The sequence below is a fragment of the Malania oleifera genome, chromosome 8, assembly GCF_029873635.1.
Source record: "Malania oleifera isolate guangnan ecotype guangnan chromosome 8, ASM2987363v1, whole genome shotgun sequence".
In the NCBI taxonomy this organism is placed as follows: Eukaryota; Viridiplantae; Streptophyta; class Magnoliopsida; order Santalales; family Ximeniaceae; genus Malania; species Malania oleifera.
Window position 1 is genome coordinate 76,363,901 of NC_080424.1, and position 60,948 is coordinate 76,424,848.

The window sequence follows — 60,948 nt, forward strand, 5'->3', positions numbered from 1 at the left end:
ATCTCAAAACTAAGTTGTTTTTTGAGTCCGGAAATGCTCGGTTCTTTGAGGATGTCGAGTTTGTGAGGGTAGATAAAATTAGGGACTTTTTCTTTGAAGAGGAATACGTAGATGTTTCCACAAGTGTTGTTGGCATTGATCAGGATCAGGACACATTAATTCAAGACAATGTCGTAGAACCTCCCACCTAAGAAATTATTCAAGGAGAACAAACTCTTACACCTCAAGAACCTATGCCATTAAGAAGATCCACTAGAGAGAGAAGAAGTGTAGTGCCAAATGATTACATTGTATTTCTTCAAGAACATGAGGTAAAAATTGGAGTGATGGTAGATGATCCTATTAACTTCTGTCAAGCCATGGAAAGTTCTAATTCTCAGACGTGGATATATGCCATCAATGAGGAGATTAAGTCTATGAAGGACAATGACGCATGGGATCTTGTCCCATTGCTAGAAGGTATGAAACCCATTGGTTGTAAATGAATATTTAAGACGAAGAGGGATTCAAAAGGCAATGTGGAAAGATACAAGGCTCATCTTGTTGCGAAGGGCTTTGCACAAAAAGAAGGCGTTGATTATAAAGAGACTTTCTCTTCGATCTCTTCAAAAGATTCTTTTAGGGTTATAATGATATTAGTGGCACATTTCAATCTTGAGTTATATCAAAGGATCTAAAGACAACGTTTCTCAATGGTAACATTGATGAGACAATCTATATGGTGCAGCCAAAGAACTTTGTGTCAGGAGACTCAAAGAATATGGTTTGCAAACTAAAGAAATCCATCTATGGACTCAAACAGGCATCTCGACAATGGTATTTTAAGTTTTATCAGGTAATTATCTCGTTTGGTTTTGAGATGAATTCAGTTGATGACTGTGTATATCATAAGTTCAGTGGGAGCAAGTATATTTTTCTGGTTTTGTATGTTGATGACATCTTGCTTGCCAGCAACAATATAGGCTTATTGCACAAAACCAAGAGATTTCTACTTAGGAATTTTGAGATGAAAGATCTTGGTGAAGCCTCTTTTATGTTAGGGATACAAATACACTAGGATCGTTCTTGAGGTACTTTAGGACTATCACAAAAGAGCTATATCAAAAAGGTTCTTAAAAGATATGACATGCAATATTGTAAATCAAGTGATACCCCTATGGCTAAGGGAGACAAATTTAGTCTCAATTAGTGCCATAAGAATGATTTTGTGGTAAAGGAAATGCAGAAGATTTCCTATGCTTTGGCTATAGGTCTAATGTATGCTCAGGTTTGTATGCGTTCGGATATTGCGTACGTTACTAGGATGTTGGGTAGGTAATTATGTAATCCAGGAGCAGACCATTGGAAAGCAGCTAAACGGGTCTTGCGGTATTTACAGAGAACAAAAGGACGCATGCTCACGTATCGGAAGTCAGATCTGCTTGAGATCATCGGGTATTCTGGCTCTGATTTTGCGGGATATCGAGATAGTATGAGATCTAAATCAGACTATATTTTTATGCTTGCTGGAGGTGCCATCTCTTGGAAGAGTGCTAAGAAGTCTCTTATAGCCTCTTCTACCATGGTAGCAGATAACGTGTTATAAGGCGTCTAATGATGGAATATGGTTGCGAAATTTTGTCACAGAGCTGCGCTTAGTGGATAGTATTGATAGACCACTTAAGTTATTTTGTGATAGTAAATCTGCAGTTTTTTATTCCAACAACGATAGGAGCTCGACGAAGTTGAAGCATATAGACATCAAGTTCCGAGTTGTTAAAGAAAGAGTTCAGAGTGATCTATTGTCTATAAAGCACATTGGTAAAAACTCCATGGTTGCGGATCCGCTTACTAAGGGATTGCCATCCTGATTGTTTCATGAGCACACTACTCAGATGGGTGTCATATTTCTAGATGATGTTTAGTTTTAGTTGGAGTTTGTAATTTATGGATGTTTTTTTTTTTTTTTCGATTTAAACATGTTTTTAGTTATTCCAGTTTATGGATTATTTTGAGGTTATTTTCTGCAGAAATAAAGTTTGGTTTTCACGCTCTGATTTATGTTATGGTTTGATCTCACTAAGGTTTAAGGTGGACCAATTGGAAATAAGCATGTTAAGATCACATTGCATGAAATTTCCATACTACACATCCACATCATAATCCTTGTCATTCAGTTGTATTGGCATATGTGACTATTGATGGGTCGAGTTTCAAATATTGTAACAAAATCTGCTTTGATCCTATGTTAGTATAATTGATGGACCGGATTGGTTGTAGATACATTTCGATATGGAAGTAAAGTTGAGCTCATTTGATTATTTTTTGCAATACATAATTATGAGGTTACACATATAGCCAAAGTGGGAGATTGTTGGATCAAAATTCAATTATGGGCATATATGTGAAACAATTATGTGTTGTGGATTGTCTAATAAGGAAAGACCCAATTTAAAAGTGATAAGTTATTTTGGATTATAATGGGCTTTAATGTATCCGGAATGGTTGTGGACCTTTAATGTGTAAATACTTTAATGGTTATTTCCGTTTATTATGATGGGCGAAAATAGAAATACACATATATGGCCAATGGTTATATATATAGTGGTTATGGTCCCTGGATCACATGGACGGTTATATAATTTCTCTTTTGTTATCCCATCACTAAAGGAGAATATAGAGAACGCAGAAGGAATTCTCTGGACGTAACGTGTTGATCTGAAAGGCCATCTGCACGGTTTGACACATCTTGGAATGCTATGGATTTAGGTATGCTTCTGCATTCAGTTTAATATTATTGATGATTTGACATGATTGATTTTGGCATGATGATGGTTCTCATTACTTGAAGAAATACTCTTTAAGTTCTTACAGAGAAAACTCACCCTTAGTTTATTTATTTTTAAAAAGTCCTTTTTTTTTCAAACTACTCTTTTATTTTTTAAAAATAAGTATCGTTTGAAAAATATATTTTCCAAAAATAGTACTTATTTGGAAAAAAAATACTTATCTAAAAGTAATGATAAGTACTCTTTCAATCATAAAAGAAAAGTACTTTTTCATAAATGGTACCAAACAATTCAAACACAATCTCTAGCCCAAAAGAACATTACATATATTTAAAGCTTTGTGCTCTTAGTCCCTCCAAGAGCTTTTAGGAATTTCCGGAAGACTTGTTTTAAATTAATAGGGCAACGAGTGTTCTATTGATGTTAAAGACAGAATGATGATTATGGTAAATATGTTCTAATCACCATTGGTGAAGTTGCAAAATATGTTGTGAATGGCAAGTTCACTTGCCTGGGGGATTGTTATGCAAACAATCAGCGCTCTGATAGTAATGTAATGATCCGAAAAATTTTAACTATTTAAAATAATAAGGAAGATAATATAAGGAAAAGGGGAAATAGAAGAAAAGGGAAAAGAAATTTTAAGAAAGGAAACAAGCAGGCACTCGTCGACGAACTTGTTTTTCTCATCGACGAGTGATCTTTTGAGCCTCGTCTCCGAGTATGCGTGTCTCGTCGATGAGGGTTTATCAAGAGAGGTTCTCATATTTATGAATTTCGTCGACGAGCTCCCGATTTTGTCCACAAACTATGTTCTTGGGCTCGTCGACAAGTCCAGATGTCTCGTCGATGAGGCCACGTAGTAAGTTGCCTATAAATAGGCAAAAATCAGAATTTCAGCAAAGGATTTTATTTTTATTCTGTTTCTCTCTCTAAAAACGGTCTCTCTGCCTTCTCTCTTCGAATTCAACCTAGCCCTATTTGACGATCGGAAGTTACCATGAGACTCCTAGGAAGATTCTATGCAACATAGGCGAAATAGAATTTCGATTTAAGAAGTTTGGGAAACATCCCAAAACTAGGGTAAGTGAGATATTTTAGGATTTTATTATTATTTTGAAATATATGGAACCTACGAAGTATTAAATGAGTATTTTTTTGAGATTTGAGTGGGTTGGAAATTTTGGATTACAGGGTCTTGTTTTTGTTCGATTTTAGGCAGAATCCTGAAGAGCGGGTAAGGGGAAATACTTTATAACAAATTTTTATTAATTTTAAACTGGTTAATTTTTGGGTATAAATTATATATATTTAGGTAAATTATTCTGAATAGTGCATGCATTGAAAATATTGTTTTTGATTATATACTATATGGGGAAAATCGTGTGGCATGAAAATAACTTTGTTAATTAAATGGTTTTGAGTATTGCGGAATTATGATTTATTGTGTGATTGTCAACACTATTTGGGCTGCGAATTTTGCTTGGTTGAAAATACTGGTTGGTTGTGGATACTGTCTATTTGTGTATACTATGGTAGATATGTGGATATGCTTGAATGGTTGGTTTTGTTATTGATTTGTACTGTGGTTCATGTAAATTGAGATATAGCGTTGGCAGTGGTATGAGGAGGTCGTTATATCATACTTGATATAACTGTCATATAACGTTGGCAGTGGTATGAGAAGTTTGTTTTACCTATTTACCATGAACATGGTGGTTTGTGTTGTAAACTGTGTGATGATTAGTCCTATGTGGACTTGTATGTTGTATTTATGATAGTCTTGTGTGGATATGTATGTTGTATGTAAGAGAGTCCTATGTGGACATTACATTCTGTGTGGATATAGACCTTGTGTGGGTGAGAATAAAGAATGTGTATATCCTGTGTGGATTGATTATGGTATGCGTATATGTGTGGAGCTCCGTTAAATGATTGGCATTGGTTGCATGTAACTTTAATTACTTGGGTGTTTATGGTAAAGTTGAACTCTCCACCCGAGGGCTTGCTAAGGAAGGCGAGTGCTCTGGTAATTATCTGTGGATACCAAAGCAGAGGGAAACGACTTGTTTGGGCAGGTGACCTTACCTATTCTTGGAGACTTTACCTGGATACATAATTTGAGGGCTTACTAAGAAAGGTGAGTGCCCTGGTGTTAGCACTAGAGTAGAGGAAATCTACTTGTATAAGTGAGTATACTTCCCTATTCTCGGGAATTATCAGTAAAAAAAATTATGTATGTGTGTATGTGATTGGGAGGCAGAGAAATCGACAATGATGTATTTATGAATGTGTTTTCTTGGTTGCTATGGATAGTGGAATACAATTCTATGTATATTTTGTAATTATATATTAAACACTTCAGCCACACACTATTGTAACTTATTTATTCCTTACTGAGAGGTGTCTCGCCCCGGAAAATATTTAATCTTTTCAGGCCTTCCAGGCGATCGAGCTTAGATAGCTCCAAGGCGAGATTAATTTTGTGAGTGGATACCAGAATGGTTATGTGTATAGTTTTATGTTTAATATATTTTATCCTGGTTATGTATTATAAGGAATGAGATTGTATTATATGGGTCTACATATGTAAATATAGAACTCTGGTATTTTGTTTGAGGTTATTTAATTAATTTCGCTGCGTGAATGGCATCATAGATGCATGATTGGTCTCATAACATTCTGGGCCCCATGTGGCTGGTCCAAGGCATTATAGTTGGTATTAGAGCAAAACGATCTTGCGAACTTTAGGAGGATTAATACCAGAGCATAGGTTTGTGTTGGATAAGGGTAGGAATGGGTAGATTAATGTACTAATAGGAGTTTGAGTTTGTTTCGTAGCCTGGAGGCAGAAATTCTTTGATGGACTTCTGTGATTTTCTGAATCAGTCGATGGTTTCATAAAATCATGATAAATCCATCGACAGTGATGTTTCCGAGCAGAGAAACTGAAATTTGGAATTTGAATTTGAAGGTTAAGATGATTATGGATAATAGGATGTTGGATATTTAATTAAGGATTTGGATATTAAATTGGTTTCTTATTTTATGATTTTTGTCCATTATATTAAGATGTAGAGATATTAAACTTGCCTCTATTTTATATATATTCAGGGATGGATCCTAGAGGCAAAGGCGTGGATGAAAGAGGAGGAAGCGAGTTGGGAACTTCTAGCGGGGAGATTGACACCTCTCGATTGTTGCAAGGAATAGCTCGTCATGTTAGGGAAGAGATGAGACAAGACTTTGGGGGATAAAGCTACCCACCAGTGCACCAGGGTCGTATGATTGATCAATTCACCCTTTTGAAACTCTCATCTTTTGAGGGTGGTACTAACTTGATCAAGGTTGAGACGTGGATGCAAGAGATGGAGGAGATAATGGCAGTGTTGAATTGTACCAAGGAACAAAAGGTTCTTTTTGCCACCTTTAAGTTGGCTAAAGAAGCTGAACGGTGGTGGACACAGTGAAGCTGTTGGAAGAACAGTGAGTGGTACTTATAGCGATGACCTGGGGTCGTTTCAAGCATGTCTTCTACGACCGATATTTTCCCGCCACCACTAGAAATGCGAAGGTGAAAGAATTTTTCAACTTAACTTAGGGGCGCCTCACTAATCAGAGGATTCATGAGCACATGACATGTTTGTAGATTCAGGATTTGCAGAATTGGCGGAGAAAGTCATTGTGGCAGAGTCAAGTCTGCAGAGGGGTGCAGAGGCATCAAAATGAAGGAAAAGGCTTGTGTCTCCCCGCTCCCAAGCAAATGTCAGACAAGGGTCGTGGAAGGGAGACATAGATGTTGCAGGTCAGGGACTGGAAAGAAATGATTGGGGACGATAGGGTGATTTGTCATGCCCCCACTGCCTTAGATGTAACCAGAGGCATTGGGGAGAATGCCAAAGTAGGGGTGTTGTGTGCTATAGATGTGGCAAATACGGTCATATAGCCTAGAAATGTCGAGAATCGCCGAACAATGCACCTGCTCTGAATCAGAATCAGAGGAACAACCCGGTGCCTCGAGGCGGTGGTGCTCCGACATGTGTTTATATATTGGGTACACCTGAGGTGGACAATGCTAAAGGCGTAGGTGTGATTTTGTTTGATTTTGTATGTTTTCGGTGTTGCATATGCGTGTTTTGATTGAAATGTATGAATATGTTTAGTTAGCTTTTTAGTTATGAGAAATGGGTGATTAATAAATTTCGAGGACGAAATTATTTTAAGGAGGGGGAATGTAATGACCTGGAAAATTTTAACTATTTAAAATAATAAGGAAGATAATAAAAGGAAAAAGGGAAATAGAAGAAAAGGGAAAAGAAATTTTAAAAAAGGAAACAAGTAGGCACTCGTCGACGAACTTGTTTTTCTTGTTGATGAGCGATCTTTTGAGCCTCGTCGCCGAGTATGCATGTCTTGTCAACGAGGGTTTATCGAGAGAGGTTCTCATATTTCTAAATTTCTTCGATGAGCTCCCAGTTTTGTCCATGAACTGTGTTCTTGGACTCGTCGACGAGTCCAGATGTCTCGTCGACGAGGCCACGTGGCAAGTTGCCTATAAGTAGGAAAAAATCGGAATCAGCGAAGGATTTCATTTTTCTTCTGTTTATCTCTCTAAAAATGGACTCTCTGCCTTCTCTCTTAGAATCCAGCCTGGTTTTAGCTCGATTGGATGATCGGAAGTTATCATGAGAATCCTAGGAAGATTCTCTGCAACATAGGTGGAGTAGAATTTCGATTTAAGAAGTTTGGGAAACAATCCAAAACCAAGATAAGTTAGATATTTTAGGGTTTTATTATTATTTTGAAATATATGGAACTTAGGAAGTATTAAATGAGTATTTTTCTGAGATTTGAGTGAGTTGGGAATTTTGGATTACAGGGTCTTGTTTTTGTTCGATTTTAGGCTGAATCCTGAGGAGCAGGTAAGGGGAAATACTTTATAACAGATTTTTATTAATTTTAAATTGGTTAATTTTTGAGTAATAATTCTATATATTTAGGTAAATTATTCTGAATGGTGCAGGCATTGAAAATATTTTTTTTGATTATATACCATATGAGGAAAAATTGTGTGGCATGAAAAGAACTTTGATAATTAAATGGTTGCGAGTACTGCGGAATTATGATTTATTGTGTGATTGTGAATACTGTTTGCGCTGCGAATTCTGCTTGGTTGAAAATATTGGTTGGTTGTGGATACTGTCTGTTTGTGTATACTGTGGTAGATGCGTGGATGTGCTTGAATGGTTGGTTTTGTTATTGATTTGTACTGTGGTTCATGTAAATTGCGATATAGCGTTGACAGTGGTATGAGGAGGTCGTTATATCGTACTGATATAACCTTCATATAACGTTGGCAGTGGTATGAGGAGGTCGTTATATGAGCATTTATATTGGGGGGGGGGGTAAAACATTGGCAGTGGTATGAGGAGTTTGGTTTACCTATTTACCATAAACAGGGTGGTTTGTGTTGTAAACTGTGTGATGATTAATCCTGTGTGGACTGTGTAACTTGTGTGGTTGATAGTCCTGTGTGGACCAATCCTGTGTGGACATGTATGTTGTATTTATGATAATCTTGTGTGGACCAGTCTACTTGTATGGGCGGGTAGACTTCCCTATTCTCAGGAATTATCAATAAAAAAAAAAAAAATTATGTATGTGTGTATGAATGTGTTTTCTTGGCTGCTATGGATAATGGAATACAATTGTATGTATATTTTGTAATTATATATTAAATATTTCATTCACACATTGTTGTAACTTATTTCTTCCTTACTGAGAGGTGTCTCACCCCGACAAATATTTAATCTTTTCAGGTCTTCCAGGTGATCGAGCTTAGATAGCTTTAGGGCGGGGTTAGTTTTGTGAGTGGATACCAGCACGGTTATATGTATAGTTTTATGTTTAATATATTTTATCTTGGTTATGTATTTGGGGGAATGAGATTGTATTATATGAGTCTGCATATGTAAATATAGAACTTTGGTATTTTGTTTGAGGTTATTTAATTAATTTCGCCGCATGAATGGTATCAGAGACGTATGATTGGTCTTATAACACTTTGGGCCCCACGTGGTGGGCCCCGAGCATTACATACTAATTGTTGGTCCTGGATGCGTAGCGGAAGCACACATACTCACGAAACAATCACAAAACAAGCACTTGCAGGCACTCAAAGATGAACAATACGGAATTAACAATCAAACACAAAGCATAAAGGAAAGCAATAAGAACACACACATGTCACAAGATTTACGTGGTTCGAAAATTTGCCTACGTCCATGGGAGTAGCAGTTGTTTTTCACTATCACAATGAAGCTTACAACAAGCTTATCAAACTAGGGTTACATAATAATGATTAAATACTAATCCTATGAGTACAAAAGACTTTTGCTATGCCTAAAACACTTCTATAGCAATCCCCCAGAGGAAAATCCTCCAAAAATTTCCAATCTACTGATCTCTGATTCCAAGATCTGTGATGTCCGCAAGAGTAATCGTGAAAAGTTGGAAGATGAGAAGAATACTGTAGAGACCTAAATAATTATGGTATTTAAATAATAAAATATAGAGAAAATGGAATTGTAAAGGGGGTCACAGCAGGTTCTCGTCAACGATAAGATACCAAAAGGCTATTTTCGATTCTAAATTTCATCGATAAGGAATAAGAGTTTGTCGACGAATTCCATTCGTGGCCTTGTCGATGAGTGCAAGTGTATAAATAGCCTAAACTCGTTTTTTCTCTTAGAAATGATGCGAATAACCTCTCTCTCTCTCTCTCTCTCCCTCTCTCTCCTGTTCGTCCCCTCTTCCTTCTCTATAAGATTCTGGGTCCATTCTTCGCTGGATCGACGATCCGAAGCCACCACGACACTCCTGGGGAAGTTCTCTTCAAGTCTACTGAAGTGGATCATTAGTGGGGCTAACTTGGACTCCATCCCAAGTTCAGGGTAAGACTTTTTATTTAGGATTTCGCTTTCCTACAGTTATAGAAAATGTAGTAGCCGAAGAAAATACTGAAGTTTTGTTCAGAGAGATGCTTCTTTCGAGGTGTTAAATGGGGAACCCTGCCGGTGTAAGACTAGACATTGTAGGGACTTTTCAGAAATCAGGTAAGGGGATAAACTAAGACAGGATTTTATGAAAATGTATTTATTATTTTACAGCATTTAACTTCAGATAAATATGTATATTGTAGAATTGTATTGGAAATAATGCTGTGATCAGAAATATGATTAATATCTCTTTTGTGTGGCATGAGTAAAATTTACCATGGAAAATTTTGTTGATGGAATATTATGTTTACAAAATTAGCCTGTTTTTACTGCTTCTGAGAAAATGTTAAAATGATAGAGGGTTTTTTCAAATTGAGCTTTTATATGATAAGTCGGCATATGGGCCGAGGTTTTTATATGATATATCGGCATATGGGCTGAGGTTTTTATATGATATACCGGCGTACGAGCTATGATCTATAAAATACAAAATGCTGGCATAAGGACCATAAATTTTATATGATATGTTATGCCAAGATGTATGAAAATATTAACATAACAGATATTATTATGAAATAGCCATGTATCATTATTTGGAAATATGTTATATGTTATCAGAACCTGGTTTGTTTGGTCTAGGCTTTCATGAAGCACGATACCATAGCTATATGATCACGATTATGTTTATGTTGGTGCTACCGCTTGCCGTACGGAGTAGTGGGCGATTGGCAGTTGATGTGGTTTATTGTAGAGCAGGCGTTCCTATGGTGTATGGACTAGGAGGGGAAGACCCATCGTACTAACAGACTTTTGTTTTGATCTAGTGTAGTCGGCCAACTATTGCTAGGTCCCACCTTTGGGCCGCACAACTTAGTTATGTGGGGGTAAGACATGACACTAGTCAGCTATCCATCCAGGGTGTTTTCTATGTACAGTTTTATGAGATGATTTACATGTATAGAAATTTTGTATGTTGTACTTGATATGATAAAATATGTTTTCCATAGATATGATACAGATTGATTTATTATGTATGATTTTATATTGTTATATGTATAACACGGAAATACTCATGTTGCCACACACTGATATTAGTTTATTTCCCTAACTAAGAGGTGTCTCACCCCAACTATATAAACATTTCAGAAGCCCCAGATAGAGGTGCGGATAAAGCTTTGTAGCGTTAAACTTTAGAGTGTAGCAGAAACGATACCAGAGTATAGGAAAAGGATTTAAGGTTTTGTTCTACAGTCTAGAGGTAGAACTTCCGTGGTGGTTTTTGTATTTTTCTTAGGGTGACGATTTCAGGAAAACCATGGTAAACTATTGTCGGATTGTGTTCCTAAAATGTAGGACTGAATCTAGAAATAAGATGAGGATGTCAAATTAGGGGACTATGTTAGGCAAGTAAATTATAAGGATAGGGTCTCTAAATCACGTTTATTATTTTTTAGGATGGACCCTGGAGAAGGTAGTGCCCATGTAAGCGGAAGTGATGGTGCAGGGCCATCGAGTGTAGGCGGGATTGATTCTGATGTGGTACTACGCAGCGTGGCTCAGCAGGTTATGACTAAGATCGCTAGGAGCTCCAGAGAGCAGGGAGGCCTATTTGCAGGCCATGGGTGCACGATAGAGAAGTTTACCAAGATGAATCCTCCGATATTTTTAGGAGGAGTTGATCCTGCAGTCGCCAAGATTTGGATGTAGGAGATCGAGAAAGTCTTGGCCGTATTACAGTGTACGGAGGAGCAGAAGGTCATCTTCACCACCTATAAACTGACAGGAGTGGCCGAGAGATGGTGGACTGTGGTGAAACTTCTGAAGCAGTAGAGGACGACGCCGATAACTATCACATGGGACTGATTTAAAAAAATTTTCTTTGACGGGTATTTCCTAGTATGTGGCGCGATTTATAGAGCTATCTCGCTTCGCTCTGTATATTGTTCCTGATCAGGTAAAGAATGTGAGATAGTTTGAAAGAGGTTTGAGGCGAGACATATACAAGAATGTGGTAATGCTGAAGATACAAGACTTTATTGAGTTAGTCGATAGAGCAACCTTGGCTGAGTGCATGGATGCAGAGGAGCAATGACAGAAGAAGAGATCTGCACCTTCAGGCTTCCAGCAAGGAGCTAGGCAGGGTCAGTGGAGGAGAGGAAACTATGGCAGAGAGCAGAGATAAGAGACTGGAGGTTGTGAGGTTTAGGCAGTGTAGACTTTCCCTATCTATCAGACTTGTTGGAGGAGACACTGGGGAGAGTGTCGATTAGGGAGAGCTATTTGCTATCACTGCGATAGACATGGACATCTAGTGCGAGACTGTCCTACACCACCAAATATTGCTCTTGCTACCAAACCATACCAGGGAGGCTATCAAGTGCCCCGTGGTGGCCAGTAGAAGAATGTAGCTTTAGCGAGGGTCTATGCTTTAACATCTGGGGATACTGACGCAGTCGACGATGTGATGACAGGTATGATTAACATGCTTTCATTTAAAGTTATTATATTGTTTGATTTAGGAGCCATATATTCCTTCGTGTCTATGGAGTGTATTAGATTATGTGGGCCTGAAACACAGTTGTTAGACACCGAACTGTTAGTCACTACACCGACAGGGTCTGTAGTAAGGTGTAATAGAGTGCTCTGAGGCTGTCCAGTTAATATTCAAGGGAAAGTCTTGTCCGCCGATTTGATAGTATTGGATATGCATGAGTTCGATGTAATTTTTGGTATGGACTGGTTGGCAACCAATTATGCCAGCATAGACTATCGTTTGAAAGAAGTAATATTCAGACCTCCAGGAAGACCATAATTCAGGTTTATAGGGTCACGAGTGCAATCCCCGCCTCAGTTAGTTTTAGCTATTCAGGCGAGAAGACTGCTCCTCAGTGATTGTCAAGGATTTGTGGCATTTGTGAAGGAAAGGTCAGGGAATGAATTGAAACTCACTAGTATGCCAGTAGTAAAGGATTTTACAAATGTTTTTTTAGATGAGTTATAGGCTTGCCACCTGATCGTGAGGTAGATAGACTTTCCTATTGATCTGCTTTCAGGTACAGCGCCGATCTCTAAAGCACCTTACCGAATGGCGCCAACAGAGTTGGCAAAATGAAAGAATTAGTTGCAAGATTTGCTTGATAAGGGATTTATACGACCTAGTGTATCTCCATGGGGACCTCTAGTATTATTTGTGAAGAAGAAAGACGGGTTCATGAGGATGTATATAGATTATAGGGAAATTAATAAGGTGACAATCAAGAACAAGTATCCCCTACCTCGTATAGATGATTTATTTGATTAGCTCTAGGGTATACGAGTGTATTCCAAAATTGATATCAAATCAGGCTACCATCAGGTGAAAGTAAAAGTAGAGGACATATTGAAGATAGTCTTTAGGACTAGATATGGGCATTATGAATTCTTCGTTATGCCGTTTGGTCTGACGAATGCTCCTGCTGTATTTATTGACTTGATGAATAAAGTAATTCACCAATATTTATACCAGTTTGTTGTTGTTTTTATTGATGATGTACTGGTCTATTCGAAAGGCTATAAAGAGCATGAGACGCATTTGAGGCAGGTTTTACAGACGCTCAGGGAAAAGAAGTTATACGCTAAGTTCATCAAACGTGAATTCTGGCTCGAAAAGGTTGTGTTTTTGGGGCATGTCATTTCAGGGGATGGAATTTCTGTGGATCCTAGTAAAATTGATGCGGTAGTGAATTGGGCTAGACCAAGGAACGTCTAAGAGATCAGGAGTTTCTTGGGGTTGGCTGGGTATTACCGTGATTTTGTTGAGGGATTCTAAGTGTTATTAGGGCCTCTGACACGATTGACTAGGAAGAATACCAGATTTGAATGGGACGACAGCTGTGAGCAGAGTTTCTAGGAATTGAAGCAAAGGCTTGTCACGACACCAGTGTTGATCATTCCGTCAGGGGGTGAGGGTTATGTTACCTACAGTGATGCGTCCTTGAAGGGACTTGGCTGTGTATTGATGCAACATGGTAGAGTGGTAGCATATGCTTCCAGACAGTTGAAAGAGTATAAAAAGAACTACCCTACCCATGATCTTAAATTGGCTGTAGTAGTAGATGCATTGAAGATTTGGAGGCATTACCTGTATGAAGAGTGATGTGAAATCTTCTCCGACCATAAAAGTTTAAAGTACTTTTCCACTCAGAAGGAACTAAACATGAGGCAGAGAAGGTGGTTAGCGCTTATTAAGGATTTTGACTGCATTATTAGTTACCACCCAGGAAAAGCAAACGCGGTAACTGATGCGCTACTGGCAGCTATGGAGATTTAGTATCCGATCATGATGGATCTACAGAGACTCGACATAGAGTTGATTAAAAGTGATCCTCAAGCATGTATTGCTAGTTTACTGGTGCAGTATACTCTGTAGGAAAGGATTAAAGCTGCTCAGAAAGAGGATTCAGAATTAGTAGAGGTAATGGTCAAAGTACAGAATGGTCAGGGAGAGGAATTATGTATTACAGATGACAGAGCTTTGCGGTTCTATTCTAGATTATGTGTTCCAGCTGATGCTGATATCAGAAAGACCATCTTAGAAGAGGCTCTCAGATCTTTATACATAGTACATCCCGGTAGCACAAAAATGTATAGGGATTTGTGAGAGTCTTATTGGTGGAGTGGTATGAAAGAGATTGTTGAATATGTAGCACAGTGTTTGGCATGCCAGTAGGTAAAAGTTGAGTACCAGAGGCCAGTAGGCTGGTTGTAGCCACTTTTCATCCCAGAGTGGAAATGGGATCACATATATATGGATTTTGTTTCAAAGTTGTTGTCGACATTGTATGACCAGAATGCAATCTGGGTGATTGTGGATCATTTGACTAAGACCGCCCATTTCCTTCCTATCAAGATTACTTACTCCCTTAACAGAATGACAGAGATTTATATTCAGGAGATAGTCGATTCTCACGGTGTGCCTATGTCTATAATGTCAGATCAGGACTCGCATTTCACATCACGATTTCAGAGGAACTTGTAGGAAGCTCTGGGGTCTTAGTTATCTTTTAGCACGACATTCCATCCTCAGTTAGTTGGGCAGACTGAGAGGATGATTCAAATATTAGAAGATATGCTTCGAGTATGCGTGTTGGACTCTGGGAGTAGTTGGACCTAGTTTATGCCGCTGATGGAGTTTGCGTACAATAACAGTTATCAGGCCAACATTGGCATGGCACCATTTAAGGCGCTTTATGGTAGAAGATGTCGTTCTCCTTTATATTAAGATGAGATGGGTGAGCGGCGAGTTGTGGGGCTTGAGTTAGTACAACAAGCGTATGATAAGGTTCGACTCATTAGAGATAGAATCAGTGCAGCTCAGAGCCGACATAAGAGTTATGTCGATAACCGCCACAGGAAATTGGAGTTTGATATCTACGTTCATGTGTTTTTGAAAATAGCTCCTTTAAAAGGGGTTATGAGATTTGGGAAGAAAGGTAAGCTTAACCCTAGGTTTATTGGACCGTTCGAGATTCTAGAATGGACTTTAACTTTGCCACCTATGTTGTTCAGGATACATGACATATTCCAAATTTCCATGATGAGGAAATATGTTCTAGACCCTTCTCATGTGATCAGCTATGGTGAATTAGAGCTCAGTGATTCACTAGTTTATGAGGAGGTACCAGTACAGATTCTGGATAGGAAAGAGCAGGAATTACGTGATAAGAAGATTCCTCTAGTGAACGTCCTATGGAGAAATTAAGCAATAGAAGAACTTCTTGGGAACTTGAGGAACAAATAAGGGAGAAATATCTACATTTATTTAGTAGAGCTCAGTTGTAATCAGAAAAGTGGAAGTAATTATGTAATATTTCTTTTGCAGGTTAGTCAGTATATGTAATAGTTTAGTTAGTAAGTAATATTTTAGTTTAGGGAGAATTTTATTTTATATATGTAATCTCCGAGAACTCTGAATGTAACCACGGTATTCCTCCGCCATAAGTGAGGGTAAGTAATAAAATAAGTCGACTATTTTCTTTAAGGGATGATGAATCGTATGGATAAAAAATTTCGAGTACATTCTCCCCTCCTTATAAAAATTTCGAGGATGAAATTTTTATAAGGAGGGGAGAATGTAGAGACCTAAATAATTATGGTATTTAAACAATAAAAGAGGGAGAAAAGGGAATTGGGATCGTGATGGGGACACGTGTCTTGTTGACGAGAAAATACTGAGAGACTATTTTCGGTTCTGAATTTCATCGATGAGGAATAAGAGTTCGTCGATGAATTCCCTTTGTGGCCTCGTCGACGAAGTGACGTGGCTCATCGACGAGTGCAAATGTATAAATAGCCTAAACTCGATTTTTCTCTCAGAAATCACGCAAAGAACCTCTCTCTCTCTCTCTCTCTCTCTCTCTCTCTCTCTCTCTCTCTCTCTTTCTCTCTCGCGTTCATCCCCTTTTCCTTCTCTCTAAGATTCTGGGTCCATTCTTCACTGGATCGATGATCTGAAGCTACCACGACACTCCTGGGGAAGTTCTTTTCAAGTCTGCTGAAGTGGATCATTGGTGGGGCTAACTTGGACTTCATCCCAAGTTTAGGGTAAGACTTTTTATTTAGTATTTCGCTTTCCTACAGTTATAGAAAATATAGTAGCCGAAGAAATACTGAAGTTTTGTTTAGGGAGATGTTGCTTTCAGGGTGTTGAACGAGGAACCCTGTGGGTGTAAGACTAGACATTGTAGGGGTTTTTCATAAATCAGGTAAGGGGATAAACTAAATCAAGATTTTATAAAAATGTATTTATTATTTTACAGAATTTAACTTCAGATAAATATGTATATTATAGAATTATGTTGGAAATAATTCTGTGATCAGAAATATGATTAATATCTCTTTTGTGTGGCATGAGTAAAATTTAATATGGAAAATTATGTTGATGGAATATTATGTTTACAAAATCAGCATGTTTTTATTGCTTTTGGGAAAATGTTAAAATGATACAGGGATTTTTCAAACTGAGTTTTTTATATGATAAGTCGGCATAGAGGCCGAGGTTTTTATATGATATATCAGCGTACGGGCCGAGGTTTTTATATGATATACCGACATACGGGCCGTGATCTATAAAATACAAAATGTCGGCGTAAGGGCCGTAAATTTTATATGATATATTATGCAAAGATGTATGGAAATATGAACACGACAGATATGATTATGAAATAGTCATGTATCATTATTTGGAAATAAGTTTTGTGTTATCAGAACCTGGTTGGCTTGGTTTAGGCTTTCACAAAGCATGGTACTGTAGCTATATGATCACGATCATATTTATGTTAGTGCTACAGCTTGCCGTATGGGGCAGTGGGAGATTGGCAGTCGATATGGTTTATTGTAGAGTAGGCGTCCCTCTGGTGTACGGACCAAGAGGGGTAGCCCCATCGTACTTACAGACTTTTGTTTTGATCTAAGGTGGTCGGCTAGCCATTGTTGGGTCCCACCTTCGGGCCGCACAACCTAGTCATGTGGGGGTAAGACATGACACCAGCCAGCTATCCATCCACGGTGTTTTCTATGTACAGTTATATGAGATGATTTACATGTATAGAAATTTAGTATGTTATAACATGATGTGATAAAATATGTTTTCTACAGATATGATACAGATAGATTTATTAAGTATGATTTTATATTGTTATAAGTATAACATGGAAATACTCATGTTGCCACACACTGAAATTAGTTTATTTCCCTTACTAAGAGGTGTCTCACCTCAGCTATATAAGCATTTCAGGAGCCCTAGATAGAAGAGCAGATAAAGCTTCGCAGTGTTAGAGTTCAACTGTTTTACCTTGTCTAGAGGGTTTTCTTTTGCTAGGGTCTGACAAATTTTTGGGTGGTGACCTTAGGCTACCTTTGGATGTTTTGGGATATGTGTATGTATATGACAGTTGTAGTAAAACTCTGGTATTGTGTTGGTTGGACAATTTGATGTGTATATGATTTTACGTTTCCTGCTACTTAGGTATCTGCGTTGTATTTTAGGTATATCCCTAGTACCCACGGGTCCGGGTTGATTATGATTTGTCAGGATTATTATATTGGATGTTATTATGGAAAAAAAATTATGGTAAAATAAGTAGGTCGTTACAAATACCCTGCAACATTGCCTGAAATCGTTAATGGTTTGCCCTCATACCTGGCATCTTGCAAACCTCTCTCTTGTTCCTCGCTTCACGATGCTTTCCCTAATGCATGCGTTCCACTCAAATATGAGTCACATCCCTAATGATCTCCACCTTGGCAAATATTCACCACCTAGAAAATTTGAAAGCATAACCCCGCTGCTCCACCTAGGCCAATAGATTGGGACCGCCTCCTGTCTAACACCTAGAGACGTAAACCAAGTCCAAGCAATGCTTGAACTTATCCATGGTAATAGGAACTCCACCTAACTGAACGCCCAACTCCTTGAACGATCCTTTGAACCACAATGCTACCTTGGCAACCTTAGCCACTGCCAAGTATTCCGATTAAGTTGTAACTAGTGCAACCTGAGATTGTACCCTAGACTACCAACAATTAGGCCTTCCCACAACATACCCCATTGTGGGCCTCCTATCTTCCAAGTCTTATGCGTAGTTTGCATCTGCGAACCTTATAATTGGCGGATCACTCAGTTGATCGCCAAAGTACCCCACTGCACTGGCATAGGAAACCTTTGACATGTCCCGAACATCACCGTCCGTCCTTGAGTATTGAGCGGTAAACTGTTTACTTTGATTCGCCAACGGTGTACCGGTGACTGGTTTAACATTAATTATGCTAAACCTCTCTAACACCTGATTCACAAAACCACCCTGAGATAACCACAATCTCCCTATAGTTTTGTCCATTAAGCCACCTTGAGAAAATCTTAATCTTCCTGCAGCTTTATCCTTGCGAATCTCCAACCCAAGAATACTCTTAGCAGCACCCAAAACCTTCATGTCAACTTCCTTTCTCGATAGAGTCTCCGAATGATTTACCTAAGTTGGAACCTTCCCAACAATTGGCATGTCACTCACATAAAACAACCGAATAATTGCCCACTTGAATCCTATCTCCCTCTCCCCCTTTGGGAGCTCCATCAACCCCCACGCCTGATTTTTATACAGTAACTCCATCTCCTTCACCATGAAATCTATCCACCTACCCTTATCTTGGCCATGCACTGCCTCCTAAAAGGCATTAGGATCCTTCCTAGTAGTAATGAATGCATAAGACATCAAATCTTTATACCTAGGCAGTGGCCTGATATTGCACTCGGGTCCATTGTGATCCTGCTGGTCTCCTGAGCTTGAAGTCCCTACATTATAACCAATGTTATCTTTGCCCTGAGTCTCTAACTTTATCTGCATTACAACCTCCTTTTTGCTTTAGTTTATACTGTGATACTGCAAGTATCTTGAGCTCAAATTCCCTACACTTCTACCCTGAGTCTCCAACTCTACATGCACAACATGCTTGTTGTTGTTGTAGCTTTCTAGTATCTATTTCTCTTTATCTACTTGAGTATGTTGTCTCATGGCTTTAACTCCTAAAACTATGTCTCCACCAATCACCACCCTGTTTGCCATTGGATAACCCAGCTTGAACCCATCTTTCTTACATCCCAAAAATATGTATGGTCTAGACATCACACCAAGCCTAGATCCCACATCACTAGAAATGTGCATGGCTGGACTTCCAAACTCTCTCAAACTAGAAAAGTCTACCGCATAACCTATCCAAGCCTCTCCTACAACTCTCCCATTTAGTGATACATTTGGCGATCGATTAATCGAGAAACACAACATACTTGCTGAATTTACAAGAAGTTCCTTGCAAGCCCTGCATTCACCATGCCATGCTGGCAAAAATCCTTGAACGCCAGGGTACTTAGCTCCAATGTCTGACTTGAGGAACTCTCTCATGGTTTGATACTCCACCTCAGCCACAAGTTAAACCTAACAAACATCTCGAACTTGTGTTGTATGAGGTACCCCTAGCCTTTTGTGATAACCTCACGAAGTACCCATGTCCAACCCGTGAGGCTGCCCTCACTGGTCCCCAAACATCCAAAACAATGTAGTTAAGAATGCCCTCTATTTTGTGTGTGGTTGTTTTACACAAAATAGTATTATCAAACTCACTCTCAGTTGTAGCTCCACCTACAACTGTTTTACCCAGCAGTCCATAGAGATTCCCTGCTAACTTTTGTCCTGTCATTACCATCAAGACACCTTTACACACCATCATTGTCCCGCCTTCAGACTTGTAACCATACCCGTTACAATCCAAAGTGCCCAATGATATCATATTATTCTATAGATAAGTTACATGCCTTACATCACATAATGTCCTTACCACACCATCACACATGTTGATCCTGATATCCCCCATATTGAAAACTTTGCATACAACATCGTTTCCCATCTAAACAGAATCAGAACTCACCAATATGTAAGAGGTGAACTAGGCTTTGTTGTGTGTCATGTGAAAAGAACATCTCGAGTCTAGGATCCAAGAATCTGTGAGACTTTCTGAACTTGATGAAACATAAAGCATCTCACAATCACTGCTCCCCGAATGTCCTTCTTCCACTACATTAGCAGATTTTGACGAACCCTCTTGAGTTTTTGCTTTCCACTTCTCCCACTCTAGATACTTTGATTTTATGTGCCCTATTTTCCACACTTAAAATAGCAAATGTTCTTCCTCCTCCTAAACTGCGATTGGGTTTTATTACCACTCAATCCGCTCTAGGACTTGCCTCTCCCATGATCCTGATTACTCTTTGCCACGAGCCCTTCACCATGTGAACCCTCATCGCTGGCCTTTTTCTTCTAATGGAACCCCAGAAATGCACTCGTGACCAAATTCTCATATGTAGGCGACGTAAGTAGGGAATTCAGCAGCATCAACGTTTTGTCCTCTTCCTCTTTCACATCAACTCGGCCCAGATCACTAATGATCTGATTAAATGTGTTGACGTGTTGAGTCAACTATGAATCCTCTGCCATCTTAAGCTAATATAATTTTTGCTTAAGATACAACTTGTTCATCAATTACTTGAACATGTATCGGCGCTCCAGTTTCAACCAAAACGTTGCCGGCGATTCCTCATTCATGATGTGATACAACATATCATCGGCCAGACATAACCTAATAGTGGACATAGCTTTCACTTCTAGCTCCTTCCCACTTGCGTCGTCCATGTTTTTCGGCTTCTTTCCGTATAAAGCCTTCACCATACCTTACAGCACTAGCAAGTCCTTCACCTTTCTCTGCCAAAGTTCGAAATTCCCCATTCCATCGAACTTATTAACATCAAACCTTACAAAAGAAATCCCAGCCATTGCGAACCAATAGCTTTAATACCAATTTTTGTGCAAACAATTGGCGTTCTGATACCAATTGTTGGTGCTAAATCTGCAGTAAAGCACATACACTCACGAAACAATCACGGAATAAGCAATTGCAAGCACTCAATAATGAACAATACAGAATTAACAATCAACCACAAAGCATAAAGGAAAGCAATAAGAACACACACACGACACAAGATTTACGTGATTTCGCAATTTATCTACGTCCACAGGAGAAGTGACTGTTTTTGACTATCACAATGAAGCTTACACCAAGCTTATCAAACTAGGGTTACATAATAATGATTAAATGTTAATCCTATGCGTACAGAAGACTTCTACTATATCTAAAACACTTCTGTAACAATTCTCGGAGGAAAATCCTCCAAAACCTCCCAATCTACTTATCTTCGATTCGAAAGTCATGACATCCATGAGTGTAACCGTCGACGGTTTTGGCCAAACCGTTGACGGTTTGAAGCTGAGAAGAATACCCTGCAACACTGCCTGAAACCGTCAACGGTTTGCCCTGAAACTTGCCATCCTACAAACCTCTCTTTTGTTCCTCGCTTCACAATACTTTCTCCGATGCATGCGTTCCATTTAAATATGAGCCACATCCCTAATAGGGATTTATGCTCCACAATGGTTATTGTATTGAACTATTTCTACAACATAGCATAAGTTTTGTAAAACAACTTAATACAATAGATAAAAGGCCAATTCGCCTCAACAAAGCATGCAATGTTTCCACTTTTCTCTAGTTATTTGTATAATTGGAAACCCACTGAAAATTAGACACAGAGAAGACAATGCACAGCAAAGGACATTTTTTTAATTCCAAATCTTTTACCCAATCAGGTAAAAAAGAACTGCCTGCAAGATAGCATTGAAATATGTCACAAGGGCTATGTAATCAATGTGCATGAGAATTATGCTACTAATTCGGGAAGACAGAAGACATTTATACTACATAGAGACAGATGCAAAGAAACTGTGTGCAACACATATCAGAAGTTAAGTTGGTCATAGATGCATGATAAAATAAAAAAGATGGTTAGAACATCACGGGCAAACCAAGTAACTGCATTATCCATTTATGTAGCATAGCCACCATGAAGGAACATTTCGAAATACGCTAAGGAGAGCCACCGTGCAGGGGATGAGCAGGAGACAGTGGTTTTGTAGCTGGAGGGCTGCCATGCTGGGTAGGTCCAGGCATCTTAGGAGGTGAATGTTGCGGAATATAAGGCTTAAGAGGGGTGCCATGCTGAATAGGCCCCGGCCTTAGAGAAGCCTTAGAACTAGGAACCGGGTCAATAGGAAGGTAATCTTCCAGATTTACAGTGCCTGCGTTGCTCTTCTTAACGGTCGGAGTATGCTCCTGCACATGAAAAAGGACAGTGTCTCAATCAAAAGGAGAGACAAAAAAAAAAAAAAAAACACGCAAACACTCATACAGTAATTAAAGGAAATAAAATTCCAAACTATTGGCCGACTCCTTAAGTATTTAGAACAGGTAGTTGCAGAACAGAACAAAAGTACTTTGTGCCCAGGAATCCTGTTTAAGAGCATGTACCTTCAGCTTCCTCAATCTGGTTGTCATCATTATGCTACCATCCACGTAGTTTAAGTCCATAGCTAGGATTAAATTCAAAAAAGCGTAGTGTCAGGTAAGCCATTTTGAAGATTAAGACTTAACTCACAAACCACATCAATTCCATCTTGAGTTTGTAACTCCATAAACAGGTAAGCCATTCAATAATATATATTTATATATGATTTTCTATAATTATTTTAAAATTTTAATTTATTTTTTTTTATAAGGATTAAGCTACAGTGCCTATTCACTAGCCAATCAATTTAATCCATTGAGAACTGATTAGCAGCTTGGCTTAACCACCACCATCAGAACATATTGTGACATCACTGACATGATGTCAAACAAATTGTTTGCGTTGATAAAATAGTTAAATGAGATTAATGCATAGAATTAGGAAGGGTAGACATGGATGGAAAAAGGAAGACCGGGTCTTTATTCAGTGGAATACTCTGGAAAGCCTTTTTCCAATCTCCCTCATTGCAGAAATACAGTGGAATCAACAAAAAGCAACATTGTGTAAATTAGCAAACATGTACAAAGACTGGTCTTGTCCAAAAAAAACGTATACTAGGACTACATTTCATTAGTAATTTTGAAAAATACGCGTTCATTAGATAGAGAATACATGACACTACCTATAATTATTGTGACATATAAATATGAAAAATATTTTTTATAAATGAATTTTTCTTATATTTTGATCAAAAAGTCTGCCTTTGATGTGTCCAAATATAAATAATGTCTACCTACCACTCATGTGGTTGATGCAATAGTCAATAAAAAAAAAATTGATCCTCTCTATAATTTATTCATGCAAAAAACCTAATAATAATAACATAAGAAGTAAATTCAGCCTAGAGTGATGCTTGATGGACTGAATTGAACTTAGAAAGTCCATGTGAGATTTTTTATTTTTTATTTTTTATTTCAAAAAAGAAGGGCGAGACCTCCATTTATTTATTGATAAATCTTCACTTTTGGCGGAAGAATACCGTGGTTACAAGATATTTAAAGGGAGGGGCAAAAGACAAACCTTTAAAGGCCTTCCAAATAACAACACCAACATCCAGCCAAAAAAAAGATTACAAAACCAAACAAATCAAAACAAAACAAGGACTTACAAACCAAATATCACGCAACAAAACAAACAAAAGATAAATAACATAAAGCATAGACCAAAACCAACAGGAAATCAGCTAAACATACCTTAAATAAGCCATACCCATCTTCTCCAATTTATATAACCCATTGATAACTCTAGGGAGTTGACTACTATTTGTAAACAACCTATTCCTCCCCCTAGCACCTTGACGAGCCAAGACATCTACCACTTTATTTTCTTCTCTATACCAATGCTTTATCGAAAAGTCTACTCCCTTCAATAAACCAATCAGCTGCTCCCAAAAATCTCATAAATACCACAAGGAGCACCTCCTTGTTCTTATCTAATTTACAATAATCTTCGAATCACATTCAATATCAATACTAGTATGGCCCAAATGTTTGCAAATCTTTATTCCCTCTAACACAACTCTCAATTCAACTTCATTATTTGAACAAGAATCAAAATATTTTGAAAAACCAAACACAAAAGTACCTGTATAGTCTCTAAGGATGCCACCACCACCCGCCGGCCCTGGGTTCCCCAAACTGCTTCCGTCCAAATTTAGTTTCAACCTCCCTTGCCCTGGTTTTAGCCATCTCACACATTGCATAGTTTTACTTCTTATATTCACAGTTTGCACTTCCAGATGGACATAAGCTGAGGCCATAAGCTTCTTATGACACCATAAGCTGACGTACAAACACTGTGAATATTTATTGCAAAATTGAAGCTATTTTGTTTAAAATGAAGAACTACAGGCCCCAAGGAGGGGTTTTTTTAAAAAAAAAAAAAATTTGTTTTTGGAGGCTAGAGAGCTTCATCTTAATGATTACAACATCTAGCACTCTACTACACACATCTAGGTCTTGCTAGGTACAATTATAATAGTTTTAGCTATAGTTATAATACAGAATATGATAGTTAGATGCATGTAAGAAAGTAATCAACCATATTTTGTACATAATTATGGCCAAAACTTGCATGAATTTGCATCCCATGCTTTATACAACTTATTTATTTCTCTAGCCGAGGGGAATCATGGTGGACCAATGCAGGGACATCTCTCAGGTTGAGTTGAGGCATAGTCTTGTGCTAGATGCAAATAAGAAACCAAATCCTAGAGTTGACTCTGGTCACTTGCTTTAGGTTAGGCCTTTAGCATAGTGTCCTCTCGAACAACATAGTTTTAAGCCCATATCCTATTAATTATAGTCACCTAATTACATTTAGATAGATATTTTTATCTCATCAAATCTACAGAGATTCATGAGTATCCTTTACTAAACACGTCCAATACATTGCATTATAGTCCTTGCAATGATGAGGATCAAAGCATTCAAGTTTCAACCTTGAGAACATTCATCACATTAGTGACAGCTGATAAAACAAGAAGAGGGATAAGTTCCAGTCTTTTTGCATTAGGTATGCATGCAAGTAAAAATAATAGTCAACTGCAAAAACCACATGCATCGCCTTAACAATGATGAGCAATGGAAACAGAATGCATTACACCTTTGAGAATGAGTTAAATGTGTTCTATAAGCTAACCAAGAAAAGAGAAAAGAAGAAATGCCACGCGTATCATTATAAATGAAATGGTTAATGATGGAAGCAAAATGTATTACACCTTCTCAAGCTTATGGATTAACCCCATTGAATAATCTAACCAATCAAAGAGCAAAAACAGAATTGTTTTCAAAGCAAATCATCCTATGGGAAGAACCAAAATGAAACAAAGCCCTTATTTTGAAAATGAAGCTATGAGGCGAAATTAACATCAAATGAGTCAATGAATTTTCAGGATGAACAAAGTCAGAAAAAAATCAACGCTAAGCATTTAGTAGAATTTTTTATAACTACTGGTTTTCAAAAAAAAAAAGGCACTGAAAAACCATTTCACGAGCATTAACAATAACAAAACCACGGACTCTGATTGAAGACATCCCTTTTTGGTTCCAAAGACCAAAACCACCATCCAAATTAACCATTCAATTAATTGATGAGAAATGTGCATAAAAGGAGAAAATAAGTTTGGAGTTTCTTGTTTTATTTTTATTGAAATTCTATTTCAGCTTGGGACATTTGCTTAAGATTGCCATTAGATTGTTGGACAAGGGATATATCTCTTATTTACAAAACATACTCGGTGTTCTATTGGGAGAGTTCAAAGTCTTCCAATGTAAAGGAATTGTTGAGATTTAGTATGCTTCATTCAAGCAAAGGAGTGAATGGGCATGACAAGCTCTTCCGAGTCCCTTTTTGGTATGGAGGTTAGAGCTACCCTTACAATACTAAAGTGAAGAGCTATGTTTGAAGTGTTCAACCACCTCTCTATAGATGGTGGATTGTTCCTTGACAAGGGCCACATGGGCTATTTAAATGGTGTCTCCTAGGGTGGCTTTTTTATCCCATGTTTCTCTTATGAACCCACATATAAAAGGGAATCGTTTTGAGTTGCTTAGGAGCACAAGAGAGTATTTTAATGCCCATTCTTGAGGGAGAAAGCTCTATTGGGATATGAATTCTACCCAAGATCAAATACCACACACACAAATAACACATAATATTTACGTGGTTCGGCCAATTTTGCCTATGTCCACGGGGGAGGAGTAACTTCACTTTATATATGGGTATACAGTGAAGGAGGAGGAGGAGAAGGAGGATTACAACACACTCAACTCACTCACATTAATACACACTTACAGTGTACTAATAATTATATCTTCACTCTCACTCTCTATCTGTGTATACACATCACAATGGAGGGGAAGCACTCCTTTTATAGGAGGAAATCACTACAACCCAATTCCCTCCAAAAATCAATTTTCCTTCTTTGTCAAAAGGTGGGTGGAGTTGCTGCACCAAAATGCAGCCACTTTTGACAAAACAAATTGCGGCCCCATGTGAGGCCACTGATTTGCAGTAATTATATTCTTGCCTTCTAGATGAGGCGGGCCCCATCAAATCTCTCATGCAGAGAGTTCCACCAAACTTGTTGCGGTTCTACAAGCTTTGAGCTTTGACTTGGATGTTATCTTAGTCATCATGTCTGATGCATTGTCATTAGTATGGATCTTCTCTATACTTAGCTGTTTTAACTCCAACGCCTCACGAATCCAATGATATCAAACATCAATATGCTTTAACTTTGAATTAAAACTTGGATTCTTGCTGAGATGAATAACGCTTTGACTGTCATAATAGAGAACATACTTCTCTTGCTTGAGGCCAAGTTCCTCCACAAACTTATTCATCCATAGAAGCTCTTTGCTTGCTTCAGTGATCGTGATGTACTCTGCCTCAGTAGTGGACAATGCAACACATTTTTGTAGCTTTGATTGCCACAACACTGCTCCCCCTAAAAATGTCATCAGGTATCCCGAAGTAGACTTTCTAGAATCAATGTCACCGACCATGTCTGCATCTGTATAACTTTCCAACACAGGTTTTTCATGACCAAAACATAAACATAAATAAGAAATACCTCTTAGATGCCCGGAAATCCACTTGATGGCTTTCCAATGTTCTTTGCCAGGATTAGAAAGGAATCGGGACTACTCCGATTGTATGAGCGTATCAGGTCTTGTGCATACCACGGTGTACATCAAGCTACCCACAGCTGAAGAGTAAGGCATTTTCTTCATTTCTTCTTTCTCATTTTCACTTATAGGATATTTCTTGGAAGTAAGCTTGAAGTGTCCTGCAAGTGGGTAACTGACTAGTTTTGCTTTGCTCATGTTAAATCTTTCTAGCACCTTTTCAATATACTTTTCTTGAGATAACCACAACTTTCTATTTTTCCTATCTCGAAAGATCTTCATTCCAAGAATCTATTTTGTTGGACCCAAATCCTTCATCGCAAAGGATTTGCTTAGTTCTTTCTTCAATTTTTCTATCTTCTTAGTATCACGACCAATAATCAGCATATCATCGATATAAAGCTTGAGAATAATGAAATCATTACTAGAAAATCTCTTAATAAAAACACGATGATCAGTTGTGAACCTGTTATATCCATGCTCCATTATGAAGGAATCAATCTTCTTATACCACTGTTTTGGTGCCTGCTTGAGACCATACAAACTCTTTCTCAGTTTACACACCAATTGTTCTTTTCCTTTGACCTAAAATCCTTCAGGTTGTTTCATGTAGATTTCTTCTTTCAAATCACCATGGAGAAATGCAGTTTTTACATCAAGCTGCTCAATTTCCAACTTTAGGCTGGCAACCAATCCGAGAACAACTCGAATAGATGACATCTTTACCACGAGCGAGAAGATCTCTTCAAAGTCAATGCCTTTTCTTTAACCGAAGCCTTTCACAACTAGTCGCGCCTTGTACCTTGGTTGTGAGTTTCCTTTTTCATTTTTCAGTTTAAACACCCATTTGTTGTTGAGTGCGTTCATTCCGTTTGGTAGTTCTATCAAATCATAAGTGTGGTTCTCATGTAAGGATTTCATCTCTTCTTGCATGGCCTTCAACCACTCAGTCATGTGCTCATGTGACATGACATCCTCATAACATTCTAGTTCTCTCAAATTAGTTAGCAACACATACTCATCTGGTGATTATCTGCTAGACGATTGACGCTCCCTGGTGGATCTTATATGGGGTTCTGCTGCTGGAGCTTCTTGATCACCTTCAACTATTGGTTCATCAACTTCCCTATTATCATCATACTTTTCTTGTGGCTGTGGTGGTGAATATGGAATCAGCTCGATTGGATTCCTGAGGACATGCTTTGGATTATCGACCTTCTCACAATCGTCGATAGTTTGATCTTTAAAGAACACAACTTCGGATGACTTTCCTATTATTTGGATCCCATAGTCTGTAGCCGAACTCATCAATACCATAACCAACGAACAAGCACTCTTTTGTCTTTGCATCAAGTTTGGTCCTTTCATCCCGAGGAATATGGACAAAAGCTTTACAAGCAAACAAATTTAAGTGTTTAGAAGATACATATTTCTTAGTCCAAATCCTTTCAGGAATGTCACCTCCTAAAGGATCTGAAGGAGAAAGGTTGATGAGGTTAACTGTTGTCATTAACACCTTGCCCCAGAAGTATTTTGGCAGCCTTGAATGAGAAAGCATGCAGATAATCTTGTTGCAAATGGTTCTTTTCATTCTCTATGCAACGTCGTTATGTTGAGGAGTCTTGGCAACTGATTTCTCAAGCCTAATACTTTGGACTCTACAATGCTCTTCAAATGGCCCAATGCATTCACCACCGTTGTCTAAACGAACACATTTGAGCTTTCTTCCACTTTGTCTTTCAACATTGGCCTGAAACTTCTTGAACATATCTATCATAACCCATATCATCAAGTTGACATATGGAGATCAGGTTAAGGCGAATGTCTGGTATATGCCGAACATCTTTCATTAGTAGCTTGCGGCCAACATTTGTTTCTATCAACATGTCTCATTTACCAGAAATTTTGCATTTGACTTCATTTCCCATCTTAACAAATCCATAATCACCATATTTGTAAGATGAGAAGAAGTCTCTCTATGCTGTTACATGGAATGATGCTGTAGAGTCAATTGTTCATGTTGTGTCTTGGCAAGTGAGGTTAATGCGTCATTCCTCACACACCACGTTAGTTTCACCTTCATCAAAAGTCACAGCTGCACTACTTTTGTCCTTCTCTTTCTTGTCTTCGCTTGTTTGTTTTGCCTTCCATTTTCAACAGTCCTTCTTTATATGTCCAGACTTATTACAATAATAATAGGGGAAGTTACCCCTTGATTTTGATCGCCTCAGAACTTGCTTTTGGACCTGCCTGTGTTCTTCTTGTCTCCTTGGGAATATCTATTTCAGCCCCTCTCAGTAACCATCGCTTGTCCTTAAGAGTGAGTGGGCAAGACTTGCTCAGCTCTTCTCTTGCATTCTCTTGTGATGCTATCCTTCACCATACTTAAGGTTAACTTTTTGTTTGGTGCTGAATTATTGAGAGCTACCACCATTATCTCCCAGCTATCTAGTAATGAACTTAGCAAAATCAATGCTTGAATTTCATCTGCAATAGTTAGTTCCATGCTTGCCAAATTATCAAGAATTTCATTAAATTTATTTAAGTGATCTGAAACATTTTGTCCATCATATAATTTTAAATTCACAAGCCTTCTTATTATGAAAGCTTTGTTCTGGGCATTCTTTGGCTCGTGCATCTCTCCTAGATGTTGCCAAAGTTTGTAGGCATCTGTTTCTTTGGCTGTATCATGAATTGCCCTCATTTTAACCCATTGTCTTATAACACTGACAGCTTTTCTGTTGAACTTCTTCCAATCAAACTCAGTTTTTTCACGTGGCATGATCCCTTTGCATTCAATGGGATCAAACATATTTTTATAGTACAACAAATCTTCCATCATTGTCTTTCAGATGGAATAATTTGTTTTTGTAAGTCTGATGATAGAACTATTGTTAAGACTTGTACTTTCCTCCTTTAAATATGCTCTAGTACTGTACATGGACAACTGTAGTGAACAATGTTATTACAGTATAATCTTAAAGGTTAGGAACAAATCCAGCCATGGAGACGGCATCAATACACATCAATAAAACCTGCCGTTAAGGCGGTATTGATACACTGAAATAAAACCTGCCATCAAGGCGATATTAATATAAAAAAAATAAAACCTACCAACAACACAGTAAACCAGAAGCTCTGATACCAATTGTTGGGATATGAATCTTGCCCAAGATCAAATACCACACACACAAATAATACATTTTTTACGTGGTTTGGCCAATTTTGCCTACGTCCATGGGAGAGAAGTAACTTCACTATATATATATATGGGTATACAGTGAAGGAGGAGGAGGATTACAACACACTCAACTCACTCACATTAATATGCACTCACAATGTACTAATAATTATATTTTCACTCTCACTATCTATTTGTGTATACATATCACAATGGAGGGGAAGCACTCCTCTTATAGGAGGAGATCACCGTAGCCCAAACAAAAACCACTTTTGACAAAACAAATTGCAGCCATCTTCCATGTGAGGCCACCGAATTGCAGCAATAATATTCTTGCCTTCTACATGAGGTGGGCCCAATCAAGCTCTTGGGTGTATTTAGGGGTTCGGGGTTTAAGAACTTGAGTTCAATCTCTTCCTTGCTATCTTTTTGGAAATTTGATGACCCATCATCCTAGTAGAATGCAAAATGAAAACAGAATGTAATTTATGTATTTCTTGAATGAATTTGTACAACCCAATTTACAATATATAATACAATCGGAAGTTTTAACTATGGAAACAATCTCCTAATAGAATCACCCTCAACAATATACAATCTTCTATATCTACACACTTTCCTAATTTACTCAAGATACATGAAGATACTTGGGATTTCTACACTCCCTATCAAATTGGATCATAGATATTAATCATATCCAACTTGCCAATGAAGTCATCAAAGCTCTGTCAAGCTAACCCTTTAGTAAAGATGTCTGCAGTTTGTTCCTTGGTAGGTACATAAGTCATACAGATGGTTCCTTCTTCAACCTTCTCTTTGATAAAATGTTGATCCACCTCTACATGCTTAGTCCTGTCATGTTGAATTGGATTGAGAGAGATACTGGTGGCTGCTTTGTTGTCACAATAGTGTTTGGTAGGGAATTTCACCGAAATTTGTAATTCTTCCAAGAGTTTTCATAACCATAGTCCTTCACATATCCCTTGTGCAACTACCCTGAATTCAGCTTCAGCACTGCTTCGAGCCACTACATTCTATTTTTTGCTCCTCTAAGTTACCAAATTTTCCCATACAAAAGTGCAATATCCAGTGGTAGACCTTCTATCTTCCTCTGATCCTACCCAATCCGCATCTGTGAAGATTTCTACTTCCTTATTTTCACATTTCTTGAAGAAGAGTCCTCTACCCGAAAAACCCTTGAGGTACCTGAGGATCTTATACACAACATCTAGGTGAGTCTTTTTTGGTGAATGCATGTGTTGACTTACCACACTTACCGCAAATGCAATGTCGAGCCTGGTATGTGATAGGTAGATTAGTTTACCTATGAATCTCTGATACCTTTCCCTTTTAATTGTTTTTTAGAAGTCTTCAACCCTTTTTATGGCTTCAATCGGGGTTTCACTATGTTTGCATCCAAGCATGCCAGTTTCGATTAGGAGATCAAGGATATACTTTCGCTGAGAGACACTAATATCCTTCTTTGATTTAACAACTTCCATTCCCAAGAAGTATCGCATTTATCCCAAGTCTTTAACTTCAAACTCAGCAGCTATGACTTTCTTTAATCTTTCCATCTCCACTGTATCATCTCTAGTTAGGATTATATTATCAACATACACTATCAAAATTGTTTTCTTACCACTTTTAGACTTTTGGAAGAAAATAGTGTGATCTGATTGCCCGTGTCGATATCCCTGATTCTTTATCACTTTCGTAAATCTGTCAAACCATGCTTTGAAAGATTGCTTGAGTCCATACAAGGACTTCTTGAGTTTACATACTCTGTTTTCTTCACTTCTCTTACTGAAACTTGGTGGTATAGTCATGTAAACTTCTTCTTCTAACTCGCCATTTAGAAAAGCATTCTTAATGTCGAGTTGCTGTAGTGGCCAATCTAAGTTAGCTGCCAAGGATAGGAGGACCCGAACTATGTTTAATTTCACCACTAGTGCAAATGTCTTCATGTTGTCAATGTCATATGTCTGTGTAAACCCTTTTGCAACAAATCTGGCTTTATATGTTTCAATTGTCGCATCAACTTTATATTTCACTGTGAATACACATTTGCAGCCTACTGGCTTCTTTTCTCTTGGCAAATTCATAGCGTCCCAAGTTCCATTTTTTTTTCCAGAGCTCGCATTTCTTCCATGACAACTTCTCTCCATTTAGGGATTTCCAGGGCTTCTTGAATATTCTTTGGAATTTTTATCCTGTCAAGGTTAGAGGTAAAAGCAAAATGCCATGTAGACAGGGTTTTCTAAGACATGTATTTTGACCAGGGATATAGAGTACATGACCTAGTTTGTTTTCTGACTGCAATAGGTAAATTGATGTCATCGGGTGCAGACTTATCACAAAAAAGCTCATGGCCATTTATTACCTGACCGGGAGTGGGCGTGGACTCATGATTGCTCGGAGCTATCATTAGTTCCAACTCTTTTGGTGCCTTAGGTATGAGATCCTCCCTGTTCTTTGTTTTTGGCTTTCTTGAGTAAACAAGTGTTTCCTTATTAATTTTTTTTTTCTGCATCTCCCCTTGAGTTTAAGTGATCATCTGCATATGACAGGTCAGGAAATGATGCACTGGGAGACTCAGGAAATGATGCAATGGGAAACTCAGTAGATGGCAAAGATTCAGTAGTATGGAAATCAAAGAACCGATCTTCACTCCACTTCTCTCCCTGAAGAGAGGGCTTTTGGAAATAAGGATTGGTTTCAAAGAACGTGACATCAAGGCTAACAAACATTTGTTTTAAGACAGGATCATAACATTTGTAGCTTTTCTAAGTAGGAGAGTAACCAATAAAGACCCATTTAATGGCACAAGGTTTCAATTTATCCCGATTGTGAGCATGAATATGAACAAAGGCAGTACATCCAAAGATTTTTAGAGGTTGGAGTGGATTCAAAAGTTGGGGAAATATTCCTGAAATTTTTGGAAAGGAGTGGCAAAAGAAAGAACTCGACTAGCATTCGATTAACGAGATGTGTAGCCGTTAAAACGACATCACCCCAGAAATAGTTCTTCATGTTTGTAGTGAACATTGATGTACAATTCCATTTTCTTGAAGATAATGTCCCAAGATAGTGTTGAAATATTCCGTACCATTATCAGTACGTAAAATTTGGATGTGAGTGTGGAATTGTGTTTGAATCATTGAGTGGAAATTGAAGAAAGTAGAATGGACTTCAGTTTTATATTTTAACAAGTAAACCCAACAAATATGAGTATGATCATCAATAAAAGTAATAACCCATTTCGCATGAGTGTGATTAAGAGAGAGTGACGGCCCCCATAAATCACTATGAATCATTGTAAATGGGCGGGATGGTTTGTATGTGGACTTTGGGAAGGAATTACGCTGGTGTTTCGCAAGCTCACAAATTTCACATTGAAAATCATAAGATGTTCTATTAGAACAAATGGAAGGAAATAAACGTCTTAAATATTGAAAATTTGGATGACCCATCCTAAAATGCCATAACAAAATTTCACTATTTCTAGAAATAGATGCAGAATCACAAATTGCAGTATTGTATTGTTCACTCGTATTTTCCTCCTCAAAGTAGTAGAGTCCCTCACATGCCCTAGCACTGCCAATCATCTTCCTCGATGATAGGTCTTGGAAAACACAGTGAGATGAAACAAATTTAGCAAAGCAATTGGAATCTTTTGTTAACTAGCTAACAGATAACAAATTGCAAGACAACTTAGGGACATGTAGGACAGATTTTAAAGTTATAGAATCAGATATTCAAATACTTCCTTTGCCTGCAATAGATGAGAGAGATCCCTCTGCAATTTTATCTCTCAAATTTCCAACACGCGGTGAATAAGATGAGAACAAATGATAAGAATCAGTCATATGATCAGAGGCACCTGAGTCAATTATCCATAGTGATTTATAATGGGATGTAGTGTTTAGGGCTGACAGAAAATTACCTCGGTAGGCTAAAGAACCAGTGGAAGACTGACGCAATGTTTGAATGGAGGAGAACATTTTATATAGCTGGTCCAACTGTTTTGGATTGAATACGCCACTGAGAGTGGTATTGTTATTTTTCTCGCCTTGTGACTTCTCAACTGAATTATCAGTAGTTGCCTGATAGCCACGATGTAACGCCCCAGAAAATGATATGTTTGGGAATGTAAAAAATAAAATAAAATAAATAAATTATTTAAGATATAAAATAATATTGAATAATAAATCAATTAATTAAACAATAAGAATTATGAATAAAGTAATATAATATATATGTTAAAGTTATTACTATTATATATATATATATATATATATATAAGGTTAAAAGTTATTATTATTGTTATTATATTATTTAAATAAATAAGTTTACCTAAAGCTTCAAAATTTTGAAGGAAGCAAAATGCCACCCCCCACCTTGCTTCTCACGCTCTCTCCTTTCGTCTCCTTCGTTCTCTCTCACACTCTCCTCAATTTCTCGGCTAATATTCACCCGATCGAAAATCAGAAAAATACTCCTGGACTCCTTTCTCCGCCACCGACATTTTTACCGGAGCGGATTCGTCATAGGAGTGACGTAGGCATACCTCATAGGATAAACTTAATTCTCACTTTTACCTCAATTTCTCGTAAATCTTAAGCCCAATTGACGATCGGAAACCACCACAAGAATCTAGGGATGATTCTCTACAAGTCTAGCGGAGCGGATTTCTCGTGGGGTCGTCGTAGGCATAACTCCAAAATTAGGCTAAGGGGGTTATTAAGAGGCGAATTATTTTTTAATTATTGTAGATTTAGAAATGTTAAATAATGAGCATTCTGAGGTTGAATTATGGTTATTGAATTCAAGGCTCGGGTAAACGTCGTGGGTGTAATTTTGGGACCCTGCGGGCATAGTTTAGGAAAACTGAGGTAAGTTGATTATCTTGCAGTTTAACAATTTATTTAGGTTATTTGGAGCCTAGGAAATGTTTTATGAAAATTATGTTAAAATTCTGTTGAATGTTCTGGGGAAATGGAAATTGTAGGTTTTTGTGCTAGAAATGCCACGGGCTCAGGATTGAGCTGTGTGGGAATCTCAGTAAGACAGGTAAGGGGAATAAGTTATAGTAGGTATTTTTATGAAATACTGGTTGAAATATATGTGAAATGAATTATGGTATTTTCCCTGAAACTATTATTATGATGATATGAATAATAGATGAGAAATTGTTTGGCATATGATTTTATGAAAATTATCAAATGCATTGTATAAAATGTGATTTGAAATGGGAAATCTGGGAAAATGATATGATGATGAATATCCCTGATGAAATGAAATGAAATGTGGAAATGTTATACGATTTTTTGGAAAATATTGAAAAGGGATAAATGTATATATGAAAATGATTTTATGGGAACAGTGGAAATAAGAAACACTGATATACGTGAATATTGAGAAATGTAGAATATGGGAAATATGGAAATGATTTTCTATGAAATGAGAATAAAAAAATGAAATATTGATATGCGCATACTATAAATGATGAAACATATGAAATGTGATATATTCCCATATTTGCTTATATATTATTATGAGATGAATTGTGAAATTGAAATGCTGAGAATGAAACAGTAAAAAATGAGAAATCTACTAGGAATATTGTTTTATGGATATTGAATGAAAATACTGGACATGTGAATTTTGATATATGAATATGGAAATATTGCGTGAAATTTTGCAATATGAATAATGAAATATGGGAATTGATTTGTGAATGATGAAGGGTGAATACTAGAAATGAAATGTGAATATTGGAAATGAAATGTGATTGCTGGAATTGTGAACATTGTAGCGTAACAACTGCAATGAATACATGTATTGATATGGGAAACGTTGATATGAGAAAAGTGAAATAGTGGAAATGAAAACCCTGATGGATGGATATGTAAACCTCGGCAATGGGTTATGATATTGAGCATGGTACCGATGCTAGCTGTTGAAAAGGGCAACCATATAGACTCGTGGAGCATGTGGCGTGGTAGTGCGAATGGGCCATAGTAGAGTTGTTTATTGCCCCCTGAATTCCAGACCAATGTATGTGGCAGACCATTCATTACTGCAAACAAGTATATGATATTATTTGATCTAATTGGGTCGGCTAACCATGGTTAGATCTAACCTTCGGGCCACCTAACATTGACCACGGGGGGAAGCATGGCGTGAAGAAAAATCCTCAGGGCAGCCAAGGGTTACAGACACGACATTTTATGGCTACAGAGGATACCCATGGGCTGGATAGCAGACTGGAAATGACCATGAGTTATAGAAACGATATGGAAATATTACTGAGGATACTCATGGGCCGAATAAGTGAGAAAAGAATGATAAAATGGTAATAAATTGAGATGAAAGAAAGATGAGAAAAATATATTAAACTGGGAAATGGGATATAAAGTTTATAACAGTTGTGTTTTATATTTATATAGCTATCTACACATATCAGATATCATATCAAATGAATAATGTTTTGACCGAATATATATATTGATGTAATCGCACTCATATTGCCACACACTATCAATAACTTATTCCGTCTTACTAAGATGTGTCCCACCCAAGTATTAAATATTTCAGGTAACCGAGATTGAGTTGGTGATAGAGCTCCCAGATAGAGTGGAGCAGGGACCCTGATATATAGGGTGAGTATTTGATTTAGGGATAGATGATTCCCTAGAGTTTTGTTATTTTAGGGTGTTTGTTGATGTATGTATTTTTGGATAGATTATACTCTGGTATGTATATTCGCCGTGTCGTATGTATATATTGTCTTCCAATGATAAGTATTTGAAATATACTGTGATTGGTATACCGATGCCCAATGTGGGTTCGGTGATACGTGTTGACCCTATGGGTCATACTCTGTTTTGATTATGATAAATATTCAGGTATTTAATGTTTGCTGAGTTGATGTGTAGGTTTATCTTGGCAATATCATATGATGGTACTCGGAGACCCGAAGGAAAGTGAAGACCCTAGTTGAATATTCAATGTTGTAATTTATATTAAGTTTAATTCGGGTCTGTAATATTTAAGTAAGAATGGTCTGTAATAATTGGTGCATATCATGCATGTAGGACTTATAAGCTCAATGAACATAGCTGGACCTTAGGGAATTTGGTCGACCGATGCTGGATTTTTGGGCATAGTTGAAAAGCCTTGACCATTGACCTTAGATTGACCCTAGGTCCCTAATAATCACATGTAAAGTCCCCCACAACTTAAAACTTATACCTATATGAACATGGGTGACTTCTAATAAAGAATAGGATCGAAACTATGCATTGAACAGTGCTTCAGTCGACCAAACTTTCACATTGTAAATCACTCGGATGACTGAATCGTACAAAGGTCAACAGTTTAACCATAACTCGGCCGACCATACCTTGCCAAGTTCACACAACTTGGTCGACCGAACTCCCACACGAGTCAACATTTTGACTCATCGGTCGACCGATCATAAATATACGAGCAATGCCTTAGTCAACCGACCCCCCACGTAAAAGAATCCAACTTCCTGGTTGACTGAACCTCATAGTTCAAAATCATCTGGTTGATCGAACTGCGCGGAAATGGAAAATTCGCCCTTGGAACCCTTAGTCTGGTCGACCAAACTCTCAGTTCAAATTTCTCTTGGTCGACCGAACTTTGTCACTTGGTCAACCGAACCTCAAGTTCCGTAGACCGGTGCTCTCGGGTTGGACAATTATTTTTACCGCGGTTAAATTTTTTGAACAGGGTTAGGTATGTTAAAATGTTTTAAAAAAAATACTAATAATACCCTATGTGTACTGAACGGTTATAATTTTGGGGAACTCTATATATACCCCCTTATTTGTAAGGATTAGCAAGAGATTAGCAAAAGTGATTAGGAAAATTTCTCTCAAATATTTTATACCTCTTTTTCTATATACTCAACATTCCAAGCAAATTTTTTACACTCTCTTTGATTCTTCTTTGCAAAACCATCTTTGATAAAGAGAGCGTTATTGTATTCTCTTCATTTGCATTATTGTTGCAACTTGAAGAGTGAACATATTTGTGTGTTTTCATACATTACTTTAAAGCTAGAATACTCTCACATTTATTATTGTTGAAATCATTTTTAGAGAGTTAGCTTGAGTTGATCCCATATTATTTCAATGATAAATATTTTCTTGGGATAACTCGTTTAAGCTTTTGAATCTTGCATTGTTGTTGCAAGTACTCAAAGGCTTGTTTTTGTGCTTTGTGAACAAATTTTTTTAACAAACTTGATTTCAAATATCTCTTGTGTTAGAATCTTGAGAAAATCATCTTAGAGATATTGTGATTACATTCTTTGAAAATCTTTGAAACCCTATTTGTGATTGATATATATTTATATATTGTTTCAAAGATAGATTGCAAACGCACTCTCACACTTGAATTGCTTAGTGACATTATCTTGAGAGTTGTAGTATTATCTGCATTAAGCTTATAAATCCTATATTATTGATGTGCATTAGTTGATTGATTGTACTTGTGCGTAGTGGTACATATCTGCTTATGTAAGAAGCATTTCCATGTATGCAAAATTTTATACACATTTTTTGTATTCCAGGCATGGGCTTGAAGAGGGAGACTAGTCATGTTCAATAGTTCCGGATTGGTTTAGACCCGGTTAGTAAATCTAGGTGCACCATTCTGGTAAGGTGTAGGTTGAGGTCAGTCCCGCTAATTAACCTGGTTGTAACCGGTGCCGCTCTACCCGTTAAGTGAGCATTAGTGGAATTCTCGGGCTTGCGAGCTAGAGGCGGGGACATAGGCTGTACTAGCCGAACCCCGATTACATATCATGTGTGCACTGTTTATATTTCTGTAATTTATATTTACTGCACATGTATGTTTTATTGTGAATGATTGGGTTTATTATTGCATAGATAGACCCTAGGTTGCGTAATACTGTTGATCTAGTTTAACCTAGGAAGTAATTTTTAAATACCCAATTCATTCCCTCTCAATACACCAAAGCTAACAATATGTATGGTATCAGGGTGTTGACGTGTCCGATAAGTATGATGTAAAAAAAAAAGTATGAAAAATCGAGGCATCATAGTTTGGTATCAGAGCCTAGGTTTCTAGGTTCTACAAACATTAGTAAACAGCGGAATACAATACCTAAGTATAGGAATGGATTTTGAGGAAAATAGGAGATGGGTAGATTGAAATGCGAGTTGGTCATTGTGAAGGATAAGGTGAGAATTTAGGGTTCTATCTTGCGGTCTAAAGATAGGAGTACCGGGGTTATTTCTATGTTTTTTCTAGGGTGACGATTTCAGGAATACCATGGATACTATCGTTGGGTCTTGTTTCTGAGTTGTAGGACTGAATCTTAAATGGTGATTGAGGATGTGGAGATAAAGGGTCATAAAAGAGTAATTTATGAGATATAGCAATGTATTGGTTGTGTGATAGTAATTGTATACTGAGATTAGTTGTTCCCTTTTCAGGATAGATCGTGGGAATAACAACGTAAATACTGAAAGTAGTGGTAACGAGAGGGCTTCCAACATAGGTGGCAGTGACCTTGAATAGGTGCTATGTAGTGCAGTCCAGCAGGTCATGGCTGGGATTGTGTGGAACTATAGGGGACACAACTTCCTACCAGTTGACTCGGGCTGCAACTGTCGAGCAATTTATCCACATGAATTCCCTGACTTTTACGAGGAGAGCCAATCAAATCATTACAAAGGAATGGATCCAGGAGATGGAAGATATATTAGCAAGTATCCGCTGTGCAGATGAGCAGAAAGTTCTGCATGCTGTTTTGAAAATGACTGGGGAGGCCAAGCATTGGTGGATGTCGGTAAAGCTATTTAAAGAACAAATTCTAGAACTAGCAACCCTAACATGGAACCGTTTTAAAGAAATTTTCTATGATCAATACATTCACTCTTCTACTAGAGATGCTCAGGTGGAAGAGTTTATGAACCTGAACTAGAGGAAGAGATCTATGCCTACTGAATTTCAGGCAGGTACTAGTTAGGGAACTTGGAGAAGACATGGTGGTAGTGGAGAGACCCGTGCCTCCTGATTTTCAGGTAGGGTTCAGTCGAGGGCCGTGGAGGAGATATGATAGTTGAGGGGGATGATGACAGGGAGGAGGAGAAAGAGTAGTACAGGGTAGATAGATGCCTTCTCCTTGTCCCAGATGCTACAGGGGACACTCGGGAAAGTTCTGAGTGAAAGAGGTTGTCTGTTATCGATGCTATTAGCTTGAACATATTTTGAGAAATTTCCAAGCACCTCCAGCGATAGCGACTGCTCCTCGACCATATAGAGGAGGCTATCAGGCACCTCGAGGCGGACATCAGATGAATACTGCTCCAGCGCAAGTTTATGCACTAACGCCGGGAGATGCTAAGGTGGCAGGAGACATGGTGATAGGTAGTAAAGTTATAATTTCAGTTAAAGTTATTGTTTTATGTGATTTAGAAGCAATGTGTTGTTTATTTCTTGGGAATATATCAGATTGTGTAAGATGGAAACTTAATTGTTAGACATCAAATTATTTGTAGCCACACCAACAGGAACAATGGTAAAATGTAGAAGCGTGTTTAAGGATTGTCCAGTGGATATTTAGGGAAGGATATTATCTGCTGGTCTTATAGTGCTTTATAGACACTGATTTATTTTGATCTTGGCAATGGACTGGCTAGCTGTCAGTTAGGTCAGTATTAACTATTATAAAAAAGAGGTAGTGTTCGGACCTCTAGGAGGACAAGATTATAGATTTGTGGGGCCATGTGTGCACGCCCCACCATAGTTTTTATTTGCCATTCAGGCAAGAAGGTTGTTGTTGGAGGGTTGTCAAGGATTTGTGGCCTATGTGAAGGTAGTATTAGAAGAGGAGTTGAGGGTTGAGGATATCCCGATAGTGAGGGATTTTCCTGATATATTTCCTAAGGATTTGTCGGGACTACGTCTTGAATGTGAGGTAGAATTTGCAAATGATCTGGTTCCGGGGACAGCACCGATTTTGAAGGCGCCGTACAGAATGGCCTCAGCAGAGCTGAAAGAATTGAAAGAATAATTGCAGAAACTGTTAGATAAGAGATTTATCAAGCCCAGCATGTCACCCTAGGGAGCGTTAGTATTGTTTATGAGGAAGGAAGATGGGTCAATGAGAGTGTGCATCGACTACATATTTTCATACTTCCACAAGTCAGCCAAAATAGTAGGGACAGTGTAATCCTAAAATTAAGATGCCCATAAAAATGTAAGATACTAAGTGGGCAAAATTTGACTTCTATGTTTTGTGGAAATTCTTTACTCCTTGGGAAATGATGTTGTCACCATAAGCTGAAAACAAACCTAAGAATAAGATGTCATGGGCATCACATTGCCAAGTAACCTGAAGGATCCTGTTAATCAAATAACACCTAACAAAATCATCTTTATCGACTTACTTAGAAGAAAAATCATAATAATACTTGGACCTTTAGCAATCTGCTATCCAGAAAGAAACCGTACATGCTAGGACCCAGAGCTTTATCTTTTTGCTCTATCCTATGCAAATCCTACTTGGCAATGGGATAACAATTTAGCCACTTAGGCATCGGCTCGATTGTGATTTGATTTGTATACAACCTAATGTGGAGTCTTCTGTTGTTTTCTATAATTGAAGCAAGGAAAAAGAATCTAAGAACCAATTTGGTAGGAAAATGATTACTTATCTTGATTTAAAAGTGTAAGCCTGTGCATTAGATTGGCATTGAAAAGGAATTGGGTGACTAAAATTCTAGGGAATGTTTGGAAGTTCATATAATTTTTACTCAAACGAATTACAAAGTTATGATAAGAGTTTTGAAGTTCTTTTATACATTTGATCTGACAAAAAAATGATTATAAATACTGATCTGAGATGTCTTAGCAGGTATGGTCCTTGATGAGTATGAATCATCATTATAAGTTCTTTGTTTAAAGATGAGGCTAACCATTGAGGGTTAACTATTTATTATACACCTAGTTGATTGTTTAAAAAAAAAAGAAAATAGTATTCATAGATCCAAATGGAGTGAGGGTTTTCTTTCTAACTAATAAGGTCTCATACTTGACATCTTGAGTGCTTGGGAAAGAATAGAATTTGGGCACATGTTTGGGGTTGTAGCAGTGATAAAAGAAACATATGAGTTAACGAATCCCAAAATTCTTTACCCATAGGTGATGAATTTTTAGATATTCTTTCCAGATGACTTATCGGGGCTATCTTCAAGAGGAGATTGAATTTAATATTGATTTGGTGTTAGGAGCGGAGCCTATGTCGATTGCTTCCTATAGAATGACATCAACTGAACTAAGGCAACTTAAGGTGCAACTAGAAGATTTCCTTAACAAGGAATTTGTTCGACCTAGTATATCATTATAGGTTACATTTGTGTTATTCACTAAGAGACATAGTGGGGCCTTGAGGTTATGTATTTATCATTGGAAGTTGAATCACGTTATAGTAGGAATCAGTATCGACTTCCAGGGATTGGGGGATTATTGGAATAATTGATAAATCCCAAAAAAATTTAAGATTGATTTGCAATTAAATTATCACTAATTAAGAATTGGAAATTATACACCCAAAAGATAGAATTGAGTACACAATAAGATCACTATAAGTTTTTGATGTTACCAATTGAGGGTTATCAATGCACCTTACATTTTCATAAATATAATGAATCAAGTCATTCAACCATACTTGGATCAGTGCATTGTAATTTTTATGGATGATTTTTGGGGTATTCAAAGACTCAAGAAGAGCATGAACAACATTTGTGATTAATTTTACAAACACTATGAGAGCATCAGTTACATGCTAAATAGGAAATGTGGGTTCTAGACAACTAATACAGAAATTTTGGGTCATATCATTATCAAATGATAGTTATCTACTGATTCTTTTAAGGTTATGTTAGTGTTAGATTTTTGGAAGACTTGAGGTAAAAATTGAAGTTGTTGAGTGTTGGAGCTAAAGCAAGGTGTATTAGGACAAGATGTATACCTACCGATTTACGTTAGTTACCAATTCTAATAGGGTGGATTACAAGATTAACTCAAAACTTATTAGGTTAACGATGAGTTTTACTTGGGTTCTATTCAACAAATTTCAAGGACAAAATTTTTATAAGAAAGGAAGAATGTAATGCCACAGAAAATGATATGTTTGCGAATGTAAATAAAATAAAATAAAATAAATAAATTATTTAACATTTAAAATAATATTGAATAATAAATTAATTAATTAAATAATAAGAATTATAAATTAAGTAATATAATATATATATATATATATATATATATATATATATATATAAAGGTTTAAAGTTATTATTTCAAAATTTTGAAGGAAGTAGAACGCCACCCCCCATCTTGCTTCTCACGCTCTCTCCTTTTGTCTCCTTCGTTCTCTCTCCTACTCTCCTCAATTTCTCGACTGATATTCACCCGATTGAAAATCAGAAAATACCGTTGGATTCCATTCTCTGCCACCGACATTTCTACAGAAGCGTATTTATCATAGGAGCGGCATAGGCATATCTCCTAGGGTAAACTCAATTCTCACTTTTACCTCAATTTCTCGTAAATCATAAGCCCAATTGACGATTGGACACCACCACAAGAATCTAGGAATGATTCTCTACAAGTCTAGCATAGCGGATTTCTCGTGGGGTCATCGTAAGCATAACTCAAAAATTAAGCTAAGGGGGTTATTAAGAGGCTAGTTATTATTTAATTATTGTAGATTTGGAAATGTTAAATAATGGGCATTCTGAGGTTGAATTAGGGTTATTGCTCGAGTAAGCGCCGCGGGTGTAATTTCGGGACCCTGCGGGCATAGTTTAGGAAAACCGAGGTAAGCTGATTATCTTGGAGTTTAACAATTTATTTAGGTTATTAGGATCCTAGGAAATGTTTTATAGAAATTATATTGGAATTCTATTAAATGTACTAGGGAAATGGAAATTGTAGGTTTTTTGTGCTGGAAATGTCACGAGCTCAGGATTGAACTGTGTGGGCATCTTAGTAAGACAGGTAAGGGAAATAAGTTATAGCAGGTATTTTTATGAAATACTGGTTGAAATATATGTGAAATGAATTATGGTATTTTACCTGAAACTATTATTATGATGATATGAATAATAGATGAGAAATTGTGTGGCATATGATTTTATGAAAATTATGAAATGCATTGTATAAAATGTGTTTTGAAATGGGAAATTTGGGAAAATGATATGATGATGAATATCCTTGAGGAAATGAAATGAAATGTGGAAATGTTGTACGATTTTCTAGAAAATATTGAAAAGGGATAAATGTATGTACAGGAATAATTTAATGGGAACAGTGGAAATAAGAAACACTAATATATGTGAATATTGAGAAATGTAGAATATGGAAAATATGGAAATGATTTTCTACGAAATGGAAATAAAAAAATGAAATACTGATATATGCATACTAGATATGATGAAATATATGAAATGTGATATATTCCCATATTTGCTTATATATTATTATGAGATGAATTGTGAAATTGAAATGTTGAGAATGAAACAATAGAAAATGAGAAATCTTCTAGGAATATTGTTTTATGAATATTGAATGAAAATACTGGACATATGAATTTTGATATATGAATATGGAAATATTGCAACGTAAAATTCTGGAATATGAATAATGAAATATGGGAATTGATTTGTGAATGATGAAGTGTGAATATTGGAAATGAAATGTAAATACTAATGTTGGCCCAGATATGCATCTAGAGGGGGGGTGAATAGTCGTCTTTCGCGGATATGCAAGTTTTTCCACAATCACACAAATTTCTTGGCAAGAACAAAAGTATTATATCACAATATATAAATAAATTCCCCAAATCCACTATGTGATCCTCCTTGCGGCGGAGAAGCCTATACAAGCAGCTGCTCACAAAGAGCTCTTACAATGGTGCTCACCTAGAGACACCTCACAATGGCTCACAAAGAGCCTTACAATACAAGAAATTTGAAGAGAAGTAGATACAATGAGAAATGCTCCTCTAAAGCTGAATATCCCAATGAAAACCTCACACTATTTCCTCTTTGTCAATGGAGTGTAAACAAAAGCAAGAGCAAGAGGGCAAGAGTGTGCATAATGAAACCCTACAATAAATGCGCAATGAATGTTCTTAACAACGAAATGAGCTTCACTAGTTTGAAATCAATGTGTAAGACCTATTTTAAAGACCAAAGGGGCGAGTTGGGCGCTGGAGAGCTGTTGGGCATTTATTGATATGAGACAAATGGAAAACTAGCCATTCTGGCGCATTAAATGTTGTTTGTAGCCTGACGTTCGTCGACGAGGTCGCGCTTTCTTCAACAAGGTTGCGCCTTCGTCGACGAGCCCTTTAGTTCTTTCGTCGACGAAGCCCTGTGTTCATCAACGAGTCTTTAGTTCTAAATTTTGATAGGTCTCGATTTCTTTTCGTCAACGAGTACCCTGTGTACGTCGATGAAATTTGAACAGAATTCATCGCCAAAAGCCTTGTATTCATCGATGAAGGTGCTCTAAACTTTTTGGTGTTTTCGGTATATTCTTGTCGACGAGTACCCTGTGTACATCGACGAGATTCTGTGTTGTTCTCGTCGACAAAACCCCTGTGTTCGTCGACGAGGCCTTTTACTTTTCTAAAATTTATTTCAACCAAGTTTGTGTCGAAATAAAAAGGTCCTTTTCTGTATTTTAGAAATGATCTCTGATCTTTTTTAAGATGTCTTAGGTTTAATAAAATATGTTTGAGGGTTTTAGACATCTTGCGCAATTTTACTTAACTTGTTATATATGTGTGGGACTGTGCCTGTGTTCTAGTGATATGTATGTGATTTGCCCATCTCTTGCTTGTTCTTTTGAGTCACACCATACACAAAGGATTACAGAATCAATCTCTCTAACTCTTACACTCAACCTAGAACTTGTGCTTGCTATGCAGGATCCATGATGCTTTGGCAGAGTTTTGGTTATGTCATATGTAGCTCTTTGTTGGTTTGAGACTTGCTTAGCTCTTTATGCTTGCTTTGGAGTTGTTCTGTGCAACTGAGCTGGACTAGAGAAAAACTTTTATTAACCTTAAGGAACTGCTAATGGGTTGTTGTCATCAAAACACGGCTGGAATGAAAGACCCTTAACCACTAGGTCTAACATTGTCCCCCTTTTTGATGATGACAATCCATTAGTGTTCCTTTTGAAAAGATGCTCCCCCTCACTATATGAAAATGTTTGGATTTTAACAGTTCCTCCCCCTTAATGTATGCATTATTTGAATAGAGATTTAATTAAATTTTCAACAGCATGCCGTCTATAAATAAAGCATTTTCCATGTTTTTAAACCTACATGAATCCTATACTTGGCAGTTCAGTATATCAACATTTCAGTATTCCACGCAAGCATTGTTTATCACAAACATTTCAGAACTTTGCATTCAACGCAGTTCATTCATGATTCATGTTCATCAATCAAAATACATGCAAATTTATCACTATTACTACTACTATATTATCGCTAAATGTCAAATGTCGTCAGACCAGAAACAATACTACTACATTTGAAACTATTACATCCGAAGGCCTATATACGACAGTACTACTACATCCAAAACTATTACATCCGAAGGCCTATATCTCCCCCTTTGCCATTATCAAAAAATTAGGGGGAATAGTGCTACGATGGACTAATCCTACGGGCGATCAAGTCTACCTAAGAGAGCGGCTAGGGAAGCGTCAATGGAGCCGAAGCGTGCACGTTTACTATTTTCCTGAAGGGCAAGTGCTGCATCGATGGAGTCAAAATGGGCATGTGTACGCAAATCAGACTACGTCATAGCGAGTTGAATGCCATCTAGGCGCTCCAAGATAGGATCAAATGAAGGATCCTCAGCTTCTTCGTCCTCCTCCATGGCGGCTTCGACTTCACCAATGGGGGCCTAACCTTGCTCATGGGTTTTGATCACGTGTTGGTGTCGTCGTCCTTCTCGAAGTGCATGCGACGCAGGGTGGCCTCGGTATAGGTATCCTCTGGCACAGGTCGAATGCAAGGCATCCCTACGCGTATAAGGCCGAAGTGATCAAAGAAGCTCGTGAGGAGACGACCATTGGGAAGGCAACCTCGTTTCCGTTTCAGGCTCTCTTCTATGTTTTGAACGATCACGGTGGGTAAGTAGATGTCGCACCCAATCCAGAGACAATACATACTGAAGATGTCTCCAAGGGTCACCCAATCGCGTCCACCAGTCCGAGGGACAAAATTGTAAGTAATCATATGGTGGAGGACCTGAAACTAGACCGTGAGGTCCTTGGATTTTGGTCGGGCAATGGAAGGGATACGGGGGTTACCGGTGATCAGCTTGAGGGTCGTATGAGAGTCAAACCATTCAAAACGCGTGGGCTAGGAGGCCTTGGGGAGGCCTCAGAGAGGGTAAAGCTGCATCCGAGCACCTGAGAGAAGGTGTCTTCGGAAAGACGAATGACGGTGCCTCGCACGGTGGAGTATGCGGCAATGCTGCGATGGGACAGAACGAAGTTGGCGTAAAACTCACGAACAAGCTCCTCATATACGAGCTCCCCTAGGTCGAAGAGAGCATCCCACCCAACGACTTTGATTTTAGAGAGCAATGTGGGGAAATGCAGCTAGAGGAAAGCAGATGGCACGATCTTTCCATGGACGATGTGCCGCTTGGCGATATCATTGTGATATCAATAGGAAGCCTCTGCGGGGATCAATGTCAGTAGGAGCCTGCTAGGGTTGAGCGGTGGGAGGACGGTGAGAAGACCCCTCGCTGGCCTTAGGTTGAAGAATCCATCATTTGGTTCAAGGAGCCATTTGATGGTGGGAGGAAAAATCTTAAGTGGGAAGGTTAGAAAGACACAGGAGGTATACGGTTGCCCCTACCAGCGGAGCGGCAAGCTGCAGGAGTGGTGTGGTGGTGGAAGGAGGTGCGTGTGGGTGTGATGGAAGGAAGGAAGCTTGGAGGGTGTATGAGAGAGTGTGATGTGAGGGAAGGAGGCAAGAAGGCTTTAGAGGGACGAGAGGAAAGAGAGGAGTCGAAGCTTTAAGGTTAGGGTTGGAAAATGAGCGCAGTGTGCTAGCTGGTATTTGAGGTGTCTCAATAGTTTTCATTGACGAAATTAAGGCAAGTTTGGCGACGAATCCCCTGTGTTCGTCGATGAAGATGATAGATATCTCGGCGACAAATCCCATGTGTTCGTCAACGAGGTCAGGGAGAAAAACTAAGGTTTACTTAATTTGAGCTGTAGAGCAAAGGGGAAACAATTAGAAGATCCTAAGATAGATCCGAGGGAGTACACATGCATAGGGCATGCCGGATTTTATTGAACCTTTCCTCATTGAGAGGTTTTGTCAAGATATTAGCTAGCTGATTTTCAATAAGAACGTAAACTAACTCAACATCTCCCTTTTGGATATGTTCTCGAATAAAATGATGCCTTATCTCAATATGTTTGGTCCTAGAGTGAAGGCACGGGTTTTTTGAGTTGTTCAATGTTCTAGTGTTATCACAATGAACTAGAGTACCTTTAACTAAAACTTTGAAATCCTCAAGTTGTTGCTTCTTGTATAACAACTCCCGGCTGAAATGTATTCAGCTTCGGTGGTTGAGAGAGCAACCGAGGTTTGCTTTTTGCAAAACCATGACACAAGTGAGTGTCCTAGGAAGTGACATGTTCTACTAGTGCTTTTCCTATCGGTTTTGCAACCTCCATAGTCGGCATCTGAGTAGCAAGTGAGATCAAAGGGAGCATTCTTAGTGTAAAAGAGTCCTAGGTCATATGTTCCTGCTAAGTACCTAAAAATTCTCTTAACAGCATGAAGATGAGACTCTTTGGGACTTGATTGGAATCTAGCGCATAAACAAATACTGAACATGATATCGGGTCTGCTAGAAGTGAGATATAACAAACTACCAATCATTCCGCGGTAAAGCTTTTGGTCTACATTCTTCTCCTTTTCATCTGTGTCAAGTTTCATTGTGATGCTCATAGGGGTTACTTTAGATTTGCCCATTTCAAGACCGAACTTCTTAAGCATGTCCTTAATGTATTTGGCTTGATTTATAAAAATTCCATGTTTCATTTATTTTATTTGCAACCCTAGGAAGAAGGTTAATTCACCCATCATACTCATCTCAAATGTTTTCTATATGGTTTGGGCAAATTTTTGACACAAAGTTTCATTTGTAGCACCAAAAATGATATCATATACATAAATTTGTATAACTATCATATCCTTTTCTTTATATTTTAAGAATAATGTAGTGTCAAATTTACCTCTTGTGAACCCATCTTCTAGGAGAAATTTGCTTAAACGTTCATACCATGCTCTAGGTGCTTGCTTAAGTCCGTAAAGGGCTTTTGAGAGTTTGTATACGTATTCAGGATGTGTGTGGCTCTCAAATCCTAGAGGTTGCTTGACATAGACTTCTTCATTTATGTATCCATTCAAAAACGCACTTTTTACATCCATTTGAAATAGTTTAAAGTCTTTGTAGCAAACGAATGCAAGTAACATCCTAATAGCTTCAAGTCTTGCCACAGGGGCATAAGTTTCATCATAGTCAATACCTTCTTGTTGGTTGTACCCTTGAGCCACTAATCTAGCTTTGTTTCTAACAATATTGCCATCTTCATCTTTCTCATTCCTAAACACCCATTTTTTGCCTATTATTGTAGTGTTTTTGGGTTTAGGAACTAAGTCCCATACTTTGTTTCTTTCAAACTGGTTTAGTTCTTCTTGCATGACATTTATCCAGTTTTCATCATTTTCAGCTTCCTCAAAGTTCTTTGGTTCTAGATGGGATATGAAGGCAATATGATTACATCCATTTCTTATGTCAGATCTAGCGCTAACTCCTTGAGATGGACTACCTATGATAAGGTCAGTTGGGTGATTCTTGACAAATTTCCAAGCTCTAGGGAGTTCGTAATTTTCTTCTTCTAGTTCCCTAGACTTTTGAGGTGATGATTCTTGATGATCAATTTTTGTTTCTTGACAATTTTTATCTTGATCATTATTTATCTTAAGTTGCTCAAGTTCCTTTTCAATTCTAAAATTGGTGACTTGATCTTCTTCTATGTCAATAGTTGTTTGTATGAGGGTCAATTTTATAAAAAAACAACGTGTGTTGATTCTTGTACAGTTTGAGTTCTTTTATTGAACACCCTATACGCTTTGCTATTCATGGCATATCCTATAAAGATTCCTTCATCGGATTTTGAGTCAAATTTTGCCAAATGATCTCTATCATTTAATATGAAACATTTACATCCGAAAACCTTAAAATGTGAAATGTTTGGTTTTCTATTCTTCCATATCTCGTATGGGGTTTTTCCTAACTTGGATCTAATGATGACATGATTACTAACATAGCAAGTTGTGCTAATGGCTTCGGCCTAGAAATATTTTGACAAATTATGTTCATTGAGCATTGTCCTAGCCATTTCTTAGAGTGTTCGATTTTTTCTTTCAACTACTCCATTTTATTATGGAGTTTTTAGTGCGGAGAAGTTGTGTAAATAGCCATTTTCGTTACAAAAGTATTCCAGTTCTTTGTTTCTAAATTCTCTTCCTCTATCACTCCTAATGTGAACAATTGACATTCCCTTTTCATTTTGAATTTTTCCACAAAAATTGATGAAGGCATTACAAGTCACTTTTGCTTGCAAGAAAGATTACCCATTAGAATCTAGAAAAATCATCAACTATTACGAAGGCATATAGTTTTCCACTAATATTTCTAATATCATTTGGTTCGAACAAGTCAAGATGGATTAATTCTAAAGGTCTTGAAGTGGATATCATTTTCTTGGTTTTGAAAGATGATTTAACTTGTTTTCCATATTGACATGCATCACATACTTTGTCTTTTACATAATTATCTTTTGGTAGGCCATTTACTAGTTCCTTAGATGATAGCCTATGCAGTAAATCCATGCTAGCATGACTTAGTCTTCTATGCCATAACCAACAATTTTCATTGGTTGCAACCAAACATCTAACATCACAAGTTTTAATGTCATTAAACTCAATTGTGTAGATGTTGGATTCACATTTTCCTACTAGTATGGTGTTTCCACTTAAATCATTTATCAAACATTGGGTGGATTGGAATGTAATGTTTAGCCCTTTATCACACAACTGACTAATACTTAATAGGTTGTGTTTGAGTGTATTTACAAAAGCAACATTTTCAATAGCCAAGGATGAATTACCTATTTTATCTTTACCGATGATTCTTCCTTTGGAATTGTCTCCAAAAGTGACCAATCCTTCCTTCTTGTAGGTAAGAGAGAAGAATTTGTTTGCATCTCCCGTCATGTGTCTTGAGCAGCCGTTATCAAGAAACCATTTATTTCTTGAGGAGTTGGACTTTAGGCATACCTGCACACAGCATTAAGTGATTTGTTTTGGTACCCTTATTGTCTTGGGTCCTATGGGGTTAGTGTTCTTAATCACCCATTTGTACTTCATGTTTTTTCCTCTATTTCCCCTGAAAGGGTAAGTAAAACGTACATGACCTTTTCTTTCACAATATAAGCAAACTTTATTAGCATGTAAGGGGTTTGGTTTAGGTGCAGAGATTTTCTTTGACAAGGAGCTTCTTTTAGCACAAAGATTTGCAAAACCTATTGCTTCGGATGACGATAAGCCATATTCTAATCCTTCTTTGAAAATTCCAAATCTTTGGACTCCAAGAAGCTTATCAAAATTCTCTTTACCATTTGTAAATTTGTAAATTGTATTATTTTGATCTTCCACCTTCTTTTTCAATTTTGAATTTTCTTGAAGAATTCCCATAATCTGTTTTTTTAAGCTTCCAACTTCTTTTTGAAAAGACTCCTTGTAATTTTTGCACTCCTTAGTAAGTTTTTCATTTTCCAAACTGAGAGCTGCATTTTCCTCTGTTAGAGTATCACATGAGCAGATTTGTTTTTACTTACATCTTGCATGAGTTTCTTCTAAAAGTTTGTTTTTATTTTTTACAGCTATTAATTCAATGTAGAGCTTCCTACAATTTTCTTCTAATTCTTCATATGATGGAAGGTATTTGTCGTCAAAATTTACCTCACTTTGTTGAGGTTCCATCTAATTCATCCCATTCGGTTGCATTCATGGATTTGAACTTCTTTTTGTCTCCTTGCTGATTGTTGCCTTTGTTTTTTAAAAGAGGGCAGTCGGCCGTGCGGTGCCCGATCTTTTTGTTGTTGTAGCACCTTATGCTTGATTCTCCTTTCTCCTATGTTTTCCACCTCGTTTGTTCATCAGGAAATTTTTGAATCTTCTTGTGAGGAGAGCAACTTCATCGTCGTCGTCATTTTCTTCCTCCTCTACGAGCTCTTTTTTTTTTCTAGCTTTTAGACCAATCTCAGTTGCCTTCTTTGGTTCCTTAGCTTCTGCAGTAGTGTTTTTCTTTTTTTTTTTGATTTCATAGGTCATAAGAGACCCAATCAGCTCGTCGAGAGTGACCTTTGATAGGTCCTTTGCCTCCTCAATTGTTGTGGATTTTGTGTGCCAAGATGCCGATAGAGAGCAAAGGACTTTCTGCACATTATCTTCGATAGAGTATTCTCTACTAAGAGCTTTTAGTCCATTTGTGATATGTGTAAAGTGAGTAAACATAGCAATAATTGTTTCATCCTCTTCCATTTTAAACATTTCGTATTCTTTAACCAACATATAAATTTTTGACTTCTTTACCTAAGTTGTTCCTTCATACGTTACCTGAAGCTTCTCCCACATCTCCTTTGCCATGTTGCATCCACAGATTCGGTTGTATTCTTCATCGTTTATAGCACAATAAAGGAAGTTTTTAGTCTTGAAATTTAGTTGTGCTAGCTTTGCATCAGCCTCGGGAAGTTTCCCAATTGGTATGTCATTGTCTTCCTCATTCTTGAAAATGTAGTCTCCTTCAGTGATGACATTCCACATTCGGTAGTCATAGGTTTGGATGAAGATTGACATCTAATCTTTCCATGCCGGGTAGTTAATTCTGCAGAACCTGGGAGGATGATCCACAGATTGACCTTGGGCAAACATGTCCGCCATATTGATCTTTGCGCCTAGGAGTTACTCGGAATATCTAACAACTGGCGCTCCGATACCACTTGTTGGCCTGGACATGCATCTAGAGGGGGGGTGAATAGATGTCTTTCGCGGATATGCAAGTCTTTCTACAATCACACAAATTTCTTGGCAAGAACAGGATTATTATATCACAACATATAAATAAAGCAAATAACAATGGTTGAGCAACACAAGAGAGAAAAGAGAATAGCAGCTTAACGCAACGATGTTAACGTCGTTCAGCATTGCACCTACGTCCACGCCTTGGGACCAACTCAAGGATTCCCCAAATCCACTATGTGATCCTCCTTCCGGTGGAGAAGCCTATACAAGTAGCTGCTCATAAAGAGCTCTTACAATGGTGCTCACCTAGAGACACCTCACAATGACTCACAAAGAGCCTTAAAATTCAAGCAATTTGAAGAGAAGTAGATACAATGAGAAGTGCTCCTCTAAAGCTGAATATCCTAATAAAAACCTCACACTTTTTCCTCTTTGTCAATGGAGTGTAAACAAAAGCAAGAGCAAGATGGCAAGAGTGTGCACAATGAAACCCTAGAATAAATGCACAACAAATGTTCTTAACAACCAAATGAGCTTCACTAGTTTAAAATCAATGCATAAGACCAATTTTAAAGACCAAAGGGGCGAACTGGGCGCTGGAGAGCCGTTGGGCATTTATTGATATGAGACAAATGGAAAACTAGCCGTTCTGGCACATTAAATGTTGTCTGCAGCCCGACGTTCATCGACGAGGTCGCGCCTTGGTCGACGAACCCTTCAGTTCTTTCGTCGACGAAGCCCTATGTTCGTCAATGAGTCTTTGATTTTGAATTTTGATAGGTCTCGGTTTCTTTTCGTCGACGAGTACCCTATGTACGTCGATGAAATTTGAACTGACTTCATCACTGAATCCCACGTATTCGTTGACGAAGGTGCTCTGAACTTTTTGGTGTTCTCGGTATATTCTGGTCGATGAGTACTTGTGTATGTCGATGAGGTTCTGTGTTGTTCTCGTCAACGAAACCCCAGTGTTCGTCGATGAGGCTTTTCACTTTTCTAAAATTTATTTCAACCAAGTTTGCGTCGAAGTAAAAAGGTCCTTATCTGTATTTTAGAAATGATCTCTGATCTATTTTAAGATGTCTTAGATTCAATAAAATATGTTTAAGGGTTTTAGACATCTTGTGCAGGTTTACTTGACTTGTTATATATGTGTGGGACTGTGCCTGTGTTCTAGTGATATATATGTGATTTGCCCATCTCTTGCTTGTTCTTTTGAGTCACACCATACACAAAGGATTACAAAATCAATCTCTCTAACTCTCACACTCAACCTAGAGCTTGTGCTTGCTATCCAGGATCCATGAACGCTTTGGCGGAGTTCTAGTAATGTCATATGTAGCTCTTTGCTGGTTTGAGACTTGCTTAACTCTTTATGCTTGCTTTGGAGCTGCTCTGTGCAACTGAGCTGGACTAGAGAAAAACTGTTAGTAACCTTAAGGAACTGCTAATGAGTTGTTATCATCAAAACACGGCTGGAATGAAAGACCCTTAACAACTAGGTCTAACAACTAGAATTGTGAACATTGCAGCGTAACAACTGCAATGAATATATATATATATATATATATATATATTGATATGGGAAATGTTGATATGAGAAAAGTGAAATAGTGGAAATGAAAACCTTGATGAATGGATATGTAAATCCCGGCGATGGGTTATGATATCGAGCACGGTACCAATGCTAGTGGTTGAAAAGGGCAACCACACAGACTCGTGGAGCGTGTGGTGTGGTAGTTCGAATGGGCCAAAGTAGAGTTGTTTATTGTCCCCTGGATTCCGGACTAGGGTATGTGGCAGGCTATTTGTTATTACGAACAGGTATATGATATTATTTGATCTAACCAGGTTGGCCAACGGCGGTTAGATCCAGCCTTTGGGCTGCCTAACCTTGACCATGGGAGGAAGCATAACATGAAGAAAAATCCTCAGGCAGCCATGGGTTACAGACACGACATGTTATGGTTACAGAGGATACCTATGGGTTGGATAGTAGACTGGGAATGGCCATAAGTTACAGACACGATATGGAAAGATTATTGAGGTTACTCATGCACGGAATAAATGAGAAAAGAATGATATAATGAAAATAAACTAAGTTGAAAGAAAGATGAGAAAAATAAATGAAACTGGGAAATGGGATATAAAGTTTATAACAGTTGTGTTTTATATTTATATAGCTATTTGCACATATCGGATATCATATCAGATGAATAATGTTTTGACCGAATATATATATATATATATATATATATATGTATGTATATGTATATTGATGTAATCGCATTTATATTGCCACACACTGTCAATAACTTATTCCGTCTTACTGAGATGTGTCTCACCCAAGTATTAATTATTTCAGGTAACCAAGCTTGAGTTTGTGATAGAGCTCCTAGATAGAGTGGAGCAGGGACTCTAATATACAGGGTGAGCGTTTGATCTTGGGATGGATGATTCCCTAGAGTTTTGTTATTTTGGGGTGTTTGTTGATATATGTATTTTGGATAGATTATACTCTGGTATGTATATTCGCTGTGGCGTATGTATATATTGTCTTCCGCTGATAAGTATTTGAAATATAATGTGATCGGTATACCGATGACCAATGCGGGTCTAGTGATATGTATGGTATCAGGGTGTTGACATGTCCGATAAGTATGATGTAAAAAAAAAAAAGGTATGAAAAATTGGGGCGTCACACACGATTTTTTTTTATTTAGCCCTAGCTTCCAATCTACAGGCTTTCCATGAATTTCCCAGCAGGTATCATTTGAATGGCCTGGCTTGCGACAGTGCTCGCACCATAATCTCCCTTTATGTGGATTTTGCCCATATCCCGTAGGGCCTTTTGAAATTAGTGCTGAAACTTCGGGCCCATTTGGTTTCAGGTTTAGGGCTGATATTTCAAGCCCAATATGGCCCATAGGTGTCTTCAGCATCACTTTCCGTCCGCTCTCCTCACGCCTCACCTTTGTGAATACTTCTTGGGTCGATGGAAGGGGTCATTGGCCAAGTATCCTTCCTCACACATCATCTAGTTCACGATTGAGGCCGGCCAAGAACTCGAAGACCCTTTCGTTCTTGAGTCATTTCTTGTAGTGGGTGCTGTCGCCAAAGCACTCCCACCCCTCCTCGATGCTCAGGTTGAGCTCTTGCCAGAGGTGTGTCATCTTCATGAAATACTCGGTGACATCTCTCTCACCTTGCCTCATTTGCCACAATCGAGTCTTTATCTCAAAGATCTGAGAATAACTCTCGACATCGAAGTACGTCTCACGAACAACATTCCAGACGTCCTTCGCCGTTGGTAAGAACAGATAGATCTTTCTAATTGAAGGCTTCATCGAGTTTATGAGCCAAGGGGTTACCATGAAATTTTCAGACTTCCATTTTTGCAGGGTTGCAACATCGGTTGAGGCGGGTTTCTTCCTCTTGCTGGTAAGATAACCTAACCTCCCTTTGCCTTCGATCACAAGTTTGATGGACAGAGCTCACTCACGAAAATTTTTTCCGTTCAACTTCTCCACCGAGAGTGGAAAGGCCGAGTTGTCTAACCCATTCGAACCAATGATGGATGTGGCTTCAGAGTCTCTGTTGAGATTTTTAGAGGAACTTGACCCTCTGGGGTTGACGGTGTCGTCGGCTATTGTTAGTTAAGGTTTAGAAACCCTAACTCTGATGCCATGAAAACAGAATATAATTTCTATATTTCTTGAATGAATTTTTATAGCCCAATTTACAATTTATAATACAATCGAAAGTTCTAACTATAGAAACAATCTTCTAACAGAATCACCCTCAACAATACATACGATCTTTTATATCTACACACTTTCCTAATTTACTCAAGATACATGAAGATACTTGGGATTTCTACACAAAACAACAACAGTACATGGTAAATATGGTGTGAGAAAGCATCCTACGGTTATGCACACACCAATCAAATCAAAAGAAAAACAGAAGAAAACAAGAACATAATAATTTATGTGGTTCCCCAGTGCACCTATGCTCATCGAGCCTCCTTGCAAATTTCACTCTCTCATAAATAAAAAACTGTCTTCGCGCTTCAAGCCTAGGCTACCACATGCATGTATATGCCTGGTAAAAGTCCTAAAATGCTCCCATATAACAATATAATAACGCCATTCAGGTTAGATCTCCCACACGTAACATGCTTCGTTAACTCAATAAACTAGGAACTACATCCATTTACATTGTAAAACCCATTAGCATGAAGTGAATGCAGAAAATTTTCAGCAGCTTAAAAACAAAGAAACGGTTGCATTAACAGAAAACTAGAACAAAAACTTACCAGGAAATAAGGAGTTGGTCGTGCTGCAGTTGACGTTGAAGTATATCAGAGCTGTTCCAACCAGTGAGCACAAAACCCATACCCGCAAACCCTTCATAGTGTCAACACACTTCCTCCTCAGAACCCAAAACCCTGAATGGAAAATCTTTGTAAGACACCCTTCAAGGTCTTTTCACAGCCATTTATAGACTACTCAACCCATGTGAAAAAAATACAAAAAAAAAAAAAATCCCAAGAAAAATAAAAGAGGTCTACAGCAAAAAAGAAAAAAATAAAAAAGGCCTTTTTCGTCGCACCAAGATTGAGAAGCCCAAAGCCGACCAGAAAATCGGTAGAGATGGATTAATAAGAAGAAGAAGATGGATTTGGGTAAGGTCCCATTTCGGAATGATTGTGCTTTGAAAGTCAATGGACAGAAGAAGAAGCCATGTGGGTATCATTTTCATGCATTTGCTACTAAGGGGAGGGGAGGGAGATTTATTGCAGTTATGTTTTGCTGTGCAGTGTTGCAGCCTTGCAGTGTTGCAGCAGGACGAGGGATAAGGGGAAATTGAAGAGCATTGAATACAGGGAGTGGTGGGAATTTGGGAAGCGAGCCTGCTTAGTGCTTGCGCAGTGGGCGTGAACAGACAATACTCGGTTTAAAGTTTAAAATGGAGAAGGGCGGAGAGGCGGCGTTCAAGAAACGACATGGGGAAGGGCGGAGAGGTGGTGCTCAAGAAACGACATCGTCTCATATTCTCGATAGGGAAAAACTTTAAAGGCTCCTTTTTGGGTCAATGGGCGTGAAAATTTTTATTTGATTTCTGTTTTAAAAATTTTAAAAACATATATAGAAATTTCATGTTAATGTTTGGTTCCCATTATTCGATAAATGTTCATAACTAATGCTTGGAAAATAATTTTATTTTCAACTTAAAAACTTACTAAATATATATACTTCATTATCAATATCTTAAAATTTTTAATAATCATAAATTAAAATTTTTAACACTTAAATAATTAATTAGCCAAAAAAATAGAGTAATATGATGTTATATTATATTATTATTACATAAAAATAATATTTTAATTTTATTAATAAAATTATTATTTTAATTATAAAGAGTATAATAATATTATAAGGGGCATTGTTGTCTACTCTGGCAAAATATCAACGATAATTTGGTTTAAAAAGTTAAATTTTTTATAAAAGTGGGATTATCATAGAACTTAATCATGAGGAGGAGGAGGATATGAGTGGGATGCTCATATTTGTGAGAATATTTTTTTAAGGAGTATATTAAGGCTGCAAAGGATCTAAGCCAAACCGAGTTGTGGCTAGCTTGAGTTCAACTCGAGTTTAAAGTTTGATTTTCAAGTTCAACTCGTTTACTATCTATATAACTTGACTTGGGCTCGAGTTCAGCGCGACTAAAGCTCGTTTCATAGTAATGAATGAGCCGAAATCGAGTGTAACTCGAAAGTTCGAGCTCAAACTTAAACTTAGCTTGACTAAAACTCATTTCAAATTAATAAATGATTGAAGCCATTAAATTGACTAACTTTAATTGATAATTAATAAATATTAATAGAGGAATGTATATTTTAAATTTAAAATTAAGTATTTAATAATATTAATATTAAGCTAGTTCACAAATCTAATATTGAGTTAATTCATGAGTTGGTAATGAATTAGTAAAAGAGTCAGTGAACAAGCTAGCAAACAAGTTGCCTCCCGAGTTGTCTTAATTAGCTAATTAACAAGTCAACTCACAAATTGAAAAAGCCGAGTATAATTCAACTCAAGCTTGATTCATTTAGTTGATAAGGTTGAAATTTGAGCTCGACTTCGACTCGTTTAACTTAACAGATGAGTTTGAGTGAATCGTTATTTTTGTATTGAGCACTGAGTAGAACCTTACCCCATCTTTTTGAGGAGTTTTGACTTTTCTTTTCTTTTCTTTCCCACTTGGCAGAACCTTACCATGTTTTACCAAATCTCTCAACCTCACCCTTAGCTTTTCTTTTCTCATTTTTTCCTCCCCTCTCACTTCTATGGAGAACTCTATTTATAGGCCAGAGTGAGGACCACCAATTTAACTTTTATTTATCAATCGAATTTATTGATCAATTTTTTTGTCTGATTTTTTATTTATTTACTAACTTGATTGACCAATCAAATTTAAAATAAATTGATTGATTTTTTTGATTTATTTACTAATCTAGCTAACTGAAATTTCTTTCGTGATGTGTGTGCAAGTATAAGCACAGAGGAGTTGGCCCATCATAACTTTTTATTTTTTATTTTTTATTTTCCATGTATTTTTCTAAATTTTTTATCACACTAATGAGTTTTACAAGAGTTTTTTTTACTAGATAAGACCCCGGACAATATGAGATATTAAAGATGTTTAACAAACAAAGAGTAATGGCTAAAATCTCCCTTAACCATATGGAGGAGATAACATCTTGTATATATAGAATAATTACACTTGTGTGTTCCTATAAAATAGGAAAGAATTAAAATACAAATATTCTAAATATATTTACATATATCGACAACTATATCAATTGAATATTGTGGAACCGTACATCTACAACTATATCAATTGGATATTGTGGAACGATATATCTACAACTATATCAATTGGATATTGTGGAACCGTACATCCACAACTATATCAATTGGATATTGTGGAACCGAAATTGATTTAGCAAATATCATGGAGAATATTCGATTCTCCCTTATCACCCCCCCCCCCTTGCAAGGTGAGCGTGGTAGAAGGGATAACGCTGAACTTGCTTCGAAAGAGAAAAAACTGAGGCTTAGTGACACCTTTGATCAATGAATTGGCAAGCTGCAAATGTGAGGGGAC

General features: G+C 37.6%; 1 protein-coding gene across 1 annotated transcript; it reads right to left on the reverse strand.

The window, feature by feature from the left end:
• Positions 1-22,044: 22,044 nt before the first annotated feature.
• LOC131161587 (uncharacterized) lies at positions 22,045-58,504 on the reverse strand. Its single transcript, XM_058117434.1, has 4 exons — positions 58,387-58,504; positions 58,091-58,222; positions 22,715-22,776; positions 22,045-22,519 (listed from the first exon to the last, which is right to left on the reverse strand). Exons 2-4 carry the CDS (start codon positions 58,185-58,187, stop codon positions 22,274-22,276), a joined length of 405 nt encoding a protein of 134 aa, XP_057973417.1. The 5' UTR covers positions 58,188-58,222; positions 58,387-58,504; the 3' UTR covers positions 22,045-22,273.
• Between the last annotated feature and the right edge of the window lie 2,444 nt (positions 58,505-60,948).

What these genes read in the sequence shown, in the direction of transcription:
- LOC131161587 (XM_058117434.1), bottom strand. Translation starts at nt 58,187, where the DNA reads ATGAAGGGTTTGCGGGTATGGGTTTTGTGCTCACTGGTTGGAACAGCT. An exon ending in GACCAACTCCTTATTTCCTG is followed by an intron (nt 22,777 to 58,090) that starts GTAAGTTTTTGT and finishes ATTTAATCCTAG; the next exon opens with CTATGGACTTAAACTACGTG. An exon ending in CCAGATTGAGGAAGCTGAAG is followed by an intron (nt 22,520 to 22,714) that starts GTACATGCTCTT and finishes TTTCATGTGCAG; the next exon opens with GAGCATACTCCGACCGTTAA.